At 38.6% G+C, this 72,089-nt stretch overlaps 1 protein-coding gene and 1 long non-coding RNA gene across 2 annotated transcripts; both read left to right on the top strand.

Annotated features, from left to right (window-relative positions):
- The first annotated feature begins 27,415 nt into the window (after positions 1-27,415).
- On the top strand, positions 27,416-54,033 carry LOC114312149 (uncharacterized). Its single transcript, XM_082885639.1, has 5 exons — positions 27,416-27,587; positions 27,741-28,293; positions 28,380-28,689; positions 28,930-29,210; positions 53,904-54,033. Exons 1-5 carry the CDS (start codon positions 27,416-27,418, stop codon positions 54,031-54,033), a joined length of 1,446 nt encoding a protein of 481 aa, XP_082741765.1.
- Positions 54,034-68,415: 14,382 nt separating this feature from the next.
- LOC145797168 (uncharacterized) lies at positions 68,416-71,240 on the top strand. Its single transcript, XR_014338365.1, has 4 exons — positions 68,416-68,664; positions 69,494-69,554; positions 70,787-70,849; positions 70,946-71,240. It is a non-coding gene; the product is annotated as an uncharacterized LOC145797168 (long non-coding RNA).
- Positions 71,241-72,089: the final 849 nt, after the last annotated feature.

Raw genomic sequence — 72,089 nt, 5'->3', positions numbered from 1 at the left:
CATTGCCTCTGTCACACTTACAGTACTAGGTCTGTTGAACTCCACATCACACTGTGTCTTCTCAACCACTGTGTCCACCTCCTTTTCACTGTAACCTTGAGTAAGCTCCTTTCTCTTTGCCACCTCATTGGGGGAAGCCACAACACCAGATAGATCATATCTTGTTGCCACCTCATCTTCATCTCTCTTCCTCTTGCAACACTCCTCAATAGGATTAACTTCCACTACCCTGTAAAAATTAACATTGGAGCTGCAATCTTCCATTACTAAACTAGAAGTCTCTTCTGAGTTGCCAAGATGATCTTCATAGACAAGTATTAGGTGTAGTTTACCCTTGCACCCTAGGTTTATGGTTTTGTTGATGAGCTCCATGCATGAAGTAACAACTTTGACTCTGGAATAGGAAAATGACTCCGGATGGCTAATATCATCCTCCAGATTAAGGACTGTCCTCCACAAAGCGCCAATGTTGTTTAGTGTGTTCCTGTTCCAGAGGTTTAGGCGTATACCTTGGCACCTCAACCACACACATCTCTCTTGCTCTATATGGACTCTTGGGTTCCATTCCAACACAAACAAACTCCAGGCTTGAAACCATTCCTTGATACTATGTATATTGGACTTCAGCTCCTCTTGGGATTTGAAGGTCAAGACTACATCGCGAGCTCCGCCCTCTCTGACCACAACTTGATCTAACCCCTTCTCCTCTAGGGCCTTTTTGATGCAATGAATGGAATAATCTGAGTGTAGTCTAATTAGTACACTTTCATATAACCAACAATGACCATCTTCATTGAGTTTGATGGTCGTGATTGCTGTTCCAGTCGTAGATCTTGTGGCCCCTTTTAGTACCTCTGCAAACGATCTGTGGCCAATATAAGGTATTTTACCCTTGCTTCTATGTGGGTCAAAAGCCTCTCTGCTGGTCTGAGGCTGACCCCTACTGTGCACATCCCTTGAGTTCCTATCATGAATGGCGTATTTCACTTCGAGTACCCTATCATCCATCAAAAGTCCATTTGCTTTCTGTATGGCGATATGTAAGGCTACATGGCAGTCATATCTCACAAAGCCAAATCTTGAGTTTGTTATTTTCCGTCTTTTGAAAGGGATGAAGACATCTTGAACGATGCCAAACTTTGTGAAAACTTTGAACAATGATTTAGCATCCATAGACCTTGGTAGATTGTCCACAAACACAGTAAATAGACAAAGCAATCTGGTTGATTATTATTTTGAAAACAAATATGTTAAAAATATTTGATTATGAATATAATGTCAATTTAATTTTCTGTCAAAAAATTAGCACAAAAAATTACAAGATAAACAATTTAAATTACCAAGATAAAACCAATGGATGGAGTAAAAGGGGATCAGATCAAGAAACACTGACCTCTTAAAGTTTTCGAGAAAGTCTACACATGGGCTGCATTCAAAATATCTTGGGCTTTATGTAATGCCCCCCAACCCAAAACTGAATGTGGATCAGATGAAGCCCTATAACAACTCTCTCTCATGGTCTCCTCCTATGTGCATATTACGGCGTTCGGTATCTCACAAAAAAATGGGAAATGTTTTAGGAAAATGCTAGAGGTCCAAATTTTCTACCAGATAAATGACCAAATGTCTCACATGGGTGTGGGACCCACAAAATTACAGACCCACAAAATTACAGACCCCAGACATTTGGTTATTTGTTTGGTAGAAAATTTGGTGTCCCTAGCATTACCCTTAGTTTTATTGTTGAAATAATAATTACATCATAAATTTTATATATTTTAATAACTGAAGTTATAATTTTTTTTATTAATCTGTAATTATTTTAGGATAGTATTACTGATTTGTAAATTCTTCTAAAAGAATTAACAATTTTTTTTTAGTGATTTTTTTTTTTAAATTTTAAAATTCATGTCAACTTTTTATTTTTTTTATTTTATATTATTTTCCAATACATCTTGTAGACGAATTTAAAAAGTAAGAAATTATAAAATAAAAATTAAAATCCAAAATAAGTATTAAAAAATGGTTCACTATTTTTAGTTTATTTATGTTTTTTCTGAACATTAGTTAAAAATTTTTAATTTTTCAATTCGTCTCTTCGAGTTGATTATAAAAATTTAAAATTTTTAAAACAAATTAAAGAAAAAAATTAACTAAAGATGAAAATAAAGGCAAGTTTGGCAGCGTCAAATAATAGTCAAAAAGTTAAAATGTTACTTAAAAAAATTAAAAAATCAAAAAATTATACAAAAAAGTCAAATATATTTTAGAAAAATAGATAAAAAGTTGGTTTAGTAAGCCACCAAATAAGCTTTTTATTAGCTTATTTCCATCACATTATCTCTCTATTTTTTTACATATTTTTTTATAATGAGCAATAGAATTCAACTTATAAAAACAAAAAAAGAAGAAGACCATATAAACAGAGGAGGATCCCTCCGGTCCAAAATTTAGACGGGAGGGCATTGTTTGGGCTTGTGAGACTACCATGGGTTCCGTTTCGATAATCTGACTGGTTCACTTTGTCAGGCAGTTTGTGTATTTCATCTACACAAACAATTAGGTTGATCCGATAATTATAATTTATTCAATTTATCGCGTTTTTAACAACAAAAAAATTACATTTTTAGAAATAAAGCATATATTTTTTTGGTCAAAACACAATAAATTGAATAAGTTATAACTATTGAATCAATCTAATTTTTTGTATGAATAAAATATATAAAATATCTAATAAAACGAATGATTCAAATAATTAAAGCGGAACTCACATATCTAAATAATGCCTTATAATTCAAAATTTGGCCACTAGGGATCCTCCTCCTAATCGAAATCCAAAAAAGAATGAGACATATATATATATATATATATATATATATGAGTAATATAAGGGATCATGTAAAAAATATCATAAATTGCATCACAAAAATTTTTCATTATTTGATTAATATATAGTGTTTTATTGTGCGTGTAATCTAAAAGTAGAGAATCTTTCATGATTATCTTTATGACATTTTTGTCATAATTCCTAGCATTTCTCTCTCTCTATATATATATATATAGAGAAAAGTTAGAGATTATGAAAAATTTTTCATGAAAATAATAATGAAAAATTTATGATCCTTGAATTATCTTAATTAGTGTGTGGTGTTTTATTCTAAGTGTAATCTAAGGATTACGAAACTTTCATAATTATTTTCATGAAAAAAATTTCATCATCTCTAACATTTTTCATATATATATATATATATATATATATGTCACAGAAATGACGGAGTATGAACATTGACAGACAAGACTGCACTGATTTGAGATCGAGCGAGAAGGAGATGGAGAAAGAAAGATTCGGGGGTCCGGTGATCGTAGCAATGAAGGGTCCCCCTTGCTCGGGCAAGAGCACCCTTGCCCAAAAAATAGCAAAAGAATTGAAATACCTTCTTATTTCCCAAGATCATTGCATCACACACCTCCAACAAAAGCCCATGATCACCACCACCACCACCGCCGCGGCCGCCGCCGACATTCAGCACCTCTACGATCTATCCTTTTCCATCATTTGCCAAATTGCTCAGACCCAGCTCTGCCTAGGCCACAGACTCATCATTGATGCCTCACTCCATCTCCGATCCTATCTCGAAAACTTGCACAAACTCTCAAAATCCACCGGAGCTCGTCTCATCATCGTCCAGTGCAAACCACAAAAGAAGTATGTTTGGGTTCAGCGCCATCTTAAACGAGTTGAAGACAAAAAAACAAACTGGTACAAGCCACGAACAGAGGAAGATCTCGAGAGGTTAGTCAAGTTATACGACGATGAGTGGTTAATTAATGATTATGATTACAATAATTACATTGCAGAGAAGGCTTCAAAGCTCGTGGTCGATACCACTGGTCATGTCAGGGATTGGGATCTTACTTCTGGCGTTAAATATCTCGCCTCCTGTCATGGCTATCAGAAAATGGATTTGGAGAAATGGGTGAACGATATTTGGAAGAAAGTCGATGGCGCTCTTTGGAAGCAAAATGAAGAAGAAGAAGAAGAAGCAAAGATTGATACATACATAGACAAAGACGATGACGAAGAGAAGAGGCATCTTCACAAATTAGTCCTTACTACTGATTACAAGCCAGCGAGCAATGATGATGATAAAGAGACTTGCAGGGGTTGTATGGAACTGATATCGAACCCATCGTATTACAAATGCGGAGAATGTAATTGCAGCCTCTCTGTTCACAAACATTGTGCCGAGTTAACCCACATCAATGAACTACAACCACTTGTTGATTGCCCTGGAAGTGAATACTCTTCTTTTCCAGAGAAGCACAGGTGTGATACCTGTAACAACAATGAAGATGAAGAAGAAGAAGAAGAAGAAGAAGAAGAAAATGATGACTACGATGAGTGTCCTGAGTGCCTCTTCGAAACCAACCTCCGATGCGGTATGTTTCCTTCTGTTCTACACCATAATTGCCATGAACACCCGCTTTGTATCAAGACCTATCCGATTTCATTTGGGTTCGAGTTTAAATGCAAGGCTTGTGGCAATCTTGGCAAGCATGTCTGCTATTGCTGCGAGGTCTGTGGTTTTGTGACTCATCTCCATTGTGGTTTGTTGCCAAAAACCTTTAAACACACAACTCATAGACACACTCTCTCACTCACTCCTGCCCTTCCACATGATGAATATGAGGAATTCTACTGCGACGCTTGCGAGACACCAAGAAATCCAAATCATTGGATCTATTACTGTGACAAATGTGAATTTGCTTGTCACTTAAATTGTGATGCATGAGTTATGGGGCATAATAAACATATGCTTGTGTTGTGTGATTAATTTGCTTGAATTCAATTTCCTTCTTAAAGCTTTCTTTATCTACATCTCCTTTGTTTTACGTACTCAATTTATGTTTGTTTTGTTTATGGTGTATTCAATCTGTCATGTCTATGCTCAATTCAAATCTACAACTGCGACAACAATTTGAGAATTCTATAAGTTTTTCTTTGTTTGGCAGGCTTTCAATATCCCAACCCATACACCAAGGGAATTTTTATGAGAAAAGCTAAGGATCATGAAAAAACTTTCATGAAAATGATCATAAAAGAATTATGACCATTGGATTACCTTGATTAGTGTGTGGTGCTTCATTTTAAGTATAATCCAAGAGTCATAAATCTTTCATGATCATTTTCATAAAAAAAAATTCATGATACCTAGTATTGCTCAATTTTTATTGTCAAGTTGTTTCCAATTTTTATATTTGATTAAGCGCATCCTCATGAATAGCACGAGGTCACTTTGCACTCATTTCCAAAGTCAACTCCTTGATTGGGGCATCGTGTTTACAACTGAAACTCAACTCCTTGATTGGTTTCTGTCACGTGAAGTGGTGTGATTGGAGAGGCGATTGCTGGTGGAGGTTATTAGCGATGGTGGTCTGATGTGGTAATTGGTGAAAGGCAATGGGTGGTGAAGGAACAATTTTTTTTTTTTTTTTTTTTCCTAAAAAAGAAAACTACAATTTTTTTGAAAATGAAAGTAGATATAAAATAAGTTTTTATTTACAATTTTTATTTTTAATTTTTTATAACAAAAATAAACCAAAGAAAAAAATGTAAACATAATGACATTTATGCTTTTTATTGAAATATGAACACCAAAAAGAAGTGAAGAAAAGATGAATATGTACTCTAAAAGAACAATGATATACATAAAAATAAAATTTATTATTACTACTCAAAATGATAAAATCCATACATGAAATCCACGGGATTTGTTTGTGAAGGCTTGAATACAAGGAAATTTAAACATCAAAAGTCATGCATGTCAAATGACAGGGGAAATTGCACTCATCGCAATAATAAACCCAGTGATTTGGGTTTCTTTCTTCCTCGCAAACATCACAATAGAACTCATTCGACTCTTCAACATCCCTGTCAACATTAGTGCTGATTTTGAATGTGTGCCTATGATACTTGTACTTAAACGTCTGCGGCAACAAAGCACAACCCAGATGACATCCAACAGAGCCCTCTGGATCACACACATAACAGCTATAACTCGCATTTTTTCCAGACTCCCCACAAGCCATGCACTCAAACTCTACCCAATACGAAAAAGGATTGAGCATGATAGTGAGTGGGTGTTCATGGCAGTTGTGGTGAACAATTGAAGGCAATAGACCACACCTCAGATTGGTTTCAAAGAGGCACTCAGCACACTCATCAAAGCTTTTGTCGTTGGCTTGGCAGCTTTCGCATCTGTGAATCTCTGGAAAAGCGTATTCGTGAGGAAGGGATTGTAGAAAAGGAGGTTGTTGGTGAGGCTGGAGTTGTTTCTTGTCGATTGATAACTCTGCACATAATTTGTGTGCAAATAAGGAGCAATCGGAATCGCTGCATTTGTAGTAGACTTGATCGGAATCAGAGATGGGTTGTAGGCATCCCCCACAAGTAATGTCAGTGACAGAATTTTCATTGGCGTAAGATAGAGTGAATTCATGATAGTGGGCATCTACCTCTTCTTCTAGCCATTCTTGTCCCTCATCATCATCATCCTCATTTGTTTTTGTGTCTAGTAGTGGTTTTTTATTCAGGCCGTTGTTTCTTCTCACCCATTCATGGAAATCCAAGCAGACATTGGTTTGATGATGCGCTGCTGCAATGTACTGCACTGCATCGGGGAGCTTGCTATCCTTGACATATTCGGTGGTGTCGATTACAAGCTTCGGCACATGTTTCATGTCATAGTCAGAGTTATTGTAGAGTTCCAACAAGATACTATTAAGATCATCCCATGTTGAGGGCTTGTACCAAAATGGCATTTCTTCTGATTCGGATCGATGTTCGAGCCACTGCTTCCATTCGTACCTGTCTCGTGGAATGCACTCGACGATGACTAAGCGGGCCTTTGTAGATGCCGACAGTTGGAGCAGCTTTTCTAGATGGGCTTCATGGTGGAGAGATGAATCGATGATGAGTTGATGCCCCATTCGTAGTTGGATAGAAGCGATTTCGCATAGGATGCCGAAGGATAGGTTGTTGAGGCGTTCGGTTTCAGTGGTGGTGGTAGTGGTGGTTGGTGGAGCCGGTGGAAGATCCTTCTGGGCAATGCAACGGCGGACATCATCATCGGCAAGGAGAGGGCAGTTTAATGCCTTTGCCAATTTCTGGGCCATGGTGGTTTTGCCTGTACACGGGTGGCCTTTCATTGCTATGATCAACTTTAATTTTCTCATCTCTTAGTGGTGGTTAGTCTTTTCTTTCTATCTCTCTTTCTCTACACTGGAGAATTTGGATTGTAAAGAGACTCCTTCATAGAGGGAGGAAGTCAACCATGACAAAATGTTATAGTTGACTTTCTCTTCCCATGTGTTTTACGAAATCAACAATATTAGGTATCATGAAAAGTTTTTCATAAAAATGATCATGAAAAATTTGTGATCTTTGAATTACACTTAGAATAAAGCACCACACACTAATCAAGGTAATTTAAAGGTCACAAATCTTTCATAATCATTTTCATGAACAAATTTTCATACTAACATTTTTCTTACGAAATTGAGCTTGGAAAACAGTTTAATTTACCACAACATTGCAAAAATATATATTTAAAAATAGCAATGCTAGGTATCATGAAAAACCTTTCATGAAAATAATCATGAAAACTTTATGAATAAAGCACCACACACTATCAAGGTAATCCAAATATCATAAATCTTTTATAATTATTTTCATGAATTTTTTTTTATGATATCTAACTTTTCTCATTTAAAAAGTACTACAACAACATATAGAATTATTTAAATAAATATATAAGAATTTGCCGTTTCGTATCATATTATGAGCATGTGTTTTTTGGGTCATTGTGGTTTCATGAATGAGTACACTGCAAGAGTCAATGGAGGTGTATGTGCTTGCATCTATGTGTATGTGTTTGTTTATAAGTTGGTTTGGTATGTGCATGTGTTTGTTTTAAGTTGGTTTGTTTCACAATTGACTTTTTGAGTATTTTTTAATTAAAATATTAAATGTAAAAAATTTTGAAAAAATGTGTACCAAACAAAAAAATATAAAAATGAATATTTGATCTTTTGCATATCATTTTAGAAATTATTAATTTTTTTGGTATTTTTTTAACTAGACTATTTCCGAATAGCTTTCATGATAAATGAAATTCTTCTCCTAGACTAAAAAATAAAAATAAATAAATAAAATTGCCGAATGGGCCTTACAGTTGGAAGAATTGTGGTTTATTTTACAGGCAGTTACAGGTCGGTCCTATTAATTAGACATTTATTTACATGTTTTGATTCATAGATTTATCAGTGTAAATTTATTGTTTAGACTGATAAATTTATTACTATAAATTTATTCATTAATATCCATCATCAATACTCATATTACTCACTCATTTACAAGAATCCACAATCCTCTTCCACATCCACAAAGAACAAGAGAAACTGATAAATTTATCACTGAAAAATAAATCTGAATTTGAAACAAAGGAGGCGGTGGTAATATGATGGTTGTGTAGATCGGCGATGAAGTGTAGATCTATGACAGTAAAGTGTAGATCGGCGAAAATCAAGTGTAAATATACGACGATAGTGAAGATAATTGGTGAATGATAACAACATCTGAATAACGACGGTAGTGGTGGAACAACAATATATGGAAGGGATAGGAAAACAACAATGGAACAATGACTAAATGATGACAAGGAACATATTAACTATGGCAAACAGCAATATATGGAAGCACGGCACAGATGGAAGGTCATTCGCAGAGGTTATCAAAGGAGATCAACCCAGATCTACACTGAAGACAACTATCAGAGTAGAAGAGATAGGCAATGGGTGGCTCTATGAGAGCATGATTATGAAGCCTTGTTTGGGAACAGGCTAATTTAGTAACTTTTTGCCTATTTAGCTAAAAAAGTAGGTAAAAAAAACTTATATGTTTGGGATGATTTTTTGGCTAATTACGAAAAGATGTGCAAAAAGTAGAGAGAAAAGAAAATCTTTGACATTTTGGTATGAGTTGTTGGCTTTTTGGCTAAAAAGGTAACTTTTTGGCTTTTTAGCTAAAAAGGTAAGTCCCCAAACGAGACCTCAGAATGGATCATACTATTTTGCAAGTGAAAAACAAATTCATAAAAAGAGGAGAGCAGAATGTGCTGGTAAGAGAAGAAGGAGGGCGAGATGTGTTTATTTCATTCCCCTCCAAAGAAGACTTGATGAGCAAAAAGTCTGATTGTGGATTGGTTCCATGACTGGTGTGAGTACATCACAGAGTGGAGACCAAGTATGCATCTTCAGCAAGAGAGGCATGTTTGGATCATTTGCTACGGGGTACCCCATAATCTATGGAACTTAAATACCTTTAGAGAGATAGGAAGATTATGGGGGGAGCTGGTATTCTTAGATGGTGATATCGGTACACCCAAATCATTTTGATGTGGAAGATTCAAAATAGTTACAAATGTTATGGATCCGATAAGTACAAACATCAACCTGGAGTGCGAAGGAAGAGTTTATCTCATAAGAGTCTTTGAAGAACAGACTGCAGAGGATGTTAGCATCAGTTCTAAAGAAATGCCTTCTAAGGAACTAGTTGAAGTTGTTTGCTCCAAAGTTAATGGTGTACTCCAACTTATTCAACACAACTCCTCAGAGGAAGAAGATGATGTCAAGGAAGATGAAGTGGCAGGAGAGTCTGATGTGGCCGATGAGGTTATGACATCTAGAATGAAGGCTAGGGATGAACTGGCTGTAGATGGCAGTTAGAGCAATGCATCAGCCGTGGCAGAGACTATAGATTGCGCGGGAAATTCAAATGAAGAAGGCATATTGTGGTAGAATCATCATTTCCAGCAGTATGCCTACAATAGAAGCAATGGTGCAATCAGGTTGCTCAAAAAGGTGCTGAAGAGCAGCTAGCTGTGGGAAATTTGCAATAGAGTGCAGAGTGCAATCATGGCCCTCAAAAAGGAGCTTCTGTAGCCCCTTCAGTAGATGTTCAGATCCTCAATCCAAGCTTTATCAATAGTCTAAGTGAGCCTCTTAAGGATAGACCTGGCATTTGTCTTGAGGTAGACTTGGGTCATGATCATTCTGGATTGCTACCCACTAAATTAGCCCATTTGGGTCTGCAGCCCATTAGGCCCTCTAGTGTTGGATTAAATATTCCAAGCTTTATCAATAGTCTAAGTGAGCCTCTTAAGGATAGACCTGGCATTTGTCTTGAGGTAGACTTGGGTCATGATCATTCTGGATTGCTACCCACTAAATTAGCCCATTTGGGTCTGCAGCCCATTAGGCCCTCTAATGTTGGATTAAATATTCCATCTACGAAGCTAGTGTGTGGAGCAGCATGAGTGAGTTCTTAGTCAAAGGATAGTATCACAATCAGCCCATCCATTTCAGGCTCCATTAGGAACCGATTTAAGAAAGGCAAAAAAGAAAAGGCAACAGAAGTGATGGGATCAAACAATCTTTGCTAGCAGGTAGGTTCTCTGGGTTTGCTAGAAGAATGGGACATATAGGTGCAGGACCAAGCAAAGGCACCATCAAAGGAACAAGTTCAAGATCAATAGCTAAACCTAATTCATCCAACCATAATCCAGAATTAAAGCAACCCTCTTCTGCAAGGTACATTCTTCAAGAGGCTCATGCAACATTGCAAGTAGAGAAAAGATTGGGTTTTGATTATAAGGGGTAGGAACTTGAGGTCATTAAGAAATTAACACACATGGAGGAGCAAGATAAGGAGAGATTGGGTAAAGGGACTGGTATTATGAATAATCAGTTTCCTAATGGGTGAAATCTGGTGCTTATTTGTTTCCAATGAAGAAACTAAGCTGGAATATCAGAGGAGTAGGAAGGCCTGAAAAGAGAAGAAAAATTAGAAAGCTTTTGTTTGATAGGGCAATAGATATGGCTTTGCTTCAAGAAACAAAACAATCAAGCACTACTAGTTTGTTTGTGAAAAGTATTTGGCCTAGAGATAAGATGGAGTTCATGTCTATGGATGCTGTAGGACTAGCAGGTAGATTACTTTGCATCTAGGACCCAGAAGTTTTCCAACTCTTAGAATGTTGCAGCAGTAGAAATTTCATTCTACTATCAGGTAAGATTCACAACTCATTTGATTATGTAATTGTTAACACTTATGCTTCCAATGATGTAATAAGGAGAAGGAAATTATGGGTGACCCTATTAAATTTGAAAAATTCTTTCCCAAAACCCTGGTGTCTTGGTGGGGATTTCAATGAGATTAGGAATGTACACTTCAACAAAAATAGTCTTTAGAGACGAAAACTAATGACGAAAATAAATTTTGTCACGAAATACGTATTTTTAATGACGAAAATAATATTGTCTCCAAATATACCATTTTTAGAGACAAAAACAAAATTTTGTCACCAATCTAAATACATAATTAAAAAATTAGGTGACGAAATTATTTTTCGTCATTATTTATATTTTTTTTGTCACCAAAGGTTTTCCCACTAAGTTTTTCGAAGGGTACTAAAATTTTGAGACTTTTGGTGATGAAAAAATTGGTCACCAATTATAAAATTATTAATGACGAATATATTTTTATCACCAATAATTTTTAATATTTTAATATCATTTAGTGACAAAACTATTTTTGTGGCCAATATTTTTATCTTTGGTGAAGAAATAATTTTGTCACCAATAAATGATTTAGTTGCTAAATATTTTAGAGGGAAATAAAAATGTATTGGCGCGCAGAGTTCTTCTTCTCACCTAATCCGCATAAAAAAAAAAAAAAAAAACGGACACACACAATAATTTCTCCATCAAACCTAATTTCACACACACACACACACACACCTTATACTCATTCACACACAGTTCCTCACCGCTGCTGCTATATTTCATCGATTCACACATTGCTGTTAGTCTCTCTCTCTCTCTCTCGATGCTCTGTGTCACGACCCAAACCTGCCCCTATAGGTTTAGCATCGTAACCGGCTAGTAATCCGTGGATTACCAAGGCCTCTTAACAAATAAGCACATAGTAAAGGGCTGCGGAAGCAATTATACAAAATGGACAAGGTCCAATGAGCTGTGATAACATACATGAGACAGAAGATTTCAAAAACTTGCATATTCATAAGCGTCTCGGTCGAAGGACATCAATATTTACAAAAGTGTAATTCCCAGGACCCGACTTTACAAAACAGACAGAGACTAGCATAAGTGCAAAAACAGCCATGTAACTAGACTTCGATCGGAACCTCCTTGGGAGGCACAATAGTTGGCTGACAAAAACAGAAATGAAGGCCGTCAACTCTAGCCCTGATCACGCGTCGGTTCACCTACATACATAATATAAACTGTGAGCGAAAGCTCAGTGAACAATAACAGAGTAAAGGGGTTTCAATGAATGAGTCCGTACAGATTCATAAATCATAATTCAGTTTCGTATCAAATTCATAATTTGTCCAGATCATATACAAAAATCATGAGGTATGCTTAAGTATACGTGATACATCCATTAGCATTAACAGAGCAGATACAGAACATGTGCAGACACGTGAGGGTTACGAATAACCAGTTCTATAAAGGAACCTCCGAATCCGGGTAACAGAGAATAAATACGTTGAGCCCCATGATGGAGCCTTCGGTACGGGTAACAGAGTGTAGACAGATTAAGTTCCATGATGGAACCTCCGATACCGGGTAACAGCCAACACATATCACATGATGCTAAGGATGTCACGAATACATATCAGAAATTGGACAGTCATTCATTGTACAGAACATAGCACTTTAGAAAACAGATCTTATTTTATTACACAGAAAATAAATACAGTTGAACATAACTTTACTACGTTATTACTCACAGTTGGCCTTGAGACAGACAGACGGTGTAGATTGGTCAAACGGTACGCGACACGTGACCTACATGACACATAACAGATACATACTTGAAACACACGTTCGAATTGTATATAACTTATGTCGTTTGCTCTTAGTGTGTTTCTAACCTTTAATCCTCATTATAGAGTCTTAAACATGGCCTAGGAATGCCTAGGACGGAATGAGGATGCAAGAATGCATTGGAAAACATTTCTTGAAACCTGCTGAAAATAAGGTCCACGCTCGAGCGGACATGCAGACAATGAAGCTTCGCTCGAGCGTGACTTTCCCTGCTCGAGCAGACTGTAAACTCTTGAAAAAGTATTGGATGCATGATTTTCACGCTCGACCTACGCTCGAGCGTAAGACTCAGAACCTCGCTCAAGCGTGGATTTCCTCACTTGAGCGGACTGTAAAACACAAGAACTTCTAGGTATATGCATTTCATGCTCGAGCATAAACATTGTCGCTCAAGCGGAAGTGCATGTACTCAGAGTGTACGCTCGAGCGTGAAGTTCCCCGCTCGAGCGTGGATCAAATTTCTGGAATTTCCAGATTTGATCACCAAGCTCAAATTCAACCCCAAATGCAACAAACTCAATCTTCTGGGCCCAAAACTTGAGGAAATACATGAAAACTCATAAAACAACATGTTTTGAAGATCATTTTACAAAATCAAAGCCCAAAAGTATGCCAATTGAACAACATTCAACTTGAAACTTGAAATTAATTCATGAACATAACATGCATGTACATTTTTGAGCTAAGGCTTTTCAAAACATGATCAAATGCTACTAAATAACATGAAACTCATTGTGTTTCCAAAATTAGAGTGAACTCAACACATGCATGAAGGAATTCTTGAAAATCAATCTTCAAAATGTTATGAAACATGCATGCATGCGTGGATTGATCTACTTCCCCACTCCTTAAGCTTGATTCTCACATCTTATAGCTCAATTTACTTGAATTCATGCATGAACAACTTAAATCCACAATTAAAAGAATGAGTTTCCCATCTTAAGTCTCGAATTCTGAGTATGCTAACTCAATTTTGCAAGTTCTCTTCAATTCTTCTAACTTCCAAAGCCAACTCTTGTTGAATCAAAACTTTTCTTCTACTCTCCCTCTCTCTCTCTCTCTCTCTCGGTTTGGTCTTGTGGATGGAGAAGAGTGGGGAATCAAAGTGTATGAATTAAGCCTCAAACAAAACTTTTGAAAGTGGCCCACTAATGGCAAGAATGAAATAAACTCAAACTAATGTAATTTAATCTCATTTATTCTAATTTAATCGTTCCGAATCGAATTTTAATTAAACCTACCATAAAATTCTATAAATCCTAACTTGCACATAAATCAAGTCAATTTCTGATTCGGACGCCGATAAGGCTTTCAATTCGCAAACCGAAACTAAAACGTGAACAGATCTTTCTACACCTAACAGATATAAACACAAACAATGCATCACACACATGCAGTTTAATGCAGAATTCACCTCAATTGCTAATTAGGCATAATTAATCATGGATTAACGTAAATTAGAGGTTGGGGTTGTTACAGTCTTCCTCCCTTAAAAGAGTTTGGTCCTCCAAACTCGAATTACCTTCATTCTGGAACAACATTGGGTCCAATGGGAACAAATCTGGATATCTCTTCATCTTGTCTTCTTCGGTTTCCCAGGTTGCATAAGTGGTTTTGCCAATCAACTTTTACCAACGGTATTTCTTTGTTTCTCAATCTTTTGATCCTGCGATTCACAATCTGGATAGGTCTTTCCTTATAGGTGTAATCATCTTTCAAAAGCATATGTGTTGGCTCAATGACATGGAGCGGATCTCTCAAATACTCTCGAAGCGTCGATACGTGAAATACATTGTGCATATGCTCCATTACCGGTGGTAAAGCTACCCGATACGATACTGGATTGATCTTTTCAAGGACTTTATAAGGTCCAACATACCTTGGCGCCAATTTGCCCTTAACACCAAATCGAGTTTGACCCTTCATCGGGGTCACTTTAATGAACACATGGTCCCCAACTTCATATTCCCTATCTCTTCTTCGGACATCAGCATAGCTCTTCTGCCGACTCTGTGCAGTTTTCAGACGCTGCTGGATCAGTTTCACCTTCTCGGTTGTTTCTTGCACAAGTTCCGATCCTAACAAAGGTCTATCACCTACTTCAGTCCAACATATCGGAGAACGGCATTTTCTTCCATATAAAGCTTCGTAAGGAGCCATTCTAATGCTTAAATGGTAACTGTTGTTGTACACAAATTCAGCTAATGGAAAATAGGTCTCCCAGCTTCCTTGGAAGTCTAATACACACATTCTAAGCATGTCTTCTAGAGTCTGATTGGTTCGTTCAGTTTGCCCATTTGTCTGTGGGTGATAGGCACTACTCAACCTCAGTTCAGTCCCCAAAGCCTGTTGCAAACTCTGCCAAAATCTCGACACAAACTTTGAGTCCCTATCAGACACAATAGATACTGGCACTCCATGCAATCTCACAATTTCAGTCATAAAAATAGTGGCCAATTTGTCAGCATTGTAAACAGATTTAACATGTAGGAAATGAACAGACCTAGTTAAACGGTCAACTATAACCTAAATAGTGTCCATACCTCGGGAAGAACGAGGCAATCCCACAATGAAGTCCATGGTAATGTGCTCTCATTTCCATTCCGGTATTGGAAGTGGTTGTAGCAAACCAACAGGTCGTTGATGTTCAGCTTTAACCTGTTGGCAATGTAGACATCTAGCCACAAAATCAGCAATACTCTTTTTCATTCCAGGCCACCAAAAACTCTGTTTTAAATTGTGATACATTTTTGTATTCCCCGGGTGCATGGCAAACTTACTGCTGTGAGCTTCGGTCATCACACGTTTTCTCAAATCACAAAAATCGGGTACACAAAGACGGTTTTGAAATTTCAGCACGTCATTCTCAAACACAAATCCCGGCCTTGGCTTTGAATCAAATTCCTTTATGATCTTTTTCAAGTATTCATCTTCGCATTATTTTTGTTTGATCTCGTCAAGAATTGTAGGTTGAGCGGAAATAACAGTTAAAATCCCACCTTGTTCTCGCACGTCAATCTCAATCTCCTTCTGTTCCAGGTCATCTAGAAGTTCTTTTCGATTGGACAGCAAACATGACAAATTTGCACTGGATTTTCGGCTCAAGGCATCTGCTACGGTATTAGCTTTCCCTGGGTGATATTAAATCTGCAAGTCATAATCTTTTATTAACTCTAACCATCGCCTCTGTCTCATGTTCAATTCCTTTTGGGTGAAAAAATATTTTAAACTTTTATGATCGGTATACACCTCACAAGTTACCCCATACAAGTAGTGATGCCAGATTTTCAAAGCAAACACCACAGCTGCTAATTCAAGATCGTGTATCGGGTAATTCTTTTCATGAAGTCAGAGTTGTCTAGAAGCATAGGCAATCACTTTTCCGTTTTGCATTAATACACACCCCAAACCTTTCTAAGAAGTATCACTGTAAACTTGAAACCCATCAGTACCATTGGGCAAAGTTAAAATTGGTGTAGTCACTAACCTGGTTTTCAACTCTTGAAAGGCTGCCTCTCTTTGTTCGTTCCAATCAAATGACACATTCTTCTGAGTTAACTGGGTCAATGGCATGGCAAGCTTGGAAAAGTCTTTTACAAATCTCCTGTAGTAACCTGCAAGTCCCAAAAAACTTCTAATCTCTGTCACATTTGTCGGTTTAGGCCAGTCCACAATAGCTTCAATTTTCTAAGGGTCAACAGAAACACCATCCTTGTTGATTACATTGCCCAAAAATGCCACACTGTCAAGCTAGAATTCACATTTGGACAATTTAGCATATAATTTCTTTTCTCTTAAAGTCTGTAGGACAATTCTCGAATGGTTCTCATGTTCTTCCCTGCTTTTGGAATAAATTAGGATATCATCAATAAACACAATAATAAATTCATCCAGAAATGATTTAAACACTCTATTCATAAGATCCATGAAGGCAGCAGGTGCATTGGTCACCCCAAACGGCATTACTAAAAATTCATAATGTCCATATCTAGTTCTGAATGCAGTTTTCTCTATGTCTTCAGCCCTAACCTTTAACTGGTGATACCCAGATCTGAGGTCAATTTTGGAAAATTCTTGGGCACCCTGAAGTTGGTTAAACAAGCCATCTATTCGGGGCAAAGGGTATTTGTTCTTGATAGTCACTTTGTTCAGTTCTCGATAGTCTATACACAACCTCAAAGATCCATCATTCTTTTTGACAAACAAGACTGAAGCACCCCAAGGTGAAGTGCTCGGACAGATAAATTTCTTATTCAACAACTCCTGAAGTTGAGTTTTTAATTCTTTCAATTCTGATGTAGACATTCTATAGGGGGTCTTGGAAATAGGTTGTGTTCCCAGAAACACCCCAACAGTGAATTCAATTTCTCTATCAACTAAGTCCCCAGGTAAGTCATTCGGAAACACATCAGGAAATTCACAAGCAACATGGATAGTTTCTACATTAGTTTCGTCAGATGATGCAGTCAGTATACAACACAAGTAACCCCTACATCCCTTCCTAAGCAGTTTTCTAGCTTTCAGAGCTGAAATCAGATATGGGGGAGGAACTACCCCATTCCCAGTAAAAGTAAATTCAGGCATACCCGGTGGTCTAAACACAACAGATTTACTTGCACAGTCAATGGTAGCACAATGTTTAGTCAACCAGTCCATTCTCAAAATGCAATCAAAATGATCAATGTTCAAGGGCAATAAGTCAACATAAAGCATCATATCGCCAATCATAATATCACATGCTGGATAAACATGAGCACATATCATACAACCCCCAGACGGCGTAGATACAGATAACACATATGTCATAAGTTCTAATGGTCTAGTCAATTTTCGAAAGAAAGCATGCGATACAAAGGAATGTGTAGAACCAGAATCTATCAGTACACATGCATTTTGAGAACATACAGAGAGTGTACCTGACACCACAGTATAGGTGTTTTGTATGTCACCAGGCACTAAGGCAAACACTCGACCCTGTCTCAGAGGTTCTTTCCCAGTATTTGCTTCTGTATTTGTTTTGGCTGTAGAAACGGATCCAGTTGAACTTGCCGTAGGACGGCTAGTATTCTCAGACCTGAGTGGGCAATCTTTCACTACATGACCTGACTGGCCACATCGGAACCAAGCACCGGATACTCGGTAGCACACACCCCTATGCCTTCTACCATAATCAGAACAGACCAGGATAGACCCACTACTCTGACTCGAGCTGCTTGTAGACCCCGTGTTTTGCTTCTTACTGACAAAAGACCGGCCTCTTCTAAAACCAAACCCAGACCTCTTTCTTTTTCAATCCGTTTGTATAGCTGCTGGGGTCTTACTTTGTTTCATAGTGGCTATGGTGGCTTCCACCATTAAGGATCTGTCTAAAACTTCCACATAAGTAGGCAATTTCAATATGCCTACCCGATCAAACACCTCTAAATCCAGTCAACCTTCAAATTTTCGTGCTTTCTTGTAATCAGAATACACCATATGTGGAGCAAACCGTGCCAGTTCGGTGAATTTGGCTTCATACTCTGCTACAGACATTCTTCCATGTTTAAGTTCTTGAAACTCAGACACCTTTCGATCCCTGAAACATTGGGAAAAATATTTATTATAGAAGATCGCATTAAACTGTGCCCACGTCATATTCCCATTGCCACTTCAAATCAGTAACCACCACCTTTGGGCTTCATCCTTCAGAGTATAGGTAGTTAGGAGAACTTTCTGGATTTCAGAACAAGGGAACACCTCATATAGCTTTTCCATTTCAAGTAACCACGTCTCCACTTTCAACGGTTTAATTCCACCATAGAATGTCGGCGGTTTCATTTTCATGAATTTCTGTGTCAAGTTGATGATGTCATTATTATCTGCTTCAGCTTGTGCCGGCGGAGATGGAGGGGACAAAGGTTGTTGTCTTTGCTGTTGTGACAAAGTTTCAGTCAATGCTGCAAGCATTTGTTCCATTCGGCCCATGCGAGCCTCTGAAGATTCATTTACATCACTTCCCCTTGCATTCTCCATGTTACTATAGAGACATCAAACGGTAATAAACATAGGCATAATCTTATTCGTTTCTTTCAATTCATTTGCTCAAATTTACATACAGTTTTTACATTCATTTGGATTACCACACACTCACACATACAGATGGAATGCCTCTAACTCTTACTAGGACATCCTAAGCTCATATGGACCTCTGTGTGCGGTAGAACACATGTTCTGATACCACTCTGTCACGACCCAAACCCGTCCCTGTAGGTTTAGCATCGTAACCGGCCAGTAATCCGTGGATTACCAAAGGCCTCTTAACAGATAAGCACATAGTAAGGGGCTGCAAAAGCAATTATACAAATGGACAAGGTCCAATAAGCTGTGATAACATACATGGGACAGAAGATTTCAAAAACTTGCATATTCATAAGCGTCTCAGTCGAAGGACATCAATATTTACAAAACATTTACAAAAGTGTAATTCCCAGGACCCAACTTTACAAAACAGACAGAGACTAACATAAGTACAAAAATAGCCATGTAACTAGATTTCGATCGGAATCTCCTTGGGAGGCACAATGGTTGGCTGACAAAAACAGGAATGAAGGCCGTTAACTCTGGCCCTAATCGTGCGCCGGCTCACCTACATACATAATATAAACTGTGAGTGAAAGCTCAGTGAAATCATAATTCAATTTCGTATCAAATTCAATGAACGAGTAAAGGGGTTTCAATGAATGAGTCCGTACAGATTTAGAAATCATAATTCAATTTCGTATCAAATTCATAATTTGTCCAGATCATATACAGAAATCGTGAGGTATGCTTAAGTATACGTGATACATCCATTAGCATTAACAGAGCAGATACAGAACAGATGCAGACACGTGAGGGTTACGCATAACCAGTTCCATAAAGGAACCTCCGGATCCAGGTAATAGAGAATAAATATGCTGAGCCCCATGATGGAGCCTCCGGTAGGGGTAACAGAGTGCAGACAGATTAAGTTCCATGATGGAACCTCCGATACCGGGTAACAGCCAACACATATCACATGATGCTAAGGATGTCACGAACACATATCAGAAATTGGACAGTCATTCATTGTACAGAACATAGCACTTTAGAAAATAGATCTTATTTTATCACACAGAAAATAAACACAGTTAAACATAACTTTACTACGTTATTACTCACAGTTGGCCTTGAGACAGACAGACGGTGTAGATTGGTCAAACGGTACGCGGCACGTGACCTACATGACGCATAACAGATACATACTTGAAACACACGTTCGAATTGTATATAACTTATGTCGTTTGCTCTTAGTGTGTTTCTAACCTTTAATCCTCATTATGGAGTCTTAAACATGACCTAGGAATGCCTAGGGTGGAATGAGGATGCAAGAATGCATTGGAAAACATTTCTTAAAACTTGCTGAAAATAAGGTCCACGCTCGAGCGAACATGCAGACAATGAAGCTCCGCTCGAGCGTGACTTTCCCTGCTCGAGTGGACTGTAAACTCTTGAAAAAGTACTGGATGCATGATTTTCACGCTCGACGGGCGCTCGACCTACGCTCGAGCGTGAGACTCAGAACCTCGCTCGAGCGGACTGTAAAACACAAGAACTTTTGGGTATATGCATTTCACGCTCAAGCATAAACATCGTTGCTCGAGCAGAAGTGCATGTACTCAGAGTGAACGCTTGTCACGACCCAAACCCGCCCCTATGGGTTTAGCATCGTAGCCGGCCAGTAATCCGAGATTACCGAAGGCCTGTTTAACAGTAAGACAGTAATACAGAGTACAGGGGTATGGCGGAAGCCAAAACAGTAAATAAGCAATGTCTAATGAGCTGTGAGTTTGCATGCAAAAAGATTTTTCATACGTATATACATGAACAGCACAGAACAGTATGCACAACATTTACAGTCGATCAGAACAGGGACTTAATCCCTATTAAACAGTACAGTACAGTGCTATCAGTCTATGCAGTTATTACAAAACAGGTACAGAGACAGACGGGGGAAATTAAAACACCCCTAAGCCATAGCTTGGCAGGCTCGGAACCTCGCAGTGAGGCACAGTGGTTGGCTTGACAAAAAGGGAGTCTAACCCACGCTCTTAGCTCCGGTCTGGTGCCTGTACACCTACATATATATATATATATAAAGTGAGCTAAAGCCCAGTGAATAACATAATGCGTAAAGAGGTTAAGAATGAATGCCCTTACAGTAATGAAAACAGTTCATTAAATCAGCATTTCAATTATTCAGTCGTAATAGTCATATGTGGTACATCCATTAGCATAGCAGTACAGTAAACAGTAGGTCTTAAAAGACCAAACAGTCAATGATGGCCATCATAACAGTAAACAGTAGTGGTTCCACATGGGAACCGACAGAGATCTCTGTAACAGTAGCAGGAACAGTAAACAGTAGTTGCTAAGGATGCCACAATACAGTTCAGAATATAGGATATACATTCATTCAGTTAATAATAATAGTTCAGAAAGCAGTTCAGTTAACAGTCAGAAAATATTCATCTTTGAACATATCTTTACACAGTTGTTACTCACAGAGTTTTGGGCTACAGTTAAGCTAGAGCGCATCTCCAGTCGCCAACCCTACACAGTTTACAGGACGAACACACACTAAGCTACACAGTTGGGAAAGATAATAACCTAATCCCTAATTTGCCTCGGTGTGTTCTACATCTATATCCTCATTAAGGTGCCTTAAACTAGGCCTAAGAATGCCTAGGATGAAATGAGGATGCAAATATGCACTTTAAAACATTTTTCAGAATTTTCAGAAAACAGAGGTCCCGCTTGAGCGGACATGCAGACAAAGGTATCCGCTCGAGCGTATACTTTCCCGCTCGAGCGTTCTACAAAACAGGGCAAAAGTACTGGATAGGTGGAAAGCACGCTCGATGGGTGCTCGATAGCCGTTCGAGCGTAATACATAAGGTCCCGCTCAAGCGTCAATTATTCCGCTCGAGCGGACGTCAAAACAGTGCAAAGTACTGGGAGCACGAATTTCCCGCTCGAGCGCCACTTTCCCCGCTCGAGCGGGTGTTCAAAATCTGGAATTTCCAGATTTGAACTTCCAAGCTCAAAACCAAGTTCAAATGCACAAATTCCAATCCTCTTGGGCCAATTTTCCAGAAAACATTCCAAAACTCATAATTTAACATGATTCCAAAGCTCAAGTGTAAAATCAAAGCCCAAGGGTGTTTCAAACAACTCAATTTCAAACCAATTTTCATGAACATGATGAACATGCAAACACGCATGAGTTTAAATCAATTCAAAACTTCAATACATGCTCTAATGAGCCGATTCTTTTCAAACCAAGATGAAATCATGGACTTAAACATAATTATGAGCATGCATGTAACATTTTGCCATGAAAACAACTTAAAACTCAACAATACAAACATGCATGCAAGATTAGAGCTACAACTCAACATGCTAGAACTAATTCATGACTTAGCTCTTCAATTTGGCAAGAACCATGCAAGAATCAATTTAAAGACACAATTAAGAGGGTAAATTCCTTACCTAGGTCCTCAAATACAAGGTGAGGAAGCTTAATTTACAACCTATATTCCAATTCTTCAAGCCAATGCACAAAGTCAAGTTGAATTCACTCCAAACCTCTCACTCTCCTCTCTTGATCGGTTATGAACATCAAAAGGGCTGAACAAATGTTTTGTAATGCCTAAGAATGAGCCTCTAAAGTGTCAAATAAGTGGCCCACTAGATAGCACTAAGGTAATTAAGTCAAACTATGTAATTAGCTTATTTTAATCTATTTTAATTATACTAAATCAAATTTCAGATAAATATACCATAAAATCACATTAATTCTACTGATCTTAAGACACTAATCAATTTCAGATTCGGCCGCCGATAAGGCCTTTAATTAGCAATTTAAAACATAGAATGTGAACAGATAATCAAACATGCAACAGATAGATAATGCATTTAAACAGATACAGTCAATCAATCAGTTTCAGATTTCAGTCAGTCTGTTCAGTATTTCAGTTGATTCAATTACTTATCATAATCAGTCTCCATTTAGCAGCAATCAGTAGTTTATCGGTAAACAGGGGTGAGGATTATTACAACGCTCGAGCGTGGATCAAATTTCTGAAATTTCCAGATTTGATCACCAAGCTCAAATTCAACCCCAAATGCAACAAACTCAATTTTCTGGGCCCAAAACTTGAGGAAATACATGAAAACTCATAAAACAACATGTTTTGAAGATCATTTTACAAAATCAAAGCCCAGAAGTATGCCAATTGAACAACATTCAACTTGAAACTTGAAATTAATTCATGAACATAACATGCATGTACATTTTTGAGCTAAGGCTCTCCAAAACATGATCAAATGCTACTAAATAACATGAAACTCATTGTGTTTCCAAAATTAGAGTGAACTCAATGCATGCATGAAGGAATTCTTGAAAATCAATCTTCAAAATGCTATGAAACATGCATGCATGCGTGGATTGATCTACTTCCCTACTCCTTAAGCTTGATTCTCACATCTTATAGCTCAATTTACTTGAATTCATGCATGAACAACTTAAATCCACAACTAAAAGAATGAATTTCCCACCTTAAGTCTCGAATTCCAAGTATGCTAACTCAATTTTGCAAGTTCTCTTTAATTCTTCTAACTTCCAAAGCCAACTCTTGTTGAATCAAAACTTTTCTCCTACTCTCCCTCTCTCTCTCGGTTTGGTCTTGTGGATGGAGAAGAGTGGGGAATCAAAGTGTATGAATTAAGCCTCAAACAAAACTTTTGAAAGTGGCCCACTAATGGCGAGAATGAAATAAACTCAAACTAATGTAATTTAACCTCATTTATTCTAATTTAATCGTTCTGAATCGAATTTTAATTAAACCTACCATAAAATTCTATAAATCCTAACTAGCACATAAATCAAGTCAATTTCTGATTTGGACGCCGATAAGGCTTTCAATTCGCAAACCGAAACTAAAACGTGAACAGATCTTTCTATGCCTAACAGATATAGACACAAACAATACATCACACACATGCAGTTTAATGCAAAATTCACCTCAATTGCTAATTAGGCATAATTAATCATGGATTAACGTTAATTAGAAGTTGGGGTTGTTACACTCTGTGTCTAATATTTTCTTTCTCTGATATATATGCTCTATATACATATAATATCTATATATGTATATAATCTGTAATGAGAAAGAAAAAAAAATGCCGTAAAAAGAGATACAACAAGAGCTAGAAATACCTGTACAGTTTTGTTGATGATTAAACTTAATTCAAATTTTTTTTTTCTTCAAGATTTGCCAATAGAACACAAAACTTGTTGCATACATCTAAGACAAAAAAAATATTTTCTGTTTGCATACTGGGAAAATTGTAGCCTGAAAATGAAATGGTAAAGTGTAAATTCAAACTTGGAGTGGTGTGATCACATTGAATAAATCTCATCCACACATTTTATTTTCAGATTTTTTTTTTTCTTGGATATATTGTTAAAAACTGAAACTTTTGTAGGTTTAGGTTTATCCAAATATCAGGGGACCCCAAACACCAAAATCATCCCAATCTACTCTGTAATTCCTTCCACTAGAGCTATTTTTCGCTTAGGAAATTAAGATATAAAGATTCAGTAATTCAATTTCTCCTCCTTTTTTAGGGGGTGTGTTTTTTTTCTCTGAAACCAAACAGAGGAAGGAAAATGCAAGAAAAATAGTAATATAGGGGTGTACCTGGGGAAGTGGATAGGGGAAGAATGTGATTGAAGAAGAACCAGTGATGATCGTAGAGCCACTAGATGATGAACCATTTTTCTCTACAATACTAGTATTTGTTTTGTTTGATCTTTCTCTTTAAATATCTCCAACAACAATGGAATTGCCTTCTACTTCCACCCTTCTCTCTCTCTCTCTCTCTCTCTCTATCAGTTTAAGGTTTGTACAGTTACCAATGCCATACAGGACCAGACAACTGTTTAGCTTTTCCACTATATTCTAGTATATATGTATAACTTCCGCAACCTCTGCTTTCTGTGTCTAATATTTTATATATATATAACATGTTCCTCTGTTTTCTATGTCTAACATGTTCCTCTTTCGTTAAAGTTATATATATATAGTGTCAATAGGGTAGTCTAGAAATATATTAGTCTTGGGTTTGTGTCATTGGGTAGTCTCTAGAAATATATTTAATCTTGTAGTTGAAGAGTGATGTTGTGAAGAGTGAATGTTGTTCAGATGATGTAATATGTATGTACTCCTCTTATGAAGTCGACTTAAGCATGTAATAACAGAGTGAAGTTTTACTCTTTTCCTCCACTTCTTGCCAAAAGTCCACGATGTAAAACTTTAAGGTGGTATGGTAGGAAAGCAAATCTAATAGAGTGGTGTTATGAACTAATTCTAGACATTTCTTCATCTGTGTAATTAAGGAGTCTACTTGTGAAAATATCATGCAACTAGTATGAAAGGTATCTTGGGTAAATAGAGTTAAGTGTGGAAAAACATTTTATCTCCCTTGTCCATAATCTCACTGAAGTTCACTGCAAAAATATAAGCCATTCTAATTTCAGCATAGTAGAAGCAGAAAAATTCACCAAAAGCCTAATGCTAATAGGCCAGGCGTACCTGGTGCTTCACAGTTTAGCCATTCTAAAATGCAACAAATGGTGCTTCACAGTTTCTTTTGCACCATGCTTGCACATTAAATATCATTTACGGAGAACATTTCCCCTCATCAAATTGTGAACTGTTAAGCTTGTATCTAATGGTGTTCTGTCCGTGCAAAGAAATACACCTTTGAAAAACTTTGGCATGCCTATGCCCGAGGAAAATCTGACATCATTGTTACAAAAAATAATATAAAACAACAACTAATCTTGTATTTCGATTTATCCTCACACCAGCCTCTGCTCTCTAATATATATTTTCTCTTGTTAGTATTCGGTTTGATTAGTTGTTTAATTTAATTTGAAGATTATAGAACACTATACACTTGGTGATTTTTCTTGATTTTTTAATGATCTTTTTTGGTAAAGATGTGTTAAAATCAATAATGATCTTTTTTGTTCCTAATCTTTCATTTGTGATCAGACATGGATAAAAGTTAGATTGCCCTAGATAGGACTGTTGATGAAAGGATGAGTAAACCATATAATGATGGTGTCAAGTTATTTCTTCAATTTGCAATGGGGGTTTTAGACCAGAATGGTAATATTTTGTGCCTATGTATAAAGTGTGAATGTTTATAGACAAAATCTTCAAAATGTGAAAATTCATTTGCTCCAATATGGGATTATGCAAACTTACACTATATGGCACCAGCACGGGGAATCCCGTGTTTCAAACGAGTCTTACCATGATGACGAGATGCGACTTGATGGTGATGAAATTGTAGGTGGTATTGAAGCCTTAGTAGAAGATCGAATAAGAGGGGAATCGACTGATACAACCCAAGGAGAGGAAGTGAGAACTTTTGATCATATATTGACTGATGCCAAGCGTAAGTTGTTCCCAAATTGTAAAAATTATACTTTGTTGAAGTTTGTGATTGAGGTGCTTAATATGAAGGTAACAAATCATTGGAGCAATAAGTTAGTTGATATGATACTAGAGTTTTTAAGCAAACTTTTACCGAAAGAAAATTTAGTTCCAAAGTCAACTTATGAAGCTAAGAAAATACTACATGACTTGGGCTTGTCATATGAGCTCATTCATGCTTGCATAAATGATTGTGTATTATTTTGGAAGGAGAATGCAACATTAGATAAATGTCCGACTTGTAAGACGTCTAGATACAAGATCAATCGTGGAAGGGGTAAGAAGATCCCTCATAAAGTATTGCGGTACTTTCCTTTGATACCAAGGTTGAAAAGATTATATATGTCAAGGAAGAGGGATGAGGACATGAGATGGTACAAAGACAAACGAATGGACGACGAGATATTGAGGCATCCTGCTGACAGTGATGAGTGGAAGGAGTTCTATGCACAACATCCCGAGTTTGCCTTGGAGCCTCAAAATGTGAGGCTAGGGTTGGCCGTTGATGGGTTTAACCCTTTTGGGAACATGAACAACTCTTATAGTTTATGGCCCGTCATACTCATTCCATACAACTTGCCTCCTTGGTTGGTTATGAAGGATCCATTTTGTTTGATGTCATTACTTATTCCCGGAGAATCTTAACTAGGGATTGATATTGACGTCTACATGCGACCATTGGTAGATGAGTTGAGTGATTTATGGACAAATGGTGCATTAACTTACGACGCCTCCACCAATGAGACTTTTCGAATGCATGCAGCTTTGTTGTGGACAATACATGATTGGTCTGCATTTGGTGACATATCTGGGTAGAGAACACTTGCAATGATGAACCGTATTTTGAATCGTATTTTGAATCTTTGAGAAGTAAGATGGGGTACACTAACCATCGATATTACTTGCTTGAGGACCACCTAGAAAGGCGAAAGAGTAGGGCTTACAATGGTAAGATTGAGAAATGGAAGAGATCTTTGGAGTTGCCGGTGAAAAAGATACATGACCAGTTGGACAACGTGACAGGTGTCATATATGGAAAGCATCCAAGTAATAGAAAAAGGCCCCGTCAAGCACCTAATTGGACAAAGGTAAGCATTTTGTATGAGTTATCCTATTGGAAGAAGCGAAAACTTCGACATAACATTGATGTCATGCATGTGGAGAAAAATTTTAGTGAAAATGTTTTTGGAACTATGTTAGGCATTGATGGAAAGAACAAGGACACAGACAAGGCACGGTTAGACTTGGAAGATATGGGTATATGGAAAGAGCTATGGCTAACACAACGACCCAATGGGTCATATGTCAAGCCTTGGGCAAGCTTTTCATTGACACCTGCAGAGAGGGAGGGTTTCTTTGAATTTTTAAAAACTGTCAAGTATCTAGATGGATATGCGGCAAACATATCCAAATCAGTGAATGCAAGAAATGGTAGACTAACAGGCCTAAAAAGCCATGACTACCATGTATTGATGCAAAGAATTCTTTCCATTGGAATGCGTGGTTACGTGGATAAAGAAATTAGCACATCACTTTTTGAGTTAGGCAATTTCTTCCAAGACCTATGCTCTAGGACACTAAGGCGGAGCGAACTGGAGAAATTAGAGGAACGTATAATACACATTTTATGTAAGCTTGAAAAGATCTTTCCTCCAGCCTTATTTGATGTGATGATCCAGTTGGCTATTCATTTGCCTTGTGAGGCTATTTTTGGAGGACCCATACAATATCAATGGATGTACCCAATTGAAAGGTATTTTTTACACTTATACTTGTAAATGAGATTTGCGTAAGTGTGTTGCATATGTAATTATACTCCTAATTCGTTCTCTCTTGAAGGTTTCTTGGAGCATTAAAAAAATATGTGACCAATCGAGCTCGACCAGAAGGTTCAATTGCCGAGGCCTACATTATCAAAGAGTGCATTACTTTTTGTTCAATGTATGTTGCTGGGATTGAAACTGTGCATAATCGACCAGAACGGAATGAAGATCGCGGTGAACGTCAACAAGGGTTGACAATATTCACAGAAACTGCACGTCCAATTAGTCTAATCACACGAGATGCTGAAATGTCTCAAGAAATTCGTGATATTGCTCATTGGTTTGTGTTGCACAATAGCCCAGAGATTGAAAAGTATTTGGAGTATGTGTTTTCGGAACTATGTAGTAATCACTTTTTTTTTTGAGTAGGAAACACAAAAATCTATTACAAACTCAAGCTGGACATGACATAACCCATATACAATGACAAGAATTTCCCAAGTGGTTCAAAGAGAGGGTAAAACATTTATAATTTTTCAACATTTACAACTTAAACAAAATTAAAGTTTTATAAAATGTCGTTATTCATAAATTATTTACTTATTGTTTGTTACATGTAATTGTAGATAAATAGATTGAGAATGGAAGAGTCATCAGAGGCAACTGATGAATTGTGGTCATTAGCAAATGGTCCTAATTTGCTTGTGAAAGAGTACTCAGTTTGCATAATCAATAGCAGCCGGTTCCATACTCGAGATCTAGACAATCGTCATACGAGTCAGAATAGTGGTGTGCTTATACAAGGGGATCATGAAGGAAAATTGCATGACTTCTACGGTCACTTGTGCAAGGTGTTAGAATTTGACTACATATGTGATAAAAAGGTTGTTTTGTTCCAGTGTGAATGGTATAACACCAGTAACACTGGTAGAAACAGAACAATACGATTTGATACATATTGCACAAGCATTGACGTCACAAGTCGGTGGTACCAATCTGACCCATTTATCCTACCTAGTCAAGCTAATCAAGTCTTCTATCTGAATGATACCAAATTGGGTGAACCTTGGAATGTCGTGCAAAGGGTGCAACATAGGGGTGTCTTTGATGTTCTAGACACTAGTGATGGAGAATTATTAGATTCTTCAGAAAATAATGATGTGTTCCAACAAGAAAACATTACTGATGTTGTTCCAATTGACATTGACTGTCATGACCCGAACCTGCCCCTATGGGTTAAGGACATAACCGGCCAGTAATCCTGAGATTACTTACGGCCTCAGACCAAAACAAACATAAGTTGTCAGAGTAAAGGGGCCAAACGGAAGCAATGAATAAAAACTTTGTCCATAGAGCCGTGCTTATATGCACATCAACAGACCATATTCAGTTACGTTAATAACCCACAGTTCAAAAGTACAGTTTCACAAAATTCATTACAAACAGGATCATCCAAAACAAGTCAACCTATGACAGACTATTACATATTTACATAAAGTCCCTGCCGGCAAGACAAGATATAATTACATAGCAAAAGGCAAGGGTAGGTCTCAAGAGTGAGACGCAAGGCTGACTTCCCCAAAACTCGGATTTTTCCTAGCAGACTTCACTGGGGCTGGGTTTGGACTTCCCTTGGCTCACCTACAAACACATGAATGAGCGTGAGCGATAGCCCAGTGAATAATATCAAACGTGACAGTTATATAACAATACGTAGAACAACATGCACCAAACGGCCTTGGGCCCAATTCATAATTCTATTTAGCGAATATATATGTATAAGTCTATACAACATTCAAATCAAGTAACTGTAGTCCTAACATTCTGGCCTTTGGCCCATTCGGATTTCCATTCATGGCGAAACGGCCTTCGGCCCATTCACTTTTGTCGAAACGGCCTTTGGCCCACTCTTTCATATCAAACGGCCTTTGGCCCATTCTTTCATATCAAAGCGGCCTTTGGCCCACTCATTCATGTCAAAACGACCTTTGGTCCATTCATTTACATCAAAACGACCTTTGGTCCATTCGTTCTTATCAAAACGACCTTCGGTCCATTTATACAAAAACGACCTTCGGTCTATTCCTATCAAAACGACCTTCGGTCCATTCATTTACTCCTGTCAGACTTTTGTCCACAATCCCAATTAACAACTTATAGAGTTTATAGGGGAATAACAATTGGACATTTGACAAGCTTTCAAATATTGATATTACTCACAGTGATCGGCTTGTGGATGCGCCTTGGAGCTTGACCCTACACATTTCATGAGTACAAAAGGGTCACTAACAGTTCAATCCGTTCTTTAATTCACATATTCCTCTTTAGGCTTTATTTTTATCTCAATAACTCGTTTACAAGGTTTAACATATGCCTAAGAGTGCTTACAAGTGAAAGGGAACGGAAAACGAAACACAGACCGCATAAACAAAATTCCAGGAAACAGGGTCCCCGCTCGAGCGTCAACTTATCCGCTCGAGCGGACCCTTAAGGCCTGCAAAAGTACTGGTTGCATGAAAATTACGCTCGAGCGTTAAATAGGGCGCTCGAGCGGAAGGCCTGTCTACAAAATTCCACGCTCGAGCGTGATATGTCCCGCTCGAGCGGACATCCAACTCTGCAAAAATGCTGGGAGCACGATTTTCCCGCTCGAGCGGCCATTACCCCACTCGAGCGGACATCAAAATTCTAGAAAACCCAGAACTGTGTTCTTGAGTTCCAACATCGAATTCAAGGGCCCCAAATGCATGATTTCGGCTCAAACTTCATATATATGTGTACTAACATGATATAGACACCAAATTACCACATATTGAAACTCAATTCCCATGAATCAATCACATGCAAACCCAAACTATACCAAACTTACTTCCAATACATTAAATTCATGCATTTAAGTTTCATATCTTCATCAATCATGCATGCATGTCAATTCTTGACTCCATTTCTATTCCAATCAATGCAAATGGTGTTCATTCGCATGGAACACAACAAAAACAGGCTTGCATGTAGGATTTAACACTCATATTTCTATATTCATCCCAATACATGCTTGATTATGCAAAACCATGGTGATTCTATACATGCATGTGCATTTTAACTTCAATTCCATCAACTAGAGTACAACTCTTGTTCTTGATCACCAATTAACCTTTAATTCACAAAATCACAAGTTCAAACTCAAGAATTCATAAACAATCACTTACCTAGAAGCTCAATCTATGGTCAGTTCTTGAGTTGGACTTCAAATTCGTAGCCTTGGGCCAAAAATTACACAACTTTCTCCCTCACTCTCTCTAGCAGCCGACCTCCCCCCTTTCTTAGAGTTTGATCAGCCCAAAAATGAAGGTATATGAGAGAATGAGAAGTGTAGTGCTCAAACACAAGAAGTCCCACTAGCCACAATTAAGATATTAAACAATTTGAGCACAATGCCATTAAATAATTCAATTTAATCTGGCCCGAATCAATTTTCCAATTAAATTTCACCGTAGGCTCTAAAAATTATGCCAATCACAATGGCGTAATCAATTCCGGGTTCTGTGGCCGATAAGGCCCTCAATTAAATTTCCAAAGCTGATTATTCAAACAGATATTCCTACGGTGAACAGATAAAACTTCAAAATCACATATATTCACATAATGGCACATAAAATCATGGTAAACACGTAATCATACTCAATTTAAGGACCAATTGGCATACTACGGAACAGGGGTATTACAGTCTTCCCCCCTTTAGGAAGTTTGGTCCTCCAAACTTAATTTACCTTCGTCGGGAAACAAGTGTGGATAGCGTAGACGCATTTCCTCCTCTTTTTCCCATGTAGCATCTGTCCCATAGTGTTCCTTCCATTCCACTTTCACCATTGGAATGGATTTGTTTCTCAATTCTTTCACTTGTCGGTCAACAACTCTTTCCGGCCATTCGGCATATTCCATGTTTTCATCTATAGCAACCCGGTGATAATCAATCACATGCAACGGGTCTCGGAGGTAACCCCTCAACATTGACACATGAAACACATTGTGGATTTGCTCAAATCCCGGTGGCAAAGCAACCCTGTAGGCAACTGGACCAAGCCTTTCCAAAATCTGGAACGGCCCAATATAGCGGGGCGACAACTTGCCCTTTTTCCCAAACCTAACTTGGCCTTTCATTGGAGAAACACGGATGAACACATGGTCGCCGACCTCATACTCAAGAGGTCTTCTCCGGACGTCTGCGTAACTCTTCTGTCGGTCTTGAGCTGTTTTGAGCCTTTGCCGAATAGTTTTGATCTTTTCAGAGGTGTCTTGTACAATCTCAGGCCCAAGTAAAGCTCTGTCCCCGACCTCTGTCCAACAAAAAGGTGATCTACACCTCCTATCATACAAAGCCTCGTATGGTGCCATACCGATGCTGGAGTGGAAGCTGTTATTATAAGCAAACTCTGCAAGTGGCAAATAGTCTTCCCAACTCCCCTGAAAATCCAAAGCACACATGCGAAGCATATCTTCCAAAGTCCGTATTGTTCGTTCTGACTGCCCATCTGTCTGTGGGTGGAATGCAGTACTGAACCTTAGTTCTGTTCCCATAGCTTCCTGCAAACTCTTCCACAATCTAGATACAAATTTCGGGTCCCTATCTGACACAATGGACACCGGAACTCCGTGTAACCGGACAATTTCATCAACATAAATAGTAGCCAATCTATAAGCAGTAAATGTAGTTTTGACAGGCAGAAAATGTGCAGATTTGGTCAGTCTGTCAACTACAACCCAAACAGAGTCCATACCTCGGGAAGTCCGAGGTAGGCCAACAACGAAATCCATAGTCACATGTTCCCACTTCCATTCAGGAATAGGGAAAGGTTGAAGTAGACCGCCTGGTTTCTGATGTTCAGCCTTAACTTGCTGACACTGGAGGCACTTGGACACATATTCTGCAATCTCTTTCTTCATTTTAGGCCACCAGTAGGTTTGTTTCAAATCCTGATACATTTTATTATTACCCGGATGCATAGCAAATACAGATATGTGAGCTTCATCTAAAACCCTCTTCCTTAGCTCCGGGATATCTGGGACACATATTCGGTTTCGAAATTTCAACATTCCATTCTCGACGCTGAACTCTGCCTTTGGGCTTACTTCAAATTCATCAATCACCTTTCTGAGGAACTCATCTTCTTTCTGTTTCTGCTTGATCTCATCAACAATTGCCGGTTCGGCTGTAATAGCGGCTATCAATCCGCCCTATTCACATACCACCACTTCAATTTCAGACTTTTCAAAGTCTTGCAAAATCTCCCTTTGTTCAGTAAGCAAACAAGCCATACTCCCTGTTGATTTTCTACTCAAGGCATCAGCCACTGTATTAGCTTTCCCGGGATAGTACTGAATCTCTAGGTCGTAGTCTTTTATCAGCTCTAGCCATCTTCTCTGACGCATATTCAACTCTTTCTGCGTGAAGAAGTATTTCAGGCTCTTATGATCCGTGTAGACTTCACACTTTGCCCCATACAAGTAATGCCGCCAGATTTTCAAAGCAAAAACAACTGCGGCCAATTCTAGGTCATGTGTTGGATAATTTTTCTCATGTGGCCTCAACTGTCGGGAGGCGTAAGCGATAACCTTTCCGTTCTGCATTAACACACAGCCCAAACCCTTATAAGATGCGTCACTGAAAATCACAAAATTTTTCGTACCTGAAGGTAGTGTCAAAATTGGTTCAGTGGTCAATCTTGCCTTCAATTCATGAAAGGCTGATTCTCTTTCACTATTCCACTCAAATGGTTGTCCTTTACATGTCAATTGGGTAAGAGGCACAGCTAATTTCGAAAAGTCCTTTACAAACCTCCTGTAGTACCCGGCCAAGCCCATGAAACTGCGAACTTCTGTCACATTAGTTGGTGTAGGCCAATTCACAATTGCTTCTATTTTCTGCGGGTCCACTGAAATTCCTTCCTTGTTGATCACATGCCCTAAGAAAACAACCTCATCCAACCAAAATTCACATTTCTTTAGTTTAGCAAATAATTTCCTTTCCCGAAGTATTTGTAAAACAGTCCTCAAATGACGTTCATGTTCAAGTCTATCTTTAGAGTATATCAAAATATCATCGATGAAGACTACAACAAACTCATCAAGGTAGGTTTTAAAAATTCTATTCATTAAGTCCATAAATGCTGCCGGAGCATTAGTCACTCCAAATGGCATAACAAGAAACTCAAAATGACCATACCTCGTTCTGAAAGCCGTTTTCTCAACATCCTCTGCTTTAACCTTTAGCTGATGATACCCGGATCTCAAATCAATCTTAGAAAACACCTGTGATCCCTGCAACTGGTCAAATAAGTCATCAATATGGGGTAAGGGATATTTGTTCTTTATCGTTACCTTGTTCAGTTCCCGGTAATCAATGCACAGGCGCAGAGTACCATCCTTCTTCTTTACAAATAACACTGGTGCACCCCAAGGCGAAGCGCTAGGCTGGATAAACCCTTTATCAAGAAGGTCTTGCAACTGTTCCTTTAATTCTTTCATTTCGGCAGTAGCCATTCTGTAGGGAGTTTTAGAAATGGGCTGGGTGCCCGGCATAGTTTCAATGGTAAACTCGATCTCCCTGTCTACCAATTCCCCTGGTAATTCATTCGGAAACACATCCGGGAATTCTTTAACAATAGGAATATTATTCAATTCAACATTCACGGATTGTTCAGTCAATACATAACACAAATAACCTTGGCACCCCTTCCTGATCAATTTACATGCTTTCATTGCAGATATCAAATATGGTGGAGGCACTACCCCATTTCCCACAAACACAATCTTTTTTTGTTCTGGGGGTTTAAACACAACCCTCTTTGTCACACAATCTATAGTGGCACAATATTTGGTTAACCAATCCATGCCCAAAATTACATCGAAGTGTCTAAAGTTTAAGGGCAACAAATCTACATACAGGGTAGCATCCTCAATATGCATGTCACAAAACCGATATATATAGTCACATAACACAGATTCCCCCGATGGAGCAGACACACATAACAAATATGGCAACAATTCTAGGGGTCTTTTCAGTCTAGATGCAAATGCATATGTCACAAATGAGTGCGTCGATCTAGAATCAATTAATACAAAGGCATCCTGATTACATATTGAAATAGTACCTGAGACAACGGCGTTGGCATTCCGTGTATCACCCGGAACGAGTGCAAAAACTCTCCCTTGTCTCACTGTATCCCCAGTAGTAGTAGATCTCAAAGTGTTTCCCGGCTTCGGGACCGATGCAGTGGAGCTAGCAGCTATCTTCTCACTATTCTGATTACAATCTCGGGCTATATGCCCTTGTTTCCCACACTTAAAACAGGCTCCCGATGCACGGTAACAGACTCCACGGTGCCTTTTGCTACAAGTGTTGCACATGGGAGCTGTGTCTCGGGAAGAACTTGAAGTAGTTGAGGAGCCCGTGTTTTGCTTTTTCAGAAATTTCTTCTTCGAAAAGAAACCTTGTCTTTTGTTGCCTCTCCATTCGGTTGTTGGCTTAGCTTGTCTAGCTATATTAGCCTCTGATATGATGGCCCGGTCAAGCACCCCGATGTAGGTCTCCAACTTCAGGACATTCACTCGCTCTAGGATGTCACTTCGGAGCCCACCTTCAAAATGCCTTGCCTTCTTATAATCAGTGTCAATTACATGTGGTGCAAACCTGGCCAACTCAGTAAATTTGGCCTCATACTCAGCTACAGTCATACTGTCTTGTTTGAGTTCCATGAACTCTGCCACTTTCCTATCCCGGACACACTGCGGGAAGTACTTGTCATAGAAGATTTCCAAAAATTTTGCCCAATCAATATCTCTGTGGTTTTCCCTCATCAACATCCACCATCTTCTCGCTTCATCTTCTAGCATAAAAGTGGTTAGAAGCACTTTCTGTGTATCCGAGCACGGAAATACTTCAAACAGTTTTTCGATCCCAAGAACCCAAGCTTCCGCTTTCAAAGGATCCAGTCCACCATGAAACTGTGGTGGTTTCATTTTCTTGAACTCCTTGGTGAGAGCGATTATCCGATCATCATTTTGATTATCTGGCACGGGTGGTGCCGGAGGTGGAGGTGGCGGGTGTGGTTGCTGCCACTGTTGTTGCCACTCCTGTTGCTGTCTCAAAGCTTCTGCCATTTCCTGAATCAGTCTTTCCATTCTGTCCAGTCTGGCAGTAGAGGATTCCTCTAACTCATCACCTCTGGTTCTCACCATCTGGTTAAACTTGCATTATATTTCATACAAAAGGTACACAAGTACGCATACACTAAGGAGCACATATTTCCAGATAATTTGCAATGCAAGTAGTTCACAACTTACGCATATAATTATTCATAACAAAACATTTAAGCATATAATCAATGCTTCTAAACTCGTACTTATCACATGAATGCATCCTAGATCTTATCTAGACGCTTATTGCTCTTTTTGGACAAGTGTGTGAGTTATTAACTCGTGCTCTGATACCACTCTGTCATGACCCGAACCTGCTCCTATGGGTTAAGGACATAACCGGCCAGTAATCCTGAGATTACTTACGGCCTCAGACCAAAACAAACATAAGTTGTCAGAGTAAAGGGGCCAAACGGAAGCAATGAATAAAAACTTTGTCCATAGAGCCGTGCTTATATGCACATCAACAGACCATATTCAGTTACGTTAATAACCCACAGTTCAAAAGTACAGTTTCACAAAATTCATTACAAACAGGATCATCCAAAACAAGTCAACCTATGACAGACTATTACATATTTACATAAAGTCCCTGCCGGCAAGACAAGATATAATTACATAGCAAAAGGCAAGGGTAGGTCTCAAGAGTGAGACGCAAGGCTGACTTCCCCAAAACTCGGATTTTTCCTAGCAGACTTCACTGGGGCTGGGTTTGGACTTCCCTTGGCTCACCTACAAACACATGAATGAGCGTGAGCGATAGCCCAGTGAATAATATCAAACGTGACAGTTATATAACAATACGTAGAACAACATGCACCAAACGGCCTTGGGCCCAATTCATAATTCTATTTAGCGAATATATATGTATAAGTCTATACAACATTCAAATCAAGTAACTGTAGTCCTAACATTCTGGCCTTTGGCCCATTCGGATTTCCATTCATGGCGAAACGGCCTTCGGCCCATTCACTTTTGTCGAAACGGCCTTTGGCCCACTCTTTCATATCAAACGGCCTTTGGCCCATTCTTTCATATCAAAGCGGCCTTTGGCCCACTCATTCATGTCAAAACGACCTTTGGTCCATTCATTTACATCAAAACGACCTTTGGTCCATTCGTTCTTATCAAAACGACCTTCGGTCCATTTATACAAAAACGACCTTCGGTCTATTCCTATCAAAACGACCTTCGGTCCATTCATTTACTCCTGTCAGACTTTTGTCCACAATCCCAATTAACAACTTATAGAGTTTATAGGGGAATAACAATTGGACATTTGACAAGCTTTCAAATATTGATATTACTCACAGTGATCGGCTTGTGGATGCGCCTTGGAGCTTGACCCTACACATTTCATGAGTACAAAAGGGTCACTAACAGTTCAATCCGTTCTTTAATTCACATATTCCTCTTTAGGCTTTATTTTTATCTCAATAACTCGTTTACAAGGTTTAACATATGCCTAAGAGTGCTTACAAGTGAAAGGGAACGGAAAACGAAACACAGACCGCATAAACAAAATTCCAGGAAACAGGGTCCCCGCTCGAGCGTCAACTTATCCGCTCGAGCGGACCCTTAAGGCCTGCAAAAGTACTGGTTGCATGAAAATTACGCTCGAGCGTTAAATAGGGCGCTCGAGCGGAAGGCCTGTCTACAAAATTCCACGCTCGAGCGTGATATGTCCCGCTCGAGCGGACATCCAACTCTGCAAAAATGCTGGGAGCACGATTTTCCCGCTCGAGCGGCCATTACCCCACTCGAGCGGACATCAAAATTCTAGAAAACCCAGAACTGTGTTCTTGAGTTCCAACATCGAATTCAAGGGCCCCAAATGCATGATTTCGGCTCAAACTTCATATATATGTGTACTAACATGATATAGACACCAAATTACCACATATTGAAACTCAATTCCCATGAATCAATCACATGCAAACCCAAACTATACCAAACTTACTTCCAATACATTAAATTCATGCATTTAAGTTTCATATCTTCATCAATCATGCATGCATGTCAATTCTTGACTCCATTTCTATTCCAATCAATGCAAATGGTGTTCATTCGCATGGAACACAACAAAAACAGGCTTGCATGTAGGATTTAACACTCATATTTCTATATTCATCCCAATACATGCTTGATTATGCAAAACCATGGTGATTCTATACATGCATGTGCATTTTAACTTCAATTCCATCAACTAGAGTACAACTCTTGTTCTTGATCACCAATTAACCTTTAATTCACAAAATCACAAGTTCAAACTCAAGAATTCATAAACAATCACTTACCTAGAAGCTCAATCTATGGTCAGTTCTTGAGTTGGACTTCAAATTCGTAGCCTTGGGCCAAAAATTACACAACTTTCTCCCTCACTCTCTCTAGCAGCCGACCTCCCCCCTTTCTTAGAGTTTGATCAGCCCAAAAATGAAGGTATATGAGAGAATGAGAAGTGTAGTGCTCAAACACAAGAAGTCCCACTAGCCACAATTAAGATATTAAACAATTTGAGCACAATGCCATTAAATAATTCAATTTAATCTGGCCCGAATCAATTTTCCAATTAAATTTCACCGTAGGCTCTAAAAATTATGCCAATCACAATGGCGTAATCAATTCCGGGTTCTGTGGCCGATAAGGCCCTCAATTAAATTTCCAAAGCTGATTATTCAAACAGATATTCCTACGGTGAACAGATAAAACTTCAAAATCACATATATTCACATAATGGCACATAAAATCATGGTAAACACGTAATCATACTCAATTTAAGGACCAATTGGCATACTACGGAACAGGGGTATTACAGTCTTCCCCCCTTTAGGAAGTTTGGTCCTCCAAACTTAATTTACCTTCGTCGGGAAACAAGTGTGGATAGCGTAGACGCATTTCCTCCTCTTTTTCCCATGTAGCATCTGTCCCATAGTGTTCCTTCCATTCCACTTTCACCATTGGAATGGATTTGTTTCTCAATTCTTTCACTTGTCGGTCAACAACTCTTTCCGGCCATTCGGCATATTCCATGTTTTCATCTATAGCAACCCGGTGATAATCAATCACATGCAACGGGTCTCGGAGGTAACCCCTCAACATTGACACATGAAACACATTGTGGATTTGCTCAAATCCCGGTGGCAAAGCAACCCTGTAGGCAACTGGACCAAGCCTTTCCAAAATCTGGAACGGCCCAATATAGCGGGGCGACAACTTGCCCTTTTTCCCAAACCTAACTTGGCCTTTCATTGGAGAAACACGGATGAACACATGGTCGCCGACCTCATACTCAAGAGGTCTTCTCCGGACGTCTGCGTAACTCTTCTGTCGGTCTTGAGCTGTTTTGAGCCTTTGCCGAATAGTTTTGATCTTTTCAGAGGTGTCTTGTACAATCTCAGGCCCAAGTAAAGCTCTGTCCCCGACCTCTGTCCAACAAAAAGGTGATCTACACCTCCTATCATACAAAGCCTCGTATGGTGCCATACCGATGCTGGAGTGGAAGCTGTTATTATAAGCAAACTCTGCAAGTGGCAAATAGTCTTCCCAACTCCCCTGAAAATCCAAAGCACACATGCGAAGCATATCTTCCAAAGTCCGTATTGTTCGTTCTGACTGCCCATCTGTCTGTGGGTGGAATGCAGTACTGAACCTTAGTTCTGTTCCCATAGCTTCCTGCAAACTCTTCCACAATCTAGATACAAATTTCGGGTCCCTATCTGACACAATGGACACCGGAACTCCGTGTAACCGGACAATTTCATCAACATAAATAGTAGCCAATCTATAAGCAGTAAATGTAGTTTTGACAGGCAGAAAATGTGCAGATTTGGTCAGTCTGTCAACTACAACCCAAACAGAGTCCATACCTCGGGAAGTCCGAGGTAGGCCAACAACGAAATCCATAGTCACATGTTCCCACTTCCATTCAGGAATAGGGAAAGGTTGAAGTAGACCGCCTGGTTTCTGATGTTCAGCCTTAACTTGCTGACACTGGAGGCACTTGGACACATATTCTGCAATCTCTTTCTTCATTTTAGGCCACCAGTAGGTTTGTTTCAAATCCCGATACATTTTATTATTACCCGGATGCATAGCAAATACAGATATGTGAGCTTCATCTAAAACCCTCTTCCTTAGCTCCGGGATATCTGGGACACATATTCGGTTTCGAAATTTCAACATTCCATTCTCGACGCTGAACTCTGCCTTTGGGCTTACTTCAAATTCATCAATCACCTTTCTGAGGAACTCATCTTCTTTCTGTTTCTGCTTGATCTCATCAACAATTGCCGGTTCGGCTGTAATAGCGGCTATCAATCCGCCCTATTCACATACCACCACTTCAATTTCAGACTTTTCAAAGTCTTGCAAAATCTCCCTTTGTTCAGTAAGCAAACAAGCCATACTCCCTGTTGATTTTCTACTCAAGGCATCAGCCACTGTATTAGCTTTCCCGGGATAGTACTGAATCTCTAGGTCGTAGTCTTTTATCAGCTCTAGCCATCTTCTCTGACGCATATTCAACTCTTTCTGCGTGAAGAAGTATTTCAGGCTCTTATGATCCGTGTAGACTTCACACTTTGCCCCATACAAGTAATGCCGCCAGATTTTCAAAGCAAAAACAACTGCGGCCAATTCTAGGTCATGTGTTGGATAATTTTTCTCATGTGGCCTCAACTGTCGGGAGGCGTAAGCGATAACCTTTCCGTTCTGCATTAACACACAGCCCAAACCCTTATAAGATGCGTCACTGAAAATCACAAAATTTTTCGTACCTGAAGGTAGTGTCAAAATTGGTTCAGTGGTCAATCTTGCCTTCAATTCATGAAAGGCTGATTCTCTTTCACTATTCCACTCAAATGGTTGTCCTTTACATGTCAATTGGGTAAGAGGCACAGCTAATTTCGAAAAGTCCTTTACAAACCTCCTGTAGTACCCGGCCAAGCCCATGAAACTGCGAACTTCTGTCACATTAGTTGGTGTAGGCCAATTCACAATTGCTTCTATTTTCTGCGGGTCCACTGAAATTCCTTCCTTGTTGATCACATGCCCTAAGAAAACAACCTCATCCAACCAAAATTCACATTTCTTTAGTTTAGCAAATAATTTCCTTTCCCGAAGTATTTGTAAAACAGTCCTCAAATGACGTTCATGTTCAAGTCTATCTTTAGAGTATATCAAAATATCATCGATGAAGACTACAACAAACTCATCAAGGTAGGTTTTAAAAATTCTATTCATTAAGTCCATAAATGCTGCCGGAGCATTAGTCACTCCAAATGGCATAACAAGAAACTCAAAATGACCATACCTCGTTCTGAAAGCCGTTTTCTCAACATCCTCTGCTTTAACCTTTAGCTGATGATACCCGGATCTCAAATCAATCTTAGAAAACACCTGTGATCCCTGCAACTGGTCAAATAAGTCATCAATATGGGGTAAGGGATATTTGTTCTTTATCGTTACCTTGTTCAGTTCCCGGTAATCAATGCACAGGCGCAGAGTACCATCCTTCTTCTTTACAAATAACACTGGTGCACCCCAAGGCGAAGCGCTAGGCTGGATAAACCCTTTATCAAGAAGGTCTTGCAACTGTTCCTTTAATTCTTTCATTTCGGCAGTAGCCATTCTGTAGGGAGTTTTAGAAATGGGCTGGGTGCCCGGCATAGTTTCAATGGTAAACTCGATCTCCCTGTCTACCAATTCCCCTGGTAATTCATTCGGAAACACATCCGGGAATTCTTTAACAATAGGAATATTATTCAATTCAACATTCACGGATTGTTCAGTCAATACATAACACAAATAACCTTGGCACCCCTTCCTGATCAATTTACATGCTTTCATTGCAGATATCAAATATGGTGGAGGCACTACCCCATTTCCCACAAACACAATCTTTTTCTGTTCTGGGGGTTTAAACACAACCCTCTTTGTCACACAATCTATAGTGGCACAATATTTGGTTAACCAATCCATGCCCAAAATTACATCGAAGTGTCTAAAGTTTAAGGGCAACAAATCTACATACAGGGTAGCATCCTCAATATGCATGTCACAAAACCGATATATATAGTCACATAACACAGATTCCCCCGATGGAGCAGACACACATAACAAATATGGCAACAATTCTAGGGGTCTTTTCAGTCTAGATGCAAATGCATATGTCACAAATGAGTGCGTCGATCTAGAATCAATTAATACAAAGGCATCCTGATTACATATTGAAATAGTACCTGAGACAACGGCGTTGGCATTCCGTGTATCACCCGGAACGAGTGCAAAAACTCTCCCTTGTCTCACTGTATCCCCAGTAGTAGTAGATCTCAAAGTGTTTCCCGGCTTCGGGACCGATGCAGTGGAGCTAGCAGCTATCTTCTCACTATTCTGATTACAATCTCGGGCTATATGCCCTTGTTTCCCACACTTAAAACAGGCTCCCGATGCACGGTAACAGACTCCACGGTGCCTTTTGCTACAAGTGTTGCACATGGGAGCTGTGTCTCGGGAAGAACTTGAAGTAGTTGAGGAGCCCGTGTTTTGCTTTTTCAGAAATTTCTTCTTCGAAAAGAAACCTTGTCTTTTGTTGCCTCTCCATTCGGTTGTTGGCTTAGCTTGTCTAGCTATATTAGCCTCTGATATGATGGCCCGGTCAAGCACCCCGATGTAGGTCTCCAACTTCAGGACATTCACTCGCTCTAGGATGTCACTTCGGAGCCCACCTTCAAAATGCCTTGCCTTCTTATAATCAGTGTCAATTACATGTGGTGCAAACCTGGCCAACTCAGTAAATTTGGCCTCATACTCAGCTACAGTCATACTGTCTTGTTTGAGTTCCATGAACTCTGCCACTTTCCTATCCCGGACACACTGCGGGAAGTACTTGTCATAGAAGATTTCCAAAAATTTTGCCCAATCAATATCTCTGTGGTTTTCCCTCATCAACATCCACCATCTTCTCGCTTCATCTTCTAGCATAAAAGTGGTTAGAAGCACTTTCTGTGTATCCGAGCACGGAAATACTTCAAACAGTTTTTCGATCCCAAGAACCCAAGCTTCCGCTTTCAAAGGATCCAGTCCACCATGAAACTGTGGTGGTTTCATTTTCTTGAACTCCTTGGTGAGAGCGATTATCCGATCATCATTTTGATTATCTGGCACGGGTGGTGCCGGAGGTGGAGGTGGCGGGTGTGGTTGCTGCCACTGTTGTTGCCACTCCTGTTGCTGTCTCAAAGCTTCTGCCATTTCCTGAATCAGTCTTTCCATTCTGTCCAGTCTGGCAGTAGAGGATTCCTCTAACTCATCACCTCTGGTTCTCACCATCTGGTTAAACTTGCATTATATTTCATACAAAAGGTACACAAGTACGCATACACTAAGGAGCACATATTTCCAGATAATTTGCAATGCAAGTAGTTCACAACTTACGCATATAATTATTCATAACAAAACATTTAAGCATATAATCAATGCTTCTAAACTCGTACTTATCACATGAATGCATCCTAGATCTTATCTAGACGCTTATTGCTCTTTTTGGACAAGTGTGTGAGTTATTAACTCGTGCTCTGATACCACTCTGTCATGACCCGAACCTGCTCCTATGGGTTAAGGACATAACCGGCCAGTAATCCTGAGATTACTTACGGCCTCAGACCAAAACAAACATAAGTTGTCAGAGTAAAGGGGCCAAACGGAAGCAATGAATAAAAACTTTGTCCATAGAGCCGTGCTTATATGCACATCAACAGACCATATTCAGTTACGTTAATAACCCACAGTTCAAAAGTACAGTTTCACAAAATTCATTACAAACAGGATCATCCAAAACAAGTCAACCTATGACAGACTATTACATATTTACATAAAGTCCCTGCCGGCAAGACAAGATATAATTACATAGCAAAAGGCAAGGGTAGGTCTCAAGAGTGAGACGCAAGGCTGACTTCCCCAAAACTCGGATTTTTCCTAGCAGACTTCACTGGGGCTGGGTTTGGACTTCCCTTGGCTCACCTACAAACACATGAATGAGCGTGAGCGATAGCCCAGTGAATAATATCAAACGTGACAGTTATATAACAATACGTAGAACAACATGCACCAAACGGCCTTGGGCCCAATTCATAATTCTATTTAGCGAATATATATGTATAAGTCTATACAACATTCAAATCAAGTAACTGTAGTCCTAACATTCTGGCCTTTGGCCCATTCGGATTTCCATTCATGGCGAAACGGCCTTCGGCCCATTCACTTTTGTCGAAACGGCCTTTGGCCCACTCTTTCATATCAAACGGCCTTTGGCCCATTCTTTCATATCAAAGCGGCCTTTGGCCCACTCATTCATGTCAAAACGACCTTTGGTCCATTCATTTACATCAAAACGACCTTTGGTCCATTCGTTCTTATCAAAACGACCTTCGGTCCATTTATACAAAAACGACCTTCGGTCTATTCCTATCAAAACGACCTTCGGTCCATTCATTTACTCCTGTCAGACTTTTGTCCACAATCCCAATTAACAACTTATAGAGTTTATAGGGGAATAACAATTGGACATTTGACAAGCTTTCAAATATTGATATTACTCACAGTGATCGGCTTGTGGATGCGCCTTGGAGCTTGACCCTACACATTTCATGAGTACAAAAGGGTCACTAACAGTTCAATCCGTTCTTTAATTCACATATTCCTCTTTAGGCTTTATTTTTATCTCAATAACTCGTTTACAAGGTTTAACATATGCCTAAGAGTGCTTACAAGTGAAAGGGAACGGAAAACGAAACACAGACCGCATAAACAAAATTCCAGGAAACAGGGTCCCCGCTCGAGCGTCAACTTATCCGCTCGAGCGGACCCTTAAGGCCTGCAAAAGTACTGGTTGCATGAAAATTACGCTCGAGCGTTAAATAGGGCGCTCGAGCGGAAGGCCTGTCTACAAAATTCCACGCTCGAGCGTGATATGTCCCGCTCGAGCGGACATCCAACTCTGCAAAAATGCTGGGAGCACGATTTTCCCGCTCGAGCGGCCATTACCCCACTCGAGCGGACATCAAAATTCTAGAAAACCCAGAACTGTGTTCTTGAGTTCCAACATCGAATTCAAGGGCCCCAAATGCATGATTTCGGCTCAAACTTCATATATATGTGTACTAACATGATATAGACACCAAATTACCACATATTGAAACTCAATTCCCATGAATCAATCACATGCAAACCCAAACTATACCAAACTTACTTCCAATACATTAAATTCATGCATTTAAGTTTCATATCTTCATCAATCATGCATGCATGTCAATTCTTGACTCCATTTCTATTCCAATCAATGCAAATGGTGTTCATTCGCATGGAACACAACAAAAACAGGCTTGCATGTAGGATTTAACACTCATATTTCTATATTCATCCCAATACATGCTTGATTATGCAAAACCATGGTGATTCTATACATGCATGTGCATTTTAACTTCAATTCCATCAACTAGAGTACAACTCTTGTTCTTGATCACCAATTAACCTTTAATTCACAAAATCACAAGTTCAAACTCAAGAATTCATAAACAATCACTTACCTAGAAGCTCAATCTATGGTCAGTTCTTGAGTTGGACTTCAAATTCGTAGCCTTGGGCCAAAAATTACACAACTTTCTCCCTCACTCTCTCTAGCAGCCGACCTCCCCCCTTTCTTAGAGTTTGATCAGCCCAAAAATGAAGGTATATGAGAGAATGAGAAGTGTAGTGCTCAAACACAAGAAGTCCCACTAGCCACAATTAAGATATTAAACAATTTGAGCACAATGCCATTAAATAATTCAATTTAATCTGGCCCGAATCAATTTTCCAATTAAATTTCACCGTAGGCTCTAAAAATTATGCCAATCACAATGGCGTAATCAATTCCGGGTTCTGTGGCCGATAAGGCCCTCAATTAAATTTCCAAAGCTGATTATTCAAACAGATATTCCTACGGTGAACAGATAAAACTTCAAAATCACATATATTCACATAATGGCACATAAAATCATGGTAAACACGTAATCATACTCAATTTAAGGACCAATTGGCATACTACGGAACAGGGGTATTACAGTCTTCCCCCCTTTAGGAAGTTTGGTCCTCCAAACTTAATTTACCTTCGTCGGGAAACAAGTGTGGATAGCGTAGACGCATTTCCTCCTCTTTTTCCCATGTAGCATCTGTCCCATAGTGTTCCTTCCATTCCACTTTCACCATTGGAATGGATTTGTTTCTCAATTCTTTCACTTGTCGGTCAACAACTCTTTCCGGCCATTCGGCATATTCCATGTTTTCATCTATAGCAACCCGGTGATAATCAATCACATGCAACGGGTCTCGGAGGTAACCCCTCAACATTGACACATGAAACACATTGTGGATTTGCTCAAATCCCGGTGGCAAAGCAACCCTGTAGGCAACTGGACCAAGCCTTTCCAAAATCTGGAACGGCCCAATATAGCGGGGCGACAACTTGCCCTTTTTCCCAAACCTAACTTGGCCTTTCATTGGAGAAACACGGATGAACACATGGTCGCCGACCTCATACTCAAGAGGTCTTCTCCGGACGTCTGCGTAACTCTTCTGTCGGTCTTGAGCTGTTTTGAGCCTTTGCCGAATAGTTTTGATCTTTTCAGAGGTGTCTTGTACAATCTCAGGCCCAAGTAAAGCTCTGTCCCCGACCTCTGTCCAACAAAAAGGTGATCTACACCTCCTATCATACAAAGCCTCGTATGGTGCCATACCGATGCTGGAGTGGAAGCTGTTATTATAAGCAAACTCTGCAAGTGGCAAATAGTCTTCCCAACTCCCCTGAAAATCCAAAGCACACATGCGAAGCATATCTTCCAAAGTCCGTATTGTTCGTTCTGACTGCCCATCTGTCTGTGGGTGGAATGCAGTACTGAACCTTAGTTCTGTTCCCATAGCTTCCTGCAAACTCTTCCACAATCTAGATACAAATTTCGGGTCCCTATCTGACACAATGGACACCGGAACTCCGTGTAACCGGACAATTTCATCAACATAAATAGTAGCCAATCTATAAGCAGTAAATGTAGTTTTGACAGGCAGAAAATGTGCAGATTTGGTCAGTCTGTCAACTACAACCCAAACAGAGTCCATACCTCGGGAAGTCCGAGGTAGGCCAACAACGAAATCCATAGTCACATGTTCCCACTTCCATTCAGGAATAGGGAAAGGTTGAAGTAGACCGCCTGGTTTCTGATGTTCAGCCTTAACTTGCTGACACTGGAGGCACTTGGACACATATTCTGCAATCTCTTTCTTCATTTTAGGCCACCAGTAGGTTTGTTTCAAATCCCGATACATTTTATTATTACCCGGATGCATAGCAAATACAGATATGTGAGCTTCATCTAAAACCCTCTTCCTTAGCTCCGGGATATCTGGGACACATATTCGGTTTCGAAATTTCAACATTCCATTCTCGACGCTGAACTCTGCCTTTGGGCTTACTTCAAATTCATCAATCACCTTTCTGAGGAACTCATCTTCTTTCTGTTTCTGCTTGATCTCATCAACAATTGCCGGTTCGGCTGTAATAGCGGCTATCAATCCGCCCTATTCACATACCACCACTTCAATTTCAGACTTTTCAAAGTCTTGCAAAATCTCCCTTTGTTCAGTAAGCAAACAAGCCATACTCCCTGTTGATTTTCTACTCAAGGCATCAGCCACTGTATTAGCTTTCCCGGGATAGTACTGAATCTCTAGGTCGTAGTCTTTTATCAGCTCTAGCCATCTTCTCTGACGCATATTCAACTCTTTCTGCGTGAAGAAGTATTTCAGGCTCTTATGATCCGTGTAGACTTCACACTTTGCCCCATACAAGTAATGCCGCCAGATTTTCAAAGCAAAAACAACTGCGGCCAATTCTAGGTCATGTGTTGGATAATTTTTCTCATGTGGCCTCAACTGTCGGGAGGCGTAAGCGATAACCTTTCCGTTCTGCATTAACACACAGCCCAAACCCTTATAAGATGCGTCACTGAAAATCACAAAATTTTTCGTACCTGAAGGTAGTGTCAAAATTGGTTCAGTGGTCAATCTTGCCTTCAATTCATGAAAGGCTGATTCTCTTTCACTATTCCACTCAAATGGTTGTCCTTTACATGTCAATTGGGTAAGAGGCACAGCTAATTTCGAAAAGTCCTTTACAAACCTCCTGTAGTACCCGGCCAAGCCCATGAAACTGCGAACTTCTGTCACATTAGTTGGTGTAGGCCAATTCACAATTGCTTCTATTTTCTGCGGGTCCACTGAAATTCCTTCCTTGTTGATCACATGCCCTAAGAAAACAACCTCATCCAACCAAAATTCACATTTCTTTAGTTTAGCAAATAATTTCCTTTCCCGAAGTATTTGTAAAACAGTCCTCAAATGACGTTCATGTTCAAGTCTATCTTTAGAGTATATCAAAATATCATCGATGAAGACTACAACAAACTCATCAAGGTAGGTTTTAAAAATTCTATTCATTAAGTCCATAAATGCTGCCGGAGCATTAGTCACTCCAAATGGCATAACAAGAAACTCAAAATGACCATACCTCGTTCTGAAAGCCGTTTTCTCAACATCCTCTGCTTTAACCTTTAGCTGATGATACCCGGATCTCAAATCAATCTTAGAAAACACCTGTGATCCCTGCAACTGGTCAAATAAGTCATCAATATGGGGTAAGGGATATTTGTTCTTTATCGTTACCTTGTTCAGTTCCCGGTAATCAATGCACAGGCGCAGAGTACCATCCTTCTTCTTTACAAATAACACTGGTGCACCCCAAGGCGAAGCGCTAGGCTGGATAAACCCTTTATCAAGAAGGTCTTGCAACTGTTCCTTTAATTCTTTCATTTCGGCAGTAGCCATTCTGTAGGGAGTTTTAGAAATGGGCTGGGTGCCCGGCATAGTTTCAATGGTAAACTCGATCTCCCTGTCTACCAATTCCCCTGGTAATTCATTCGGAAACACATCCGGGAATTCTTTAACAATAGGAATATTATTCAATTCAACATTCACGGATTGTTCAGTCAATACATAACACAAATAACCTTGGCACCCCTTCCTGATCAATTTACATGCTTTCATTGCAGATATCAAATATGGTGGAGGCACTACCCCATTTCCCACAAACACAATCTTTTTCTGTTCTGGGGGTTTAAACACAACCCTCTTTGTCACACAATCTATAGTGGCACAATATTTGGTTAACCAATCCATGCCCAAAATTACATCGAAGTGTCTAAAGTTTAAGGGCAACAAATCTACATACAGGGTAGCATCCTCAATATGCATGTCACAAAACCGATATATATAGTCACATAACACAGATTCCCCCGATGGAGCAGACACACATAACAAATATGGCAACAATTCTAGGGGTCTTTTCAGTCTAGATGCAAATGCATATGTCACAAATGAGTGCGTCGATCTAGAATCAATTAATACAAAGGCATCCTGATTACATATTGAAATAGTACCTGAGACAACGGCGTTGGCATTCCGTGTATCACCCGGAACGAGTGCAAAAACTCTCCCTTGTCTCACTGTATCCCCAGTAGTAGTAGATCTCAAAGTGTTTCCCGGCTTCGGGACCGATGCAGTGGAGCTAGCAGCTATCTTCTCACTATTCTGATTACAATCTCGGGCTATATGCCCTTGTTTCCCACACTTAAAACAGGCTCCCGATGCACGGTAACAGACTCCACGGTGCCTTTTGCTACAAGTGTTGCACATGGGAGCTGTGTCTCGGGAAGAACTTGAAGTAGTTGAGGAGCCCGTGTTTTGCTTTTTCAGAAATTTCTTCTTCGAAAAGAAACCTTGTCTTTTGTTGCCTCTCCATTCGGTTGTTGGCTTAGCTTGTCTAGCTATATTAGCCTCTGATATGATGGCCCGGTCAAGCACCCCGATGTAGGTCTCCAACTTCAGGACATTCACTCGCTCTAGGATGTCACTTCGGAGCCCACCTTCAAAATGCCTTGCCTTCTTATAATCAGTGTCAATTACATGTGGTGCAAACCTGGCCAACTCAGTAAATTTGGCCTCATACTCAGCTACAGTCATACTGTCTTGTTTGAGTTCCATGAACTCTGCCACTTTCCTATCCCGGACACACTGCGGGAAGTACTTGTCATAGAAGATTTCCAAAAATTTTGCCCAATCAATATCTCTGTGGTTTTCCCTCATCAACATCCACCATCTTCTCGCTTCATCTTCTAGCATAAAAGTGGTTAGAAGCACTTTCTGTGTATCCGAGCACGGAAATACTTCAAACAGTTTTTCGATCCCAAGAACCCAAGCTTCCGCTTTCAAAGGATCCAGTCCACCATGAAACTGTGGTGGTTTCATTTTCTTGAACTCCTTGGTGAGAGCGATTATCCGATCATCATTTTGATTATCTGGCACGGGTGGTGCCGGAGGTGGAGGTGGCGGGTGTGGTTGCTGCCACTGTTGTTGCCACTCCTGTTGCTGTCTCAAAGCTTCTGCCATTTCCTGAATCAGTCTTTCCATTCTGTCCAGTCTGGCAGTAGAGGATTCCTCTAACTCATCACCTCTGGTTCTCACCATCTGGTTAAACTTGCATTATATTTCATACAAAAGGTACACAAGTACGCATACACTAAGGAGCACATATTTCCAGATAATTTGCAATGCAAGTAGTTCACAACTTACGCATATAATTATTCATAACAAAACATTTAAGCATATAATCAATGCTTCTAAACTCGTACTTATCACATGAATGCATCCTAGATCTTATCTAGACGCTTATTGCTCTTTTTGGACAAGTGTGTGAGTTATTAACTCGTGCTCTGATACCACTCTGTCATGACCCGAACCTGCTCCTATGGGTTAAGGACATAACCGGCCAGTAATCCTGAGATTACTTACGGCCTCAGACCAAAACAAACATAAGTTGTCAGAGTAAAGGGGCCAAACGGAAGCAATGAATAAAAACTTTGTCCATAGAGCCGTGCTTATATGCACATCAACAGACCATATTCAGTTACGTTAATAACCCACAGTTCAAAAGTACAGTTTCACAAAATTCATTACAAACAGGATCATCCAAAACAAGTCAACCTATGACAGACTATTACATATTTACATAAAGTCCCTGCCGGCAAGACAAGATATAATTACATAGCAAAAGGCAAGGGTAGGTCTCAAGAGTGAGACGCAAGGCTGACTTCCCCAAAACTCGGATTTTTCCTAGCAGACTTCACTGGGGCTGGGTTTGGACTTCCCTTGGCTCACCTACAAACACATGAATGAGCGTGAGCGATAGCCCAGTGAATAATATCAAACGTGACAGTTATATAACAATACGTAGAACAACATGCACCAAACGGCCTTGGGCCCAATTCATAATTCTATTTAGCGAATATATATGTATAAGTCTATACAACATTCAAATCAAGTAACTGTAGTCCTAACATTCTGGCCTTTGGCCCATTCGGATTTCCATTCATGGCGAAACGGCCTTCGGCCCATTCACTTTTGTCGAAACGGCCTTTGGCCCACTCTTTCATATCAAACGGCCTTTGGCCCATTCTTTCATATCAAAGCGGCCTTTGGCCCACTCATTCATGTCAAAACGACCTTTGGTCCATTCATTTACATCAAAACGACCTTTGGTCCATTCGTTCTTATCAAAACGACCTTCGGTCCATTTATACAAAAACGACCTTCGGTCTATTCCTATCAAAACGACCTTCGGTCCATTCATTTACTCCTGTCAGACTTTTGTCCACAATCCCAATTAACAACTTATAGAGTTTATAGGGGAATAACAATTGGACATTTGACAAGCTTTCAAATATTGATATTACTCACAGTGATCGGCTTGTGGATGCGCCTTGGAGCTTGACCCTACACATTTCATGAGTACAAAAGGGTCACTAACAGTTCAATCCGTTCTTTAATTCACATATTCCTCTTTAGGCTTTATTTTTATCTCAATAACTCGTTTACAAGGTTTAACATATGCCTAAGAGTGCTTACAAGTGAAAGGGAACGGAAAACGAAACACAGACCGCATAAACAAAATTCCAGGAAACAGGGTCCCCGCTCGAGCGTCAACTTATCCGCTCGAGCGGACCCTTAAGGCCTGCAAAAGTACTGGTTGCATGAAAATTACGCTCGAGCGTTAAATAGGGCGCTCGAGCGGAAGGCCTGTCTACAAAATTCCATGCTCGAGCGTGATATGTCCCGCTCGAGCGGACATCCAACTCTGCAAAAATGCTGGGAGCACGATTTTCCCGCTCGAGCGGCCATTACCCCGCTCGAGCGGACATCAAAATTCTGGAAAACCCAGAACTGTGTTCTTGAGTTCCAACATCGAATTCAAGGGCCCCAAATGCATGATTTCGGCTCAAACTTCATATATATGTGTACTAACATGATATAGACACCAAATTACCACATATTGAAACTCAATTCCCATGAATCAATCACATGCAAACCCAAACTATACCAAACTTACTTCCAATACATTAAATTCATGCATTTAAGTTTCATATCTTCATCAATCATGCATGCATGTCAATTCTTGACTCCATTTCTATTCCAATCAATGCAAATGGTGTTCATTCTCATGGAACACAACAAAAACAGGCTTGCATGTAGGATTTAACACTCATATTTCTATATTCATCCCAATACATGCTTGATTATGCAAAACCATGGTGATTCTATACATGCATGTGCATTTTAACTTCAATTCCATCAACTAGAGCACAACTCTTGTTCTTGATCACCAATTAACCTTTAATTCACAAAATCACAAGTTCAAACTCAAGAATTCATAAACAATCACTTACCTAGAAGCTCAATCTATGGTCAGTTCTTGAGTTGGACTTCAAATTCGTAGCCTTGGGCCAAAAATTACACAACTTTCTCCCTCACTCTCTCTAGCAGCCGACCTCCCCCCTTTCTTAGAGTTTGATCAGCCCAAAAATGAAGGTATATGAGAGAATGAGAAGTGTAGTGCTCAAACACAAGAAGTCCCACTAGCTACAATTAAGATATTAAACAATTTGAGCACAATGCCATTAAATAATTCAATTTAATCTGGCCCGAATCAATTTTCCAATTAAATTTCACCGTAGGCTCTAAAAATTATGCCAATCACAATGGCGTAATCAATTCCGGGTTCTGTGGCCGATAAGGCCCTCAATTAAATTTCCAAAGCTGATTATTCAAACAGATATTCCTACGATGAACAGATAAAACTTCAAAATCACATATATTCACATAATGGCACATAAAATCATGGTAAACACGTAATCATACTCAATTTAAGGACCAATTGGCATACTACGGAACAGGGGTATTACATTGACCCAATTGTTCAATACTGTAGGGATGATGTTGAATTCAATGTTATTTCGGAAGTAGGGTCATTAGATGAGATAATAGAAGAGAATAGAGATGATGAAGGAGATGAAGAACATAACATTCCTGATGTTGATATGGATCCTGATATGGATTAAGATAAGTAATTTTTAGTATATTACTTTATTTTCGAACAGATGTTATTAATTAATGTAATTTTTATTTTATATGTTTATGTTACTTTTTGTTTCTTCTTTTATTTAATGGTGCATGATGACATTGTCTATATTTTTCAATTAAAGTTGAATTATGTTATATAGTTGTAGAAAATGGTCCGAGGCAAAAAACAATGGCTGAAATCAGGTGATTTGAGATCTAAGAAGCTAATAGAATACGAGAAACAAAGAAATAAGCGAATCAAGGAGAACTGTGAGGTAATGAACAATCTTAGAGCGGAGAATATTACAAATTCTTTAGTGAGTGCGGTTCAGCCCAAATGTGCAAATGCAAGGGAAAAAGGAATTAGGGTTGAGGTAGATGATGATGTTGAATATAACCCTTCAGAGAGTGAGGATGACAATGATGATGAGTCATTGGGTTCCTTTGACCGCGAGGTATTATGCACATTATTTTATATGTGTGTGAACATGTCTTTTACTATTTACATTTCTTCTTCACACATCTTGCACATCATATTTTTTAAAAAATATATTTTAACTGTTTTAAATATCGTTTTTACTGTTTGATTATGTTCTTTCAAGAACAAGAGATGGCACCAGGACTTCGTTTACGATCTCATTCAAGGCCATTAACTCCCACCCCAGAGGAAAGGATGGATCCCCCAAGTCAGGAGGTCGGTATCTAACCCTTACCATCTCATAATGTGCAACCTAAGGACGAGGTGACTGCATCTAGCATCGTTGGTAAGTTTGCAAAGTTGTAATTATTGTTTAACTTGCATTTGTTTAATTACTAACTCAATTAATATTATGCCATTACAACATCAGATAACAGACGTGGTTGTGGCCCGACACGTGGCATAGAGGCCCATCGCATTGTCGAGAAGGATGGGAAGATGTTAGTTCCTATACCTGAACAGTTTCGTGCACCAGTAGGAGACAACGCCTCTAAGTTAGTCTCCAAGATTGGTATAGAGGTTCCAACGCAGTTACCAGACCTGAGTGTTTGTAGGTGGAAGAATGTGAATGCTGCTGATAAGGAGCCGATCATCCAACGCTTAGCGGTAATTATCGACAAACTCTTTTCATGTTTAGGCTCTGGTACTTTTTAATTTTTATTTTTTTTTTATTTTGCAGGATTAGTTTGATCTACAAGGCAATCGGGCTGATGTAGCAAAGGCTTTAGACACACAATTTGGTCAACGATTGAGTGGTTTCACCTATAAGTTGCACAAACAATACAAGCAACTTAAGGATGCAAGAGGGGAGGATTACGCAAAAAGCCACCCACCTGCAAGAGTTACTCTCAATCAGTGGACATCTCTAATTAACAAGTGGAATAGTAAAAAATTCAAGGTAAAATGTTTTATATATGTTAATTGTCAAAAAGTAAGTTTATTCTTACTAATGTTATCTTTTCTTGTTTGTATTGGTGTTTCAATTGTGTAGGAACAATCACTAGCTAATGTGAATAATAGGATGCAAATGAAAACAAAACATCGATGTAGATCAAAATCAATCCCGATCAGGGTACACAGCTCGGTGCGTTCTACCAATTTATTTTATTGGATTAGTAGGCTTTGTTATTTAAATAATTGAAATAACATTGAAAAACAAATAAAGCAGATAATTGAAAATGGCAAAGTGCCCGATTTAGCAGAATTTTACAAGTCCATCCACTACAATTCGGACACGCATGAATGGATTTCCTCGGAGAGCCAAGTTAATTATGTATGTACAAGGCAATGCCTTTCAATTTTGATAATATTATTTATTTTGCTGTGTAGGGTAGAATAACTAATATTTGATTTATTTCAAATTAATAGGACAACATGATACAAACGCAAGCAGAACACCTCTCGCAGACTAGTGCGATTCCCTTGACTCCAGAGGAGTTGTCAGTCAAGGTGCTTAAGTCAAGGCCAGGTTATGTGAAAGGACTCGGCATGAGGCCATCTTCTTCTGTGAACACAACTGTTGCACCAGCTGAAAATACTGACTATGTTCAACGCCTCGAGCTACAAATAGCACAACCAAATGAACAAATTGCTAGGTTTGAAAAGTCAGAGAAGAAACAAAGCAAGAAGATACAAAGTATCATAGAGTGTTTGAGGCAGAAATGTATCACGGGAAATTTTGAGGGTGGGGAAAGTTTAGATTCTGATGGACAAGCTTCTTGGTTAGTATATTATGTTTCTATGTTAATTTAATAGAAATTTCTTCTTCAACTAAGATAGTCAAATATGTATGTACAAGCCCGAGAAACATCACAAACGCTGAAATATGCAAGTGGCACCCAATTAGGAAACTACTTTAAAATTTGCACTATTCCAACATTTAGGCATGCAACTAAGTTCAAAAATAAACTTTTCTAACGCTTAAGCTTGAAACTAGGCCATCGGAGGCCAAAACCATGCAACGGCCACGAGACAGCCCGGGTAACACCTCTAACACCTCGGGAGGGACTAATGTGAGTTGTGAAAACTTACGAAACTAGCACGGGACTCCCGGTTTAAAAACTAAGTCAAAAAATGCACTTTTTCACACTTAAGCTTGAAAAATAGGCCATCGGAGACCAAAACCATGCAACGGCCATGAGACGGCCGGGGTAACACCTTAAAAACCTCGGGAGGGACCAATGTGAGTTTTGGAAACTTACGAAACTAGCACGGGACTCTCGGTTTGAAAAGTAAGTCCAAAAATGCACTTTTTCACACTTAAGCTTGAAAAATAGGCCTTCAGGGGTCAAAATCGTGTAACAGTCATAAGACGGCCTGGGTAACACCTCAAACATGTCGGGAGGGACCAATAAGAGTTGTGGAAACTTACGAAACATGCACGAGACTACCGGTTTGAAAACTAAGTCTAAAATTGCACTTTTTCACACTTAAGTTTGAAAAATAGGCCATTGGAGGCCAAAATCGTGCAACAGCCATGAGACGGCCCAGGTAACACCTCAAACACCTCAGGACGGACCACTTTGAGTTATGAAAACTTACGAAACTAGCACAGGACTCTCGGTTTGAAAACTAAGTCCAAAAATACACTTTTTCACACTCAAACTTGAAAAATAGGCCTTCGCGGACCAAAATCGTGTAACATCCATGAGACGGCCCGGGTAACACCTCAAACATGTCGGGAGAGACCAATGTGAGTTTTGGAAACTTACGGAACTAGCACGGGACTCCTGGTTTGAAAACTACATCCAAAAATGTACTTTTTCACACTTAAGCTTGAAAATAGGCCATCGGAGGCCAAAATCGCACAACAACCACGAGACGGCTCGGGAAACACCTCAAACACCTCGGGAGAGATTAATGTGAGTTGTGAAAACTTACAGAACTAGCACAGGACTCCCGGTTTGAAAACTAAGTCAAAAATACACTTTTTCACACTTAAGCTTGAAAAATAGTCCATCGGAGGCCAAAATCGTGCAACAACCACGAGACGGCCTGGGGAACACCTCAAACACATCAAAAAGGACCAATGTGAGTTATGGAAACTTACGGAACTTTCACGGGACTCCCGGTTTGAAAACTAAGTCAAAAATTATACTTTTTCACACTTAAGCTTGAAAAATAGGCTATCGAAGGCCAAAACCATGCAACGGCCATGAGACGGCCGGGGTAACACCTCAAAAACCTCGAGAGGGACCAATGTGAGTTTTGAAAACTTACGGAACTAGCACGGGACTCTCGGTTTGAAAAGTAAGTCCAAAAATGCACTTTTTTCACATTTAAGCTTGAAAAATAAGCCTTCAGGGGCCAAAATCGTATAACAGCCACAAGACGGCCTGGGTAACACATCAAACACGTCGGGAGGGACCAATAAGAGTTGTGGAAACTTACGAAACATGCACGGGACTCCCGGTTTGAAAACTAAGTCTAAAATTGCACTTTTTCACACTTAAGTTTCAAAAATAGGCCATCGGAGGCCAAAATCGTGCAATAGCCGCGAGACGGCCTGAGTAACACCTCAAACACCTCAGGACAGACCATTTGAGTTATGGAAACTTACGGAACTAGCACGGGACTCTCGGTTTGAAAACTAAGTCCAAAGATACACTTTTTCACACTTAAACTTGAAAAATAGGCCTTCACGGGCCAAATCGTGTAACATCCACGAGACGGCCCAGGTAACATCTCAAACATGTTGGGAGAGACCAATGTGAGTTTTGGAAACTTTCGGAACTAGCACGGGACTCCTGGTTTGAAAACTACGTCCAAAAATGTACTTTTTCACACTTAAACTTGAAAATAGGCCATCGGAGGCCAATATCGCACAACAACCACAAGACGGCTCGGGAAACACCTCAAACACCTCGGGAGAGATCAATGTGAGTTGTGAAAACTTACAGAACTAGCACAAGACTCCCGGTTTGAAAACTAAGTAAAAAAATGCACTTTTTTACACTTAAGTTTGAAAAATGGGCCATCGGAGGCCAAAACCGTGCAACAGCCATGAGACGGCCTGGGTAACACCTCAAACACCTCGGGAGGGACCAGTGTGAGTTATGGAAATTTACGGAACTAGCACGGGACTCCCGGTTTGAAAATTACGTCCAAAAATGCATTTTTTCACACTTAAGCTTGAAAAATAGGTATTCGGGGGGCCAAAATCATGTAACAGCCATGAGACGGCTCGGGTAACCCCTCAAACACGTCGGGAGGGACCAATGTGAGTTGTGAAAACTTACGGAACTAGCACGGGACTCCCGGTTTGAAAACTAAGTCCAAAAATGTATTTTTTCACACTTAACCTTGAAAAATAAGCCTTCGGAGGCCAAAATCGTGTAACAGCCATGAGACGGCCCGGGTAAAACCTCAAACACGTCGAGAGGGACAAATGAGAGTTGTGTAAACTTACGAAACTTGCACAGGACTCCCAGTTTGAAAACTAAGTCTAAAATTGCACTTTTTCACACTTAAGCTTGAAAAATAGGCCATCGGAGGCTAAAATCGTGCAACGGCCATGAGACGGCCCAGGTAACACCTCAAACACATCGGGAGGGACCAATGTGAGTTGTGAAAACTTACGGAACTTGCACGGGACTCCCGGTTTAAAAACTAAGTTCAAAAATGTACTTTTTCACATTTAGGCTTGAAAAATAGGCATTCGGAGGCCAAAATCGTGTAACTGCCACGAGACGGCCTGGGTAACACCTCAAACATGTCGGGAGGGACTAATGTGAGTTTTGGAAACTTACGAAACTAGCACGGGACTCCCAATTTGAAAACTACGTCCAAAAATGTACTTTTTCACACTTGAGCTTGAAAATAGGCCATCGGAGGCCAAAACCGTGCAACGGCAACGAGATGGCCCGGGTAACACCTCAAACACCTCGGGAGAGACCAATGTGAGTTGTGGAAACTTACGGAACTAGCACGGGACTCCCGGATTGAAAACTAAGTTCAAAAATGCACTTTTTCACACTTAAGCTTGAAAAATAGGCCATCAGAGGCCAAAACCGTGCAACGGCCATGAGACGGCCCGGGGAACACCTCAAATACCTCAGGATGGATCAATTTGAGTTATGGAAACTTACGGAACTAGCACGGGACTCCCGGTTTGAAAACTAAATCCAAAAATACACTTTTTCACACTTAAGCTTGAAAAATAGGCCTTCGGGGGCAAAAATCGTGTAATAGCCATGAGACGGCCAGGGTAACACCTCAAACATTTCGGGAGGGACTAATGTGAGTCTTGAAAACTTATGCAACTAGCACGGGACTCCAAGTTTGAAAACTACGTCCAAAAATGTACTTTTTCACACTTAAGCTTGAAAATAGGCCATCAGAGGCCAAAACCGTGCAACGGCAACGAGATGGCCCGGGTAACACCTCAAACACCTCGGGAGAGACCAATGTGAGTTGTGGAAACTTACGGAACTAGCACAGCACTCCCGATTTGAAAACTAAGTCCAAAAATGTACTTTTTCACACTTAAGCTTGAAAAATAGACCATCAGAGGCCAAAACCGTGCGAAGGCCACGAGACGGCCCGGGTAACACCTCAAACACCTCGGGAGGGACCAATGTGAGATGTGGAAGCTTACGGATTTAGCACGGGACTCCTGGTTTGAAAACTAAGTCCAAAAATGCACTTTTTCACACTGAAGCTTGAAAAATAGGCTTTCGGAGGCCAAAATCGTATAACAGTCATGAGACGGCCTGGGTAACACCTCAAACACATTGGGAGGGACCAATGTGAGTTATGGAAACTTACGAAACTTGCACGGGACTCCCGGTTTGAAAACTAAGTCTAAAATTGTACTTTTTCACACTTAAGCTTGAAATATAGGCCATCGGAGGCCAAAACCGTGCAACGGCCACGAGACTGTCCAAGTAACTTCTCAAACACCTCGGGAGAGACCAATGTGAGTTTTGGAAACTTATAGAACTAGCACGGGACTTCCGGTTTGAAAACTAAGTCCAAAAATGCACTTTTTCATACTTAAGTTTAAAAAATAGGCTATTGGAGGCCAAAATCGTGTAACTATCACAAGATGGCCTAGGGAACACCTTAAACACGTCAAGAGGGACCAATGTGAGTTTTGGAAACTTACAGAACTTACACGGGACTCCCAGTTTGAAAACTAAGTCTAAAATTACACTTTTTCACACTTAAGATTGAAAATAGGCCATCGAAGGCCAAAATCGTGCAACAACTATGAGACGGCCCGGGTAACACCTCAAACACCTCGGAAGGGACCAATGTGAGTTGTGCAAACTTACGGAACTAGCACGGGACTCCCGGTTTGAAAACTAAGTTCAAAAATACACTTTTTCACACTTAAGTTTGAAAAATTGGCCATCGGAGGCCAAAATCGTGCAACAACCACGAGACGGCCAGGGAAACACCTCAAACACCTCGGGAGAGACCAATGTGAGTTGTGAAAACTTACGGAACTAGCACGGGACTCCCGGTTTGAAAACTAAGTCGAAAAATGTACTTTTTCACACTTAAGCTTGAAAATAGGCCATCGGAGGCCAAAATCGTGCAACAGCCACGAGACGACCTGGGGAACACCTCAAACACCTCGAGAGGGACCAACCTAAGTTGTAGAAACTTACGGAACTAGCACGGGACTCCCGGTTTGAAAATTAAGTTGAAAAATACATTTTTTCACACTTAAGCTTGAAAATAGGCCATCGGAGGCCAAAATCGTGCAACAGCCACAAGACAGCCTGGGGAACATCTCAAACACCTCGGAAGGAATCAATGTGAGTTGTGAAAACTCACGGAAGTAGCACGGGACTCCCGATTTGAAAACTAAGTCCAAAATTGCACTTTTCACACTTAAGCTTGAAAATAGGCCTTTGGGGGCCAAAATCGTGTAACAGCCGCGGGACGGCCCGAGGGACACCTCAAACATGTCGGGAGAGACTAATGTAAGTTGTGGAAACTTACGGAACTTGCACCGGACTCCCGATTTGAAAACTAAGTCAAAAAATGCACATTAAATTGTAAATTTTATGGATAAGATAATAATTGTCTAACTTGATTTTTTTTTTTTTTTTTTTTGTGTTTCATTTTTTTACAGATTCGGGATTCGTTATGGACATGTTTGGTAATTTGGAGCGCTGATGCTAGCTCATTTTGTGTTTTTGTTCATATTACCTTATATGTGTCTTGGTTGCATTATAAATTTTATATTTTTGTTCGTATTACAGGGCATGTTTGGTAATCCGCTCTTGAAATTTTATTTTTGTTGATGTTAGTAGACATGTTTTTTTGTGGATATTAGGAGACGTATTTGGTAATCCGCATGCGGTTTATATAATATTTTTGTGGATATTAGTTGACGTTTTTTTGTGGATATTAGGAGACATGTTTATAATCCGCATGCAGTTCATATTGTATTTTTATGGATAGTGCTGAAATTCGATTGTGATGTTTATGAAAATGAATAGATTTTTGTTTTGATTTCTAATAGATATTTTATTGAACAGATTATTGAAATGCGCAAGGAATTGTTACTGAAAAGAAAAAATTTCGAAAGAAAATAGTACCCCATTTAAAATTTTTTAATTTTTATTAGTGACGAAATAAAAAATGTCGCTATTCAGTGTGTTTGGTTTGAGTTTTCTAGATTAAGTTTTTTGAAAACTAATTTTTTTGGTTTTCGTGTTTTTTTGTTTTTAGTGAATATTTTTTAAATTTTAAATATTTTTTTTACTTTTTTAGATGCACCTTACTTAGATGTATCTAAAAAGTAAAAAATTTGTGAAAAAATATTTTAAAAAATTAATAAATACATAAAAATATAAAAAAAAAGTATACTGAATTCTTGTATTTTTGGTATTTAGTGAATTTTAAATTTTTTTTTTTACAATTTTGTTACTTTTTAAGTCTATTTATGTTAGATGTGTCTAAAAAGTAAAAAAAAAATGCTTAAAATATTAAAAAAATTCAGTAAAAACAAAAAAATACGGAAAATAAGAAAGTAAAATTTTCTAAAAAGTGTTTTTTGAAAAATGTAAACAAGCAAGGTGATTAGTTTTCAAAAAACATGACGAAAATTTTGTCACTAATGATATAATACCAAACAAATAATTTCGTCACATTTGCTGAATATTTCGTCGCTAAATTGAAATATTTTGTGACAAAATGTTTTTTGTCATTGAAGAATTTTATTTTTTCCTCATTTTAGTGGCAAATTTTTTGTCACCTTAATCCATATCGTTGGTGAGGAAAACTTTCGTCACTAAAATTTATTTGGTGACGAAATATTTCGTCGCCAAAAACAATTAAAATAAAATATTATTTAGTTTTGGTGACGAAATTGATGTTATAGAGGACGAAAAATGTAACATTTGGAGACGAAACATTTCGTCGCCAAAAATGAAAAATAGGCGACAAAACTGTTTTTCGTCATCAGGTACTTTCAGCGACAATGTATAGGCGACAAACGCGGTTGACAAATTTTTTCGTCACTGATCACTTTAGTGATGAAAATTTGATGTTTGGAGACAAAATCAGTCCGTCACCAATGGCTTTTTTTGTTGTAGTGGTAGGGAAAATGATGAGTATCATGCAGGGATAGAGGCATGAAAAAATTTAATGATTTCATAGATAATTGTGAGGTGGTTGATGTGCCAATGCTAGGCAGAAAATACACTTGGTGCAACGCTCTTGATGGGAATAAATGGAGTAGAATAGACAGGTTTCTTATTAGCCCTGAGTGGTTGGTGAGGTTTAAACTCAAATTTTGAGGTCTTTCCATATCTGTATCTGATCACTGCCCACTTGTACTCATGGAGGATGAAAAGGACTGGGGCCCTAAACCATTCAAATTTCTGAATGAATGGTTCTTGCACCCAAACCTAGCTTCTTTGGTGGAGAACACTTGGAGAGAGTCACAATTGAGTGGGTCTGTTGGCTTCATTCTGAAAAGAAAATTGCTGACTGTGAAGTTGGCATTAAAAAAATCACTACAACAAAAAACACAAACGGCGACTAAAAAAAAAAATTCGTCGCTGAAAGTGCATGAAATGGCAACTAAAATGGAATTAGTCGCCGAAAAGCAAGGTTTTAGCGACTAAAAGAGTATAGTCGCCGAAAAGCAGGGTTTTAGCGACTAAAAGAGTATAGTCGCCGAAAAGCAGGGTTTTAGCGACTAAAATGAAGTTTAGTCGCCGAATATAGGGTTTTTAGCGACTAAAATACTTTAGTAGCGAAAAGTTACGGTTTTGGCGACAAAAAACAGGTTTAGTCGCTAATTATAGCAGTTTTGGCGACTAAAAACAATTTAGTCGCCAAAAGTGCTGATTTTTAATTGAGAACTTGTTTTTTAGCGACAAATAAATAATTAGTAGCCCAAAATAATACAATTAGCGACTAAAAAATGGTTTTAGTCGCCAAAAGTCGCCTAATTTTTTTTTTAGCAAATAATTTATTTTTTGACAAAAATTATATTGAATTAAAAAAATTATATTTATAAATATTATTTTGTATTAATTGCGGTTAATATAGTATATAAATAATATATATTGCATATATGATCATGTGATGATATATTGGCAGAGTGGAGGGAGTGTTGTGCAAAGGGTTTGGCGTGTGCAAAGGGTTTGGCGCAAGTTTGAAACCTGTTGGGAGCAGCGGAGGCAAAAAAATTTTTTTTCTGAAAACACTTTCAGCGACTAAAGTGAATGGTCGCCAAAGGTATAAATAATAAAATAAAAAATGAACTATTGGCGACAAACAGTTTAGTCGGTAAAGGTATAATTTCCAATAAAGAAATTGACTATTGGCGACGAAATCTTTAGTCGCTGAAGACATACATATTGGCGACAAACAGTATTTTAGTCGCCAAAGGCATTCGCGACCATTTATTGGCGACAGCACGGGCGACTAAACTTTTTAGTCGGGAAAAGTGAAATTTTGACATTTGGCGACCAAAATAGGACCTTTGGCGACTAAAAATTTAGTCGCCAAAGGTGTTTTTTCTTGTAGTGAATGGAATCAAGAGGTCCATGAGGAATTCTACTGCGACGCTTGCAAGAAACCAAGAAATCCAAATCATTGGATCTATTACTGTGACAAATGTGAATTCGCTTGTCACTTAAATTGTGATGCATGAGTTATGGGGCATAATAAACATATATATGCTTGTGTTGTGTGATTAATTTGCTTGAATTCAATTTCCTTCTTGAAGCTTTCTTTATCTAAACCTCCTGTGTTTACGTACTCAATTTATGTTTGTTTTGTTTATGGTGTATTCAATCTGCCATGTCTATGCTCAATTCAAATCTACAACTGCGACAACAATTTGAGAATTCCATAAGTTTTTCTTTGTTTGGCAGGCTTTCAATATCCCAACCCATACACCAAGGGAATTTTTATTGTCAAGCTGTTTCCAATTTTTATATTTGATTAAGCGCATCCTCATGAATAGCACGAGGTCACTTTGCACTCATTTCCAAAGTCAACTCCTTGATTGGTTTCTGTCACGTGAAGTGGTGTGATTGGAGAGGCGATTGCTAGTGGAGGTTATTAGCGAAGGTGGCCTGATGTGGTAATTGGGGAAAGGCAATGGGTGGTGAAGGAACAATTTTTTTTTTTTTTTTTTTTTCCACTAAAAAAGAAAAACTACAAATTTTTGGAAGTGAGCAAAATTACTAAATTTCATTAACTTTTTACAAGTTTTTTTAAAATGAAAGTAGATATAAAATAAGTTTTTATTTACAATTTTTATGCTTTTTATTGAAATATGAACGCCAAAAAGAAGTGAAGAAAAGATGAATATGTACTCTGAAAGAACAATGATATACATAAAAAAAAAAAAAAAACATAAAAATAAAATTTATTATTACTACTCAAAATGATAAAATCCATACGTCAAATCCACGGGATTTGTTTGTGAAGGCTTGAATACAAGGAAATTTAAACATCAAAAGTCATGCATGTCAAATGACAGGCAAAATCGCACTCATCGCAATAATAAACCCAGTGGTTTGGATTTCTTTCTTTCTCGCAAACATCACAATAGAACTCATTCCACTCTTCAACATCTCTGTCAACATTAGTGCTGATTTTGAGTGTGTGCCTATGATCCTTGTGTTAGAAATGTTATAAAATTCTGGATAAAATTAAAATTTTTTCTTAAGTTTGGTTTTTTTTTTTTAGGTGGGCCCTGTGCGTCGATTTTCACGGGTCAAAGTGGTAACGCGTTCTATGCCGCGTTGTGATTCACGTGATATATTTGGTTGCTCAAAACCATTACCGAGTGAATGTGAAATTGAAGCCAAAGTGTGTTCCATGGAAATAGAGTTTTGGTGGAAATTCCTTAAGGTTGTAAAATGGTTTGTCCCACATTGATTTGGTGGGAGGTTTTGAATAGGTTTATAAGGTTTGGGTTTGGTACTTGGGGTGTGCCCCAAGGGGTACCCAAGTGTTTTAGAGGGAGAAGTTATGGGCAAAATAGGCTAGACCCATTGGACACAAAAATCACCACACGCGCGTCGCTGCTGTCCGGTCAGGTGTGAGGTTGGGCTTGTTCAGCCCAATACTAATCTTTTTGGGCCAAAAACATTTAAATTCAAAATTAAACTGGTTTGGTTTTACTGTACATCCAAACAGGGCCCTTCCCGAAATAAACCAGTCTGGTATTATTGCACACCCAAACAGGGTCCTTCCCGTTTTGTTATCCGTTTGAAATATAACCCAACAGATTCAAATCTATTTGAATTCAAAACTAACAGATTTCATACTTGTTCAATTCAAAACCAATAGCCACCTTTACATCTATAAATAGACTAACCTCCCATTTGGATTTTATTCCAATTTTTGTACTCCATCCTCTGATAAAAATCTTTGCATTTTGCTGCATTTATTTTCTGAAAGAAAGAGTGTAAACACTTAGTGTGTTCGTAAGGCAAACAATTTGTAGTGCTACTATTGTTTGTAGTAGATCATTTCATCCTGCGAGATAGACGTCCAATTTTTGAAAGCACCGTGGAGAGGACGAATCTGTCTTAAGGACACAGTGTCAAACACTGGACTTGATCAGATTATAATTCGAAGAAATTAAATCAAGTAAGTTATTTAATTTATTTCCAGTCTTTTATTATTTATTTAAATCAGATTTTAATTTTGTTTTTGTAACAAAATAAAATCTGTTTTTATTTATTTTTATTTTTATTTTGAGTTTGATTTTTGTAATCAAACAAATTCTCTCATTTCCTTTATTTCTTTATATTCTGATTATTGTTTAGTACACAACAAAATTTAATTAATTTAAATACAGTGAAGATTGCCCAACAGCTCGTACTTAAACCTCTACGGCAACAAAGCACAACCCAGATGACATTCAAAAGAGCCCTCCGGATTACACACATAACAGCTATAACTCGCATGCTTTCCAGACTCCCCACAAGCCATGCACTCAAACTCTTCCCAATACGAAAAAGGATTGAGCATGATAGTGAGTGTGTGATCATGGCAGTTGTGGTGAACAATTGAAGGCAATAGACCACACCTCAGATTGGTTTCAAAGAGGCACTCAGTACACTCATCGAAGCTTTCGTCGTTGGCTTGGCAGCTTTTGCATCTGTGAATCTCTGGAAAAGCGTATTTGTGAGGGAGGGATTGTAGAAAAGGAGGCTGTTGGTGAGGCTGGAGTTGTTTCTTGTCGATTGATAACTCTGCACAAAATTTGTTTGCAAATAAGAAGCAATCGGAATAGCTGCATTTGTAGTAGACTTGATCGGGATCAGAGATGGGTTGTAGGCATCCCCCACAAGCAATGTCAGTGACAAAATTTTCACTGGCGTAAGATAGAGTGAATTCATGATAGTGGGTATCTACCTCTTCTTCTACCCATTCTTGTCCCTCATCATCATCATCGTCGTCATCTGTTTTTGTGTCTAGTAGTGGTTTTTTATTCAGGCCATTGTTTCTTCTCACCCATTCATGGAAATCCAAGCAGATATTGGTTTGATGATATTCTTTTCACTACAACAAAACTAACTATTTACGGCTTTAAGTTTACGGCATACATCAAATGTATGTCGTAATTAGTACATTTTACAGCATTTTTTTTTTGCAAGCCGTTAATGTTTTTTCAACAACGACGTACATACTATGTAAGTCGTGAATTCATAAATTTGTGACATACAAAAGTATACCGTAAAAAAATGTATATTTTCACGACTTACAAAAATGTCATAAATATTTACATTTAAGATGACATACATTTCATGTTGTAAAATATTATAACTTTACACGGCATGCATTAACATGTGAAAACTTCTAACAAAAAAAATTCAATCTATTTTTTTATGGCATGCAAAAGTATGTCATAAAAAATATATATTTTCACGGCATATAAAAATATGTCGTAAAATATTTACACTTAAGACGGTATACATTTCATGTCGTAAAATATTATAACTTTATACGACATACATTAGCATGTCGTGAAAACATCTATTAAAAAAAAAATTCAATCCAATTTTTTTTAATATAAAAAACTAACAATTTTCAACCAAGCTTCTTACTTTAAATTTTTCTAATTGAGGACAATGTAAAAAATATTTTTGCTCTAATTTTTTTTAAACTTATTTGAGTATATTTATAATTTTATAAAAAATCCAACTTTAACTACTCTAAAAAATTACTATAAATAAATAAATAAAATATAATTAAATTTCAATCACATTCTCTTTTTGTATTTTTAAATTTTTATCCAAATTTATAATCCACACAAAATTTTAAGATTTTTATACAAACATAAAAATAAAATATAACAATAAATCTCTAAACATATTTTTCATGTATTTCAATAAACATGAATTAAGCCACAGTTTACCAAAAATTGGAAGGAAAACAAAAGGGGGGAAATAGTATTATAAATGATTGGTTTGATTAGGGTTCAAGGCAACAAGAAGACATTCCGATATCAAAAATCGATTTTCTATGTCAATACGGGATTTCTCTCTCTCCCTCTCTCATGATCTCCTATCTCTCTTTCTCTCTCTCGATTGCTTTCGATCTCGCATCCTCTCTCTGTGTTCTCAATCGATCATTCCTTCAATTAATCAATCAATCGATCCATCGAATGGTGGAGGAGAGTTTCAAATATGTGATTCTGATCAGTGACATCTCCACTGTGAGTATCTTTCATCGTTGTTCGCTGTATTATTTAATTATTGATTCACAATTTGATTGTATCTTTAGGTTTGTACTTTTCTTCTTGTTAAAAATCTGAATTTGAATCACGAGTCTGGTCTATTTGTTTATTGCCTGACTTGTCCATGGAGTTGAAAGTAAGCTATAGTTCCACCGTTGTTGTAAATGAGCTATATAGTTCCACCGTTTGTGAAAAAGACCAAAAACTACAACTCAGCAGTGAAAGTTTTTCAGATAGATGTGTTTGTTGACTTGGGAGTTCCAAGAATTTGATGGTGAAACGGTGATGGCGGTATGTGATATTTGTAGAAGATTGAGGTGCAGTCTTGCAATCTCAATATATATATATATATATATATGTGTGTGTGTGTGTGTGTGTATGTTCTACCTTCTGAAACACCAAGCATGTTTTCTTCCTTCTTGTTCTGCTGTATGTTCCTCCTTGTTTTCTTCCTCTTTGTGAAAATTTTTGCCCACAATGTGTTCAATTATATGCTCCAATGAGAAATTCATCAGAGTTTCACTTTTTGATGTCTCTATGCTTTTTCTGCTTTCTTTTTTTGTTTTGGTTAATAGATGTGTTAGTTTTGATTGTATCAGCATATTTGTGAAATCGTTGCATTGTAGGAGCTACTTATATGAGACTTATTATTTATGTGTTTTAATTTGAGCAATACCAGGCCATATATTTGTTTGAGAAAAAAAATGAAAAATTTGGGTTCTAACTTGAGCTGGGTTTTGAAAAGTATATTAAACACATACACATCCACATCCAATTTTCAACCTCACTAAAATTTTCTCCCTTGCAGTTTCATTTCAACTCTATGATCTCAAGTAGTAAGGATTCATAGAGAGACAACAGCTTGTGAGGTATTTTGAATTGTGTTGTGTTTATAGCTCTTCAATGAAATTTTCTATTGATTTGGTTATGTAACATGTTATGGATTGCCAATCATAGTTTTTTTTTTTTTTTAATTGTTTGTAATGCACTCCAGCCCCAACTCTTAACTTCCTATATTTCAGTACCTCTTGCAATTCAAAGTTTATATAGCTGAAACCTATTTGTACTTGGTGGCTCTTCATTATATTTAATTCAATATGGTTTTCAACGATTTGATTGCTGTCCATGGACCTAATCCAGATTTTGGCACTTCCTCTCTCAGGATTTAATATGTCGAAATGAGGCGAAAAAATGATTAATTGAAACGTCTATAAATTAATTGTGCATGAGCCTGAAGATGAGATAAATTTGTTTACATTGGATACATTCTTGAGTTCTTTCCGTTGGTTATGGATGAAATAGCACATGATGCACACTCACTATCTCACTTGTGTGTATAGAATCAGATTAGACGTACATACACACTCACTATCTCACTTGTAGTATGATTTCGTCGTCAAAATTTATGAATATATATATATATATATATATGATTGATTGCTCTTGTTTCTAACTATCTGTTTGGATTGGGTGATTTGGTAAGAAATGATTAGAAATGAAGAAGAGTAAAAGAACTCTCTTATTTTTTGGATTATAAATTAGGTGAGATTTGGTGTGAAACAAATTGATTGGGTATATGTTTTTTTTTATAATCTGGAGATTTGTCCATTAAAATCTGATGTTTAATTTGATGATAGATGATGTATTATAGTCTTAATTATTTAATAGATGATGTTTAAATTAGGTGAGATTTGGCCTTATTTTTTTTGGATTATAGATGATATATTAGTCTTAATTGAATAAAATCCCATGTTTAAAATGTTTTGTATTGTTGTTTACCAAGGAATTAGATCTTGATTGTTTTGGTTGTATAAATGAATTGAAATTGAAAAGAGGTTTCGATTATTACTGTTGAAAACGTTGACAAAAAGCATTACTGTTTATTCTATTGATTGGAAATTTTGTTATGTTTTTAATTATTTAATATGTGGTAAAATGTATTGACTGGCAGTTACTTATCAAAAAAGAAAAAAAGAAGATAAAGATAATCAGTATTATTTGATGACTCATTGACTTTTTGATTGCTTGGTTATGAATTATGATTAGAGGATGAAACTGATTCATGATTTAAAATGAATGTTTATGTAAAATGGAACCTCAGAAGAGGTGAAGAATATAGTTTCTGTCCTTAATGCTGGTGAAGGGCCTTCTCAGGATGTTGTGGGTAAGTAAATGCAGAATGAAACTTACAACTAAATTGGTGTGTTTCTATTCTAATTTATATGCTTTCACTTGTTCCATCTGCATATCAAATGGCCAGATCCAATTGAAGTCTTTAGCTGAAGAAATGCAAGCTATAAGTAAAGGTCTTGAAAAGGTTGAGTAGGAACTCACTGCTTCAGAGAATGATGGTGTCATCTCTGCAGGCTTCCAAAAGGTAGGGGACATACTTGGGACACTAGCTTATTTCTCTCTTTTTTTTTCTTTTTTTTTTTTTTCAAATTTATGTTGGATCTTCATAGATGTACATAATTCTAGATTCATGACAAAACTGGTGTATGTTTGTTGACAGTGATGCTGAGATATAAAATAAAGGGGATTTGCCAATACTGAAATTTTAATCTTAGTGGAAAATTCAACAGCAAATTTGGTTTGATTTTTTTTTTTTGTTAAAATTTGCAAGTTCTTGCTTAGTGAAGTATACTGACACATTTATCTTCCAGGGGAAGCTCAGTATTTTAGAGATGTATCTGTATATAGGTTAGATTAGATGATGGAAATGAAAATATTAACATATTTCATTGCATGAGTCTAGCTAACTAGTGTTACCAAAAAATGCTAATGCCTTAGAGATTTTGGGCTTTAAGTTTATAAGTTACTACTTGGTTTGTTCACAAGTTGCCGCAAGTAAAATATTATATACGGCATACAAAGCATGCTATAAATATATTAAAAACAACCTTCTACAGTATGCAAAATTATGCTATAGAAAGTATGATAACTTATGGCATGACAAAAATGTCGTAAAAAGTTATATACGACATGCAAAGTATGTCATTAATGTTTAATTTATTACTTTTTACAACTTTACCTGCATGCCGTAAATGATACTTAACTTTCCACAGCATATCATATAACGGCATTTGTGTGCATGTCGTGAAAGCGTTTTTACGGCATGTATTGCAAGTCATAAAAATTCAATTTTGTTGTAATGTTTGCAATGTACTTCACTGCATCGGCAAGCTTGCTATCCTTGACATATTCGGTGGTGTTGATTACAAGCGCCGGCACATCTTTCATGTCATAGTCAAAGTTATCGTAGAGTTCCAACAAGATATTATTAAGATCATCCCATGTTGAGGGTTTGTACCAAAATGGCATTTCTTCTGATTCGGATCGATGTTCGAGCCACTGCTTCCATTCGTACCTGTCTCGTGGAATGCACTCGACGATGACTAGGCAGG

Source organism: Camellia sinensis, chromosome 8 (assembly GCF_055761805.1).
Source record: "Camellia sinensis isolate YWXY chromosome 8, ASM5576180v1, whole genome shotgun sequence".
Taxonomy (NCBI): Eukaryota; Viridiplantae; Streptophyta; class Magnoliopsida; order Ericales; family Theaceae; genus Camellia; species Camellia sinensis.
This window is presented reverse-complemented; position numbering and strand designations above follow the sequence as displayed.

What these genes read in the sequence shown, in the direction of transcription:
- LOC114312149 (XM_082885639.1), top strand. Translation starts at nt 27,416, where the DNA reads ATGGGGTACACTAACCATCGATATTACTTGCTTGAGGACCACCTAGAA. An exon ending in CATATATGGAAAGCATCCAA is followed by an intron (nt 27,588 to 27,740) that starts GTAATAGAAAAA and finishes GAACTATGTTAG; the next exon opens with GCATTGATGGAAAGAACAAG. An exon ending in GTTTTGTTCCAGTGTGAATG is followed by an intron (nt 29,211 to 53,903) that starts GTATAACACCAG and finishes TCAATACTGTAG; the next exon opens with GGATGATGTTGAATTCAATG.